We start from the raw sequence: 72089 nt of genomic DNA, 5'->3' as shown, positions 1-72089 counted from the left end.
TTGAGTTACTGGACTTCCTTTAGTGGTGAACTGTGATATAGAAGTTAAAGCCAAATGAACGCTTTCCTCCTCACGTTGTTTTTGGTCATGGTGTTTTATCAAAGCAATAGAAGACAGCAACCAAGAAAAATAGCAATCTCCTGTGTTGTTTTGGAGCCCTCTGTGCCTTTTGGACAATAACTCACAGGGAGATGTCTCCCACCTGGCACAGTGCTTTTGATTTAAGAACTCATGTCTTCTGAGAGTTGTGCTGTCCAGCAATGCAGTATACCTCCATTCAAGCTCTGTTTTACTTTATATTTCTGAGTTAGTTTACCATCTAGTGCATTGCCACCAGGCTTCCTCACCTACTCTTAATTTTGATTATCCCACTCTTACCTCCTCTTCTCCTCCCCCATCTAACTTATATCTTCAACTTTTGATTCTCTTGTTCAGCTGAGTACCAGGGATTACAGGTCTGTACCATTGAGCTCACCTTTTTCTCCTGTTAATCTGTCTACTAACTTGATTATTAGAACCAAGTATTGAACCTCTGAGGGGAAAGAGGAGTTCTTTCACCCTGTGGTGGTTTGAACTAAGACAGACATTGGTAGCAGGAACTGGGGTATTACTATGATAGGCCTGACCATGATTTTGTTGGGAGAAATTTGGACTTTGGGATTTTGTGTTATACAAGTAGTGGGATGCTTTAAGTGCTGCTCAGTGGGCTAACTGGTAAAAGCATGGAAGACTGTGTTGCTGAGAGTGATTTGAACTGTGGAGGCCTGGCTCAAGAGGTTTCAGAGGAGAAGAATGTTAGTATGTTGCCTACAGATCATTCGTGTGGTATATTGGTGAAGAAAGTGGCTGCTTTTTGCCCTTGTCCTAAGAGCCTATGTAAGGCTAAATTGAAGAGGTTTGGATTAATTCTGTTGGCAGAGGAAATCTCAAAATATCCTAGTATTGACTCTGTCTTGTGGTTGTTACTGCTCATTCTTATGAAGATTTATAATGAAAAGGAGCAAGTTGAAATACAAAATGTATAGTTTAAGAAGAAAAGGGGCACCAAGAAATGGAATGGAGCTAAATTATTCTGTGTTTAAGGAGATAAACATTAAGAAACAGAATAAAGGGAGTGGTGACCTCAGGGAAAGATAAGTTTCCAATTTGTGAAAAGGAAAAGTTTTAAAGAACAGTTTAGGTCTATGTTTGGTGGTATATACCTTTAATCCCAGTACTCAGGAGACAGAAGCAAACAGATAACTGCTTCAAGGCCAGCCTGCCTGGTCTACAGATGGAGTTCCAGGACAGCCAAGCTTAGGCAGCGAAGGAAAGCATGGAAAACAGGAAGCTGGTGAAGATGTAATTGAACGAGGGGATCATGTTCCTGTCCTAGCAAGCAGAACTTGGCAGCGTTGGCTATGTGTTTCAGACTTTAGAGTTAAGGATAGAAGAAAGGGATTGCGGAATCTTCCTCTAAGACCAAGGAAAGTCACTGAGGCCCTCAGGTGTGTGGCAGGAGTGTCCTGCACAGAGGCTTAGAGAGGTCATTGTGTGAAGTTGTGAAGGTAAAGCCTTGGATCCCCCAAGGAAGTGGAACAAGCCCAAGAGAAAGAAGTGTTACGTAGTCAACAAAGCTCAAAGAAAGGAGCTGGAGATCTGAAGAACACTTCAACATCAGACTTGGAGATACAGTTTGGAGTCTGCCCAGTTGGTTTTCAGTCTTCTTTTGGTCCAGTATTTCCTCACTATCCTTTCCTTCCTCCATTTTGGGATGGCAATGAATATCCTGTGCCATTATATGTTGGAAGTATGTGATCTGTTCTTTTAGTTTGATTTTATAGGGGATTGACTTTTAAACATTGTTGAGACCATGATAGACCACGGAGACTTTTGAACTAAATGCATTTTGGACTAAATGCATTTTGCATTATGTTATGTCTACAAGCCTATGGGGGCCAGGGAGTGGAATTCGGTGGTTCAAATAGATACGGCCCCCATAGACTCATGTGTTTGAATGATTGGCCCATAGGGATTGTCACTATTAGGGGATGTGGCCTTGTTGGAGGAAGTGTACCACTGTGGTGCAGACTTTGAAGTCTCATATGCTCAAGCTATGCCCAGTGTGGCACACAGTCTCCTTCTGTCAGCTTCAGATCAAGATGTAGAACTCTCAACTCCTTCTCCAGCACCATGTCTGCCTGCATGCCACCATGTCCCACCATGATGATAATGGAGTAAACCTCTGAAACGGTAAGCAAGTCCCAATTAAATGTTTTCCTCTATAGGAGTTGCTGTGGATGTGGTGTCTCTTCACAGCAATGGAAACCCTAACTAAGACACATCCCTACAGGAAAATACTGAGAGTGAGCAAAACTAGAAATGTATTTTAGGATATGAATATGTCATACAACTGTCAGATGGAAGAGGATAGCAGCTTATCAGTAGCTTTATGAAGGGGTGCAAGGAGTGTGTGGTGGAGACATGAAGTGAACTCCCCAACAAAGGTTCATATCTTGGAAGTCCATTGCTGAACAGTGAATAAATCATGCCACTTCTGACTTGACTGCTATCCAGCCTGTTATTCCTTGATGGAGTCATGACATTATGGGAAGCTGAATGTTCTTCAACCTGCTGCCTCTACCAGAAAACACCACCACCACCACACACACACACACACACACACACACACACACACACACACACACACACACACACACACACACACACACACACACACACACACACACACACACACACACACACACACACACACACACACACACACACACACACACACACACACACACACACACACACACACACACACACACACACATACACACACACACACACACACACACACACACACACACACACACACACACACACACACACACACACACACACACACACACGGACACAGATTGGTAGAGAAATACGTTTCTTTTTTATAATTTAAATGTAATTTGCTATTATTGCACATGTGTGTCTGATATGTATGTGTGTGATAGATGTGTGCCAAGGTCAGAGGGAACCTTCAGGAATCCAATAATTGCTTTTCTTGTTTCCACAGAGGACCTGGGGATCAAACTCACGTTATCAGACTTGTGTGGCAAGTACTTTGGTCCACTGAACCTTATTACCAGCCTGGGGAGTAAGTTTTTATTCAGGTCTGGGTTGGGGTTCTTTTTTCTCAAGGAAAAAATATTCCACATTTTCAAAACAGGAAGCACCTAAGGGGGTTTATGGAATGGTGGGTGGAACATTTCTGCTCATTCCACTCTAGGTAGAGTCACCAAACTCGAGACTCATTCACATGGTTTATTTTTTCACAGTATTTTTATTGGTAGCCCCTCACTATCTATCTTATAGTATTGGGTTTCATGCAGAAAATTTGTTTCCAGCATACCACGTCCTTTGCTCATATTAGGGACTCTTAGAGAAAACACTTCAGATCTAGGCTCAGGCAAGGACTCTCTGAAAAAGATTCCAATAGTTCAGGAAACAATGCCAAGAGTTGATAAATGGGACTGCAGAAGCTAAAAAGATACTGCACAGTAAAGGAAATGACAACATGAAGAGACAACCTACTGGAGGGTGGGGAAACCTTTGCTAGCTACACATTTGACAGGATTAATATCTACATAAAAATAAAGCATATTAAACACCAAGAAGTCAAACAACCTAACCAACAAATGAGCTAACAAAACCACAGACGGTTCTCAAAACAAAAAGTACAGAGGACCAAGCAACATAAAATACATTCTTAGTCATCAGGGAAATGTAAAAAAGCACAGTAGGACCCTATCTTATCTTAGTCAGAATGGCCATCATTAGGAAAATAGCAACAGATGCTGGTGAGGATGTGGGAAACAGGTACTCTTTTGATGGGGATGTAAATTGGTCCAGTCACTATGGAAATTAGTATGGATGTTTCTCAAAAAACTAAAAACAGAGCTACCATATGACCCAGCTGCCCCACCGCTAGGTTTATAGCTAGCTCCAGAACACTGTCAGCATCCTGTCGAGGAATCCGCACAGCCATGTTCATTGCTGTATCATTCACAATAGTCAAGTTAGGGACTCAGCACAGGTGTCTGTCAACAGATGAATGAGTGCATAAAGAAATGTGTTCTTAGGGAAAGGCACGGAGTTCAAGAAAGGCACAGAGTCAGATTATCCTTTAAGCTGAAAGTTTATTGAAGATGACAGCATGGAAGCGTCTGAAGTAAAGCTTCGCAGACCTAAGGAAAACAAGGCTGTTCATCTAAGATCCCTTATGGGGAAGGAGGGCTGGAGAGGGGATGTGCCAAGAGAAAGTGAGTCTACAGTTGGTTGACATTACCAAATTAGGCTAAGAGGCACTGTGTTCTTTTCAGTTTAGGTTGAGGCAGGTGTTTGAAAGTCTTAAGGACATTTATGGGTAGGGGTAGTATGAAAAAGTTCACAGAACAATGGACTTAGTTAAATAGGACTTATGTAACATGACAGTGGCCAGCCTGCTTCTAGGCCTGGGCAGCCAGGGAACCAGATGTGTTCTTAAGCCTGCCTGCAACCCTATCCATTTAGTGCTGGGCTACCTGGAAGACCTGTTTCCAGGAAGGACAGATTCTCTACTTGTGTGACATGTTCATATAAGGGAAAAAGAGGGACAGTTTTATAGGAAAAATCTTATAGATGGGAGGAAACCTAAGGGGTTATGGAGTGTCAAGATCATTCTGGCTACTTCCACCTGAACTGGGGTGCCATTTGTTTAAGAACCTCTCTCCAGCTTCCCATCACCCTCCAGTTTTGTAGCAGATAGTCAGGGTGACACATTTGGGTTGGAGGGTGGTAGCTGACATTTTTGACATGAGTCTGTGTGGCATGCTGGACAGTAGTATGGATAAATCAGATTAGCTGGTGGACTAGAACGAAACCTCTTGTTTTTATTCTTTTATTTTTTTGGTTTTTCGAGGCAGGGTTTCTCTGTGTAGCTTTGGAGCCTATCCTGCACTCGCTCTGGAGACCAGGCTGGCCTCGAACTCACAGAGATCTGCCTGCCTCTGCCTCCCGAGTGCTGGGATTAAAGGTGTGCGCCACCAACGCCCAGTGTAGAACGAAACCTTGATGGAAGAATGAAAATGTCTGTAGGGCCATGTGGTCAGTACCCTCCCCCCACCATTATGGGCACTCTTTGGAACCACAAGGCAAAATAAACTCTTCGTTCCATAGGCTGATTTTGGTCATGGTGTCTTACCACAGCTACAGGAAGTACCTAGCGCAGGGAGGGAGAGGGCAGAGGCCCTTTACTTTGGATGGATTTTATCTTTTCCTTTGAAAGCATCAAGCCTGAACCCCTGTGTTCTCTTAACACACCAATTCTGCAAGCTTGAAAAATTGACACCCAAAAGGGAGGAAGAGGTGTCACAGATGTTTTCATTATAATTTAGAGTGACATGTGGAAGGGATATGTTGTTATGGAGTGTATGAGAGGAAGGAATGAAGTGACTGGATGTCATTTATGTTGAAAGTCAAAGTTTATCGAAGGAAAGATAGGTCAGTTTCCTCCTGGTCGGACACCATTACGTGTCATAAATTTATTTTTAGTTTGTATCTACTCTGTTATCACAACATGACATTATTGGGAGCTAGCACCTGATTGGTGGAAGTAGGACACTAAGGTTGTGCCCTGGGAAGGTATGCCACATTCCTGCCCCCCCCCCTTTCTGACTACTGTGTCATCAGTAAGCACCTTGCCCCATTACATAGCCTTACATCCCTGAAGGCCTCATCACAGGCCCACATAATAGAACAAACTGACTATGGCCTGAACCTATAGTAGACACTTAAATATATTTTCATTAAGAAGCATTGACTCCTCATAAGGGACCTGCAAAGTAACTGAATACAGGGTAAAAGCTTGACATTACTGTCCTTGTTTTCCATCTGTCTCCTTTCTGTTTGGTTACTGACTTTCTACTGTATGCTAGCACACTCTCTCAAACAGCATGTATCCAAAAACCAAACGACACCTAAGCTATCCCATCACCTGTGGAATTTAAAGGCACAAAGGTAAGACCAACTGAGACAGCTTATGGTCAGTGTCTTATAATGTCTTATTCCAAATCTCCCAAAGGTCCCCATAGCTCTCCAGGCATTGTTCCAAACTTGTACTTACCCTATATTTCACTATCGGCAACAGACCGGGGACAGACTGCCCCCAGATGAAATCAGTCATCCACAACAATAAGACTATATCCTAGAGCACAAGATCATCTCCTGAGAATCACTTTGCCCCTGGAAGCATTAATTGTTTCTTTGACTACCTTGTAGAACCTACATTCAGACAATGATCAACTGGACCACATCCTCACTAGACCCACTTAACTCTGCATAATTCTCATCCCTGGTCCAATTCTTCCTCTTTGTAAGCCCAAAGCTCATGTCAGTATCCTGAAGATGGACTTGGGGTAACTGGAGCCTTTGTCTGGTCCCCCTCCCTGTGCACATGGCCAGCTCTCCTCATTTCTGTTTTTCACCATTGCTCCTCTGTTTAATCGGTGTACTAGAGGTGAATGGCCAAGCATAGATCAGGATTTTGCCCTAAAATTCTGTTACTAAAACTCTCAAACTGTGAAATAAATCTTTCTTCCTTTTAAGATGTTCTCTCTGGTTTTTTTCATAGTGAAGAGAAAGCTGGCTATCATACAGAATGTGAAAGTTTAGACTTCTAGAATATTTTCCTTAGTATGCAGCCGAGAGATGACACAGCACAGTGAAGGTCAGGACTGGGGTTTGGATTTACAACAGAGGGGAAACAATTCCAGCTTCCCCCATACTCCCAGGTTCTTTTTTAAAACTACAATGCAAAGTTAACAATTGACATAAGACAGATTAGCAGAAGGAAATGATTTAGAAGGCAAATGTAGCAAAGTTTGTGTCAAGTCAGAGTTCATAGGGAAAAACAATGACCAGAAAACCAAATGTTCTGCTAATGAGTTTCTTGGAAAACTTTATAAAGATTAAGCAACAGCTAATGAAATGTGTGAAAAATAAAACAGTACAAATTCGGAAAAGGTTAACCTCTACCTAGAGGTGGGTTATTAGCCCTCACCCCAGAGTATGCTGTTGAACATTTCTCCTCAGTAAGAGGGTATACTGAGGATAGAAATTGCCTGTTTTGGGGCTTTTTTTCAGCCAGGTATGGTTTATGGGAAGTCAAGGGTCACATGGCTGGCCAGAGCCTGTTAGGACTGAGAAACTGGCTTCTGCTTCAAGTACAATAGGCAAGAGGACAGCTCTGTGCCCCCTTGGGCCTGAACCAACCTTGCCAAGATGGCTAGGGGTGGAGAGATGCCCAACCACTGAGGTTGCACTACAGGATGACGGTTAAATGGTTCTTGTAAAGTAACTGTGGACTATGGAAAGTTAGATGGAATAGTGTTCCCCATCCATGATGGTGTAATCAATATTGTTGGTTTTTTTTTTTTTTGTAAAGTAATTGACACAAATAAAGATATGTTTACTTACTGCATAGGACCTTGCTAATATTTGTTTATTAATATCCCCTTAGACATCCAAGACTGGTTGATACTGACTTGGAATGGATAGTGATTGCAATTTGGAGATACTGTCAACCTTTAGTAAAAGGGTTTTAATTATATTATGCAAACCATTGACTATTGTACAGATTTGGAAAAGAATATTGAATAATTGCAAAAACAGAAGCTAAAGCAGTGGTTTTGAACCTGTGGGTCCTTTAGGGGTCAAATGACCCTTTTACAGGGGTTGTCTAAGATGATCAGAAAACACAGATTTTCACATTGATTCACAACAGTAGCAAAATTATAGTTATGAAGTAGCAATGAAAATAATTTCATGGTTGGGTGTTATCACAACATGAGGAACTATATTAAAGGGTCTTAGCATTAGGAAGGTTAAAAACAGCTATATAAGATTGTTGAATGAAAATTCTAGTACCAGCATTGGGCTACCTCCCTATGAATCATTGGTTGGGAGGAGCGGGTCCTTGAACTACAAGGTCATTGCCACTGCTATTGGTTGCATGATAAAACTAGATGCTAAATCTTTATTGTTGAAATATCATGTTTTGGCTGTAACATGGAGAAATCAGACTGGGACTGAGAAGAAAGCTCTTCTTCTATTTAATAGTGATAGAAGACAACATGTGAGGGATCAGAAAAAATTGTCACGAGTAGTCCTCCATGAATATGGAAACTTGTATGCTACATTACCAACATATCTGTCAAGATTGGTCTACTGATGCAATAGTGCTATAAACTGTTAAGGGTGAAACCAATTGCCTTGCAGTTGGATGTAATGCCTACTCCACAGGAAGAACTCACATCTAGTCCTTTAAGCCAGGGCAAAAGCTTGTAGCTTGGAAGTTCATAGACCACACCAAGGAAAACAACTATTATCATTTTGGTATATATATATATATATATATATATATATATATATATATATATATATATATTTGATATATTCATCAAATTGCCTTCTAAAACATTTGTGTTTATACCCTTAATTATTGGTGTTGTAATTTTCAGTCATGAGTGAAGGTTGTTGTGGAATATTATTTTAAGATGTGTTACATTTGTTTATGCTGTGTGATATTTGTTTATTGATGCAAAGAAGTGTTGCATTTTTTTTACGTTGCATTTGTGTAACTGTGAAGCTATGTTACTTTGCCTGTCTAGAATACCTGATTGGTCTAATAAAGAGCTGAATGGCCAATAGTGAGGCAGGAGAGAAAAATAAGTGGGGTTAGCATGCAGAGAGAAAAAACAGAAGGAGAAATCAGGGAAGAGAAGATTGAGGAGCAAGAAAAAGGAGGAGAGGATGACATCAGGGGCCAGCAACCCAACTACACAGCAAGCCACAGAGTAAGAAGTAACTAAAGGTATTTAAAAAGGTGAAAAACACAAAGGCAAAAGATAGATGGGGTAATTTATGTTAAGAAAAGCAGACTAGAAACATGCTAAGCTAAGGCCAGGCATTTATAAGAAAGAATAAGTCTCTGTGTATTTATTTGGGAGCTGGGTGGTGGGCTCCAAAATAGCAAAGAGTAAAAATCAACAAACCACAGAAGGTTCTTTCTTCCCCATAGCTAGTGTAATGAAGGTACCTCTACTACTACTGCTACTACTACTACTTCAGTTCTCAAGAATAAATAACTGATGAAGGAGCATAGTGGCCCAATGTTCAGCTAGAAATTGAAGAAAATAATCAGATATCCATGACATCCCTTCCAAAGCTCTAGAAACATCACAGAAGACTTGAAAAGAAGATAAGAATGAGAACAGAGGTGAAATATTGTGCAGTTGTTGCCAGCAAATGGAAATATTTCTTCCTTGAGAGAAGAAGGAAGCTTAGGACTCTGGAAGTCAACAAAATCACAAGGCCCAGGAGGTTCCTGAAACTTTCAAGATGCATAAGATCCCTCCTTAAAATTATAAAATTTTTTAAATTTTATTGGTGACTGTCATTGCAGAAAGAGACTGCAGTTGACTAAAGGCTGGCAAGTTAGGCAGAGCTCTAAGATACAGCCTTGATGAGTCATCACCCATACTAGCTTGGGCTGTTGGGTAATGAGGCTGCCTTTGAATCACCAATGCTCCTGTAAGTAACCCTTACATATGCCCTTGTAAGTAGCCACAATAAACATACAAGTTCACTAGGCTAGACAGAGATGGAACCATTTCTTTGGTCTGTCATTAGGGACCTATCTGGGGTGAATAGATGTTTGCACATAGCTCTGTAGGGCAAGTCATGTAACAAGGTCATTTATCCTTTCCTATGGTCAAAAAAACAATTTTCAAATGTTAATAGCAGGCCTCTCAGGGGCTGCAGAGATGGCTCAGTGGTTAAGAGCACTTGCTGCTCTTCCAAAGGAGCAGCATCCATGTTGGATGGTTCACAATTACCTGTAACTCCAGCCCTAGAGGATCTTATGCCCTTTTCTGACCTCCATGGGAAGCTGTACACACTTGACATACTCACAAGTGCACACAGACAGAGAGAGATATAAAATCTTAAAAAATAAAAAAAAAACAGGTCTTCTATAGAATGTATATACATCAAAGAGCTGTATATCAATTAATGAAGAAGAAGCAGAATGGAACACTTCTTCAAAGAATCTAGCATGCACAGAGATATTCACAGCCAGAAAATAGTAGTAATAAAGTAAGAAACAAAACTAATTAGTAGTCTGGTCAATAAAAGTATAACCTTTGAGAAGTATCATTTCTTGAGTGAAATACTGTTTCTTTGTATGAAACAAAAATATTTGCATTGTAGTCCAATAAGAATAATAATTTACAAAGTCTAATCAATAGTAAACGGTGATTCTAATGCTTATATATGCCTCCAGAAATGAGCTCATCCTTGGGTGGACCATAGAGATGCTGTTCCAGGCTGACACCCACAAGGCATGTGGTCATTCTGTTTCTTACTTCCAAGTTGTTGGTCTTTTCCCCCTAGTGCTATAATAAACAAATGGTCTCAAGCACCAACCCACAGAAGTCCATTCCAGTCCACTGTTCAGAGGACTCTTAGATTCTTTCTGTCTTTACTCTGCTTCTCCGTCTATGTTGGTTAACATTATGTACCTACCTGGCCAATTTCTGGCAACCATGAATCTAGGTGCTTCTGGAAAAGTACTTTGTGAATGTGCTTAAACTCCCCAGCCAGTAGACATCAACAGCCTAAAGGACTGGAAAGTCTTCAGACCCTGATAGCAGAGCTGAAATTCCTTGGAGGGTGAAGTAAATCTGCCTTAAGGCACAGAACCAGCTCCAGCTGGAGTGCTGCAGTCTTCTGGCCTTCCCAATAGATTTTAGACTTCCTGGCTCCCTTAGATACATGCACCAATTCTTGGAAATAGTTCTCCAAAGACAACCCCCCCACTAGTTCTATTTCTCTCCAGAGAGCTTGACTAATGTACTGTTCTTGTGAATACTATACCCCTCCCTCCAGCCAGCCCTCTGCTTCCAGTGGTACAGTCCTCATTTTGGGCACCATTTCACTTCAGTGACCCAATGTTAGATAACTCTAATTTTAAAAGATGTCTGGTGACAAGGGAGGCTAATACAGCAGAGCAGGGGAGGGACTCCTAGATACTGTTGTTGTTGTTGACTGCTCCTAACACTATTCATCATTTCCTTGGTTCTAACTAAACTGTTACCATCTTAGATCCATCTTCTCCTCACCTCTGTATCTCAGCGCTTTCCTTGGGTCTTGGGCATTTGATCTTCAATCTCATTTAGCTACTAAAAGGAAGCTTAAAAATTGCCACCACTCAATGAGACAAAGAATATGAATTTCACGGGGAGAACTATTTGGGTTTGTTATATTTCTTTGGTGATATCCAAGAATGATGGCAGGTAGTAAGGTAGTCAGTCCACATTTGTTGACTGAATAAATGGAGTTAATGACATGAATGCAAAGCCTTCTTTTCTCAATGACTTTGATTCCAAGTTATCACCTATTTGCATGACTAAAAGTCATTAAAGTCTTTGTTTGAAAATAAAATGCCCTCTATCTTTTACTAGGGACCGTCTTAGAAGTCAACTTATTTTGTCTTAATCTTGAGTATTTAAACACTAGAACAGTCATTGGAGGGAAGGTACTTTGTAGGTATGATTAAAGTCTAGTATCAGTTGACTTTGTAAAGGGGATAGTCCTAGAGATAATCTGGTTATCTGATTCAGTTATTTGAAAGGCTGTAAGGTAGAGGGTTTGTATTGTGTGACAAGATACCATGACCATGACAACTCATATAAAGGAAAACATTTAACCAGGGCTATCTTACAGCTCAGAGGTTTAGTCCATTGTCATCATGGCAGGAAGCATGGCGGCACACAGGCAGCCAGAGAGGTAGCTGAGGGTTCTACTATGGATGGGCAGGTAGTGAGAAGAGAGAGTAACACTGAAACCTCAAGCCCACCTCCATTTCCTCCAACAAGGCCAGACCTCCTAATTCTGCCACTTCCCTATAGGCCTATGGGGGGCCATTTTCATTCAAACCACCACAGGTAGTATGGAGGCTTCTCTCAGAAGAATGTCCACCTGTGGACTGCAGGTCCAGCTCATACAAGGGAGTTGCAGGCTGCTGGCTGATAGCCTGTTCTGCCAAGTATAGTTTCCCCAAGCCAGCTTCAACTGCACAAGCTGACTTCTCCTCGTGTTAACTCTCTCCTTCTATTTCTCCTCCTGATTCTCTTTCTGCAGTTGAACACTGATTGACAGAATATCCTGTAGGTTTGGTGGCTGTTGCACTACCTGATGAATTACAATATACAAGATCTACATAGCTATCTGAGGCAATTCATTATGGGAATAAGATAATATGACTTAGTGAGACCTCCCGAAGTATGCTGCCTTTCAATCTGGTGAATTAAAGTTGACAGACTAATTTAGTCCAGTGAGGCTGAGAAGAGCCAATTGTGTAAAACCCTGTCTGAGTCTGAAAATGGAGACCCAAGAGCTCTGATGGTGAAGGCAGGAACCAACAGCCATCCTGACTAAAGAAAGGAAAGTGAGGTGAGCATAGTAATCCCAGCACTCAGAAGTAGAGGCAGGAGGATTGTATATTCAAAGCCAACCTGAAGTAAGGTGTAAATTCCAGCCTCGTCTGTGCTATATAGTAAACCCCTGTGGTGGTTTGAACAAGAATGGCCCCATAGGTCCATATGTTTGAATGCTTGGTTGTTAGGGAGTGGCACTACTTGAGAAGGATGAGGAAATACAGGGATACAGTCTTGTTGGAGGAAGTGTGTCATTGGGGGTGAACTTTGAGGTTTTAAAGCCCAAGCCAAGCCCAGTGACACTCTTTGCCTGCTGCTGGGAATCAGGATGCAGCCACTCCTCCAGCACCATGTCTGCTTGCATGCTGCCATGGTCCCCACCATGATGATAATGGACTAAACCTCTGAAACTGTTAGCAAGCCCCAATTAAATACTTTCTTTTGTAAGGTTTCGAGTAGTCATGATGTCTTTTCATAGCAATAGAACACTGACTAAAACAGACCCTATATCAGATACACGCACACACACACACACACACACACACACACAGGGGGGGGGAGAAGAGGGAGAGAGAGAGGGAGAGGGAGAGGGAGAGGGAGAGGGAGAGGGAGAGGGAGAGGGAGAGGGAGAGGGAGAGGGAGAGGGAGATTTTTAAAAGATTGAATGCTGCCACCCATGTCGCAGCAGATGGTCTTTACTTAACCTGCTGATTCAGATGAGACTCTCTTTGGGAACCACCATTCTAGAAACATTCATAAATGATTTTTTTCCAGATATCTGGACATCCTGCTTAGCCCTGTCAGGCTGACCAATAAAATTAACTGTCATACTTCTTTATGTGTAAAGATCTTGGCATGGTGCCTAATCTTAAAATGGATGTCATACAAATGGTAGCTATGAGCACTCTTCTAGGACTCAGAGCAAATTCATCAAATCCAGAATTTACTTGGGTTTCAGTAGCATTTGAAATAAATCCTGGTTATTTCTGCCAAACCAAAAATTTTCCCAGACTTAATTGACAGATGATTAACTAAGGGAGAGTCTAGACCACTGCTATTACATGTTTTCAATTTGACACAAGCCCAATTTAAAAATAATTCCCCCCCCCCCGTCCCCAGATATGTTTAATTGAGTAGATCCCAGCAGGGACCTATATGAAGCAGTTATCTGCCATTTATTGCCTAAGCTTTCAAATATTTCTCCATAGTTTGCTGTTTTTCCCATTCAGCATTTTATTTTCTCAAGGGTAAATGTTTAGAGTCATTCTTTCCTAGCCCCCCTTGCTGAGAGGGGAGAGCCATGCCTTAGATCTTACAGGCCAGACTGACCTGCGCATGACTAAGTGTGGAGTGAGTTCCACGAGGCAGACAAATAGTTGTGTACGTTTATGTGGCATAATGTGATTTTGTTTTATCTGTGTATTCATTACAGAAAGTGGCAGAGGGAGTGTAGGCTTGACATGGTGGTGAAAGTGGCCTCCCTTCCACAGTTTTGCAACCTTGGGAGACCTTCTTGGAAGTCTGGTCTATAACTCAATGCTCCAACCTTTCCCCCAGTTCTGTGAGTTGTCTTGTAGTTCATAACAAATCCCTTGATATTCAAACTGACAAGAGGATTTTACCATCAGTAGCTAAGTGTATCCTGTCATTTAATACAGATGTCTTGGGACATATGCACTACAGAACTTAGTTGAATTTATAATATCTTTTATATTTAAATGTATTTTATTTAAATGTAAATTATGCCCATGAGTGGAAATGTTCTAAGAGTACAGAGTGAACAGTATTTTCCTCCCTAACTCTCTAGTCTGACTCTCTGGAGGTGGTGCCTTTAGAAAAAGATTACTTTGTAATAAAAATAATAATCATGTGTATTCATGAAGTGTAACATGCTTTAAAGTGTGTACACTTTATAGAAAGATTTGATCAAGTTTCTTAAAGCATATCATTAATTCATAAATTTTGTGATGAGAGTATTAAAATGTATTTTAATGATTTTGACAGATGAAATAGTTCTGAACAGTTTTGGAGGAAAAACTTTGGTGTATATATTATAGAAAAATTCAAACTCTATCTGAGGGCTCAGTGACTTGAGTTTATTGAAATAAACTAGTAACAGATAGACAAGAGAAAGATATTCTATTTTTAAAATAAAAATCTATTAATTAATTAATTAATTAATTAATTAATGTATATGTGTATATGCCACAGCACACATGTCGAGGTCAGAAGAATAATGAAAGCCAATAAGTTTTTGCACCCGGGTGGATCCTAGGGATCTAACTCATATCATCAGGCTTCATGGCAGCTACCTTCATCCTCTGAGCCATTTCTCCTGTAAATGAAATTCGTGTGAACATGTGCATAGGGGCCACATACAGTACTCTTTAGGGCCAGCTGGTTGTGGTTTAACCATTCTGTTAACCAGAGAAGTGAGGGCTGTCAGCAATTTGAGAAGAACAGTAAATGGTTTCAGAGAGGTGAATAAAAACAAAAGCCAGTGGCCTAGGCAGAGTTTTTGTGGGATGTTGGTGTGATGTGTTTAACCTTCCTTGGTGAATTGAGCTTGAGAGGGACTGTTTCTCTTTGGGGAAGCACTGTAGAGGGACTTCCAGAAAATCTTCATCTAGTAACTGCTATTCCCAACAACTTTACTTTAAAATGATCAGCATACCAAAGTGTCATATTTAAGTGTATAATTTTCTAAGCCCCAACAGTACATGCACCCCTCCTGACTTTTTAAGCTAGAAAGGAGCACAACTATATACTTCTAAACTTGGTTATATTTATTCAACATGTCTTAGCCATCTCTCTAAATGCATCCATCAATCAATGGTTGGCTGGTAATCTAATATGCTATTTTATTTAAAGAGTCCCAAGTGATGGGCATTTATGTCACTAGCTTCCTGATGCTTTAATGTTATCAACACCTTTTGTAAGTTGATACAGAATGTGTCTGTATATAAACTCTCTCTCTCTCTCTCTCTCTCTCTCTCTCTCTCTCTCTCTCTCTTTCTCTCTCTCTCTCTCTCATACACTGGCAACATTTTGCAAATTTATCTATGAAATAAAGCTGCTAAACTAAACTGGAATTGCTACATCAAAGGGTGCACAAATTTTACCCATTGGCAGAAATTGCCTGGCTCCTCCCTGAAAGTGTTACTATATGATCTTAGCCTCAGCAGTTCACCTCACAAACACTCAAGAGCTTTCAATGGCCACAGCTGGGGCTTTGTTTGTTTGGCTGTTTTTAGAATATCGCTCATTAAACATCGCTTTCTGAATTTATTTGCTTACTCAAACAGAAGAAAAGAGGCAACAGGATGAAAACAAGACAGACCAGGACTGGATAGACAGGCTGGGAGCTAAGGAGTGAGAAAGCTTGAGAGGGGCGGGGGGGGGGGGCTTGGGCGAGAGCTTTAATTGTATTAACCAGGAAGGAGTTCCTGGGATGAAGGGCAGCCTGCAGGGTGGCTTCTGATCACCCAGTATCATGCTATAGACACAGTATATGTAATTGGCTGAGAAAGGACAGAGCATATTACATAGGAGTGACAAGAAAGCAATGACATGTCTACATCACGTTGCAGGATGTGGACACTGTGTACTATATATTTTTACAACACTGTTGCGATACTGAGGTCAGAGTTACAGAAATGTTAGAGACCTTGTTACACCAGCCATGTTTTCAGGCCTATTAGCCTGTGGGTGAACCTTGACCATCAGGCTCTGTCATTTGCTTTACAGGAAAACAAACTCTTCATAGCCTTATTAAGTGTCCCTAACTTTCTAGGTTTTGCCTGCGTGTGCTCAGGAGATCAATCCTTTGATCTACAGTATACAATCATCTCAGTGCATCTTCCAAGCCTTTTGGTGTATCTTACTAGGGTTTTTTTGTTTGTTTGTTTTTTGTTTGTTTGGTTTTTTTGTTTTGTTTTTGTTTTTCCGAGACAGGGTTTCTCTGTGTAGCTTTGGAGCCTATCTTGGCACTCACTCTGTAGACCAGGCTGGCCTCGAACCCACAGTCTTACTAGGGTTCCTATTGCTGTGATAAAAGTGTTTATTTTAGCTTACAACTCTAGGCTCACATTTCATCACTGAGGGAAGTCAGGGTAAGAACTCAAAGCAGGAACCTAGAGCAGGAAGTAAAGCAGAGGCCACTGAATAGCTCTGCTTACTGGCTTGCTCTTCACAGCTTGTTCACCACCTGAGCAGGGGTGACAGAGCCAACAATGGCCGGAGCCCTCCCACATCAATGATTGATTTTAAAAAAATGCCCACAGACTTGACTACAGACCAATATTTTGGATGTGCTTTCTTAATTAACATGCCTTCTTCCCAGATACGTCTAGGTTTGGGTTAACTGGACAAAGCTGACCAGCCTAGGGGGACCGTGGGAGTGTCATCTCTCTGGCAGCTCTTGAAGAAGCAATTGTGCTATTGGTAGATTTCTGGCAGAGATGGCCTCTTCATCCAGGAATGAGAGATCTTCTTTCTCGGCTTCTAAAACTGACCTCTGGTTTCTCTGGCTGACAGAGCACAGTAGAAGTGCCAATGCGCTAGCTCTGAGGCCACCACGAGAGGCCTTGCCTATCTCTCTTTTTCCTTTTAAATCCATGCTTCATCCATGAAAAAGGACAACCCTAAGCTGCTGGAGGATAAGAGACCATAAGTTGTCAGTTCAGTTGTCCCAGCCAAGCTGGAAGGACTGACCAGAATCAACAAGGCTACAGCTGACCATACCTGACACTAAGAATCATCGTCCGTCTGACACATGATAAGGCGTGGTTATTGTTGTAAGCCATGGAGCCTCAGAGCTGTTCATCACCAATATTATTAGGTTAATAAAGGAAATATGGGATTGTGCTGCATGGTTTTTGTCACCAGGACATAGACCTGAGTTGCCTGGGAAGAGGAATAGTCAGCTTGTGAAAGGTTCAGTCATTATGCTGGCCTGCCCCTGTTACCTGGTGAAACAGGCAGTACTCTGGTCAGCCCAAGGTTCCATGGGAACTAAGTCTACACACAGGTGCAGAGGACCCCTTTAAAAGATAAGTCCCTGCCCCTTTACGCTCTCTGTTCCTCTGTCTCTCTGTTTCTCTGTGCTCTCTGTTCCCCTTCTCTGTCCCGCTCTCTGTCCCGCTCTCTGTGCTACTCTGTCCCCCACCTATGCTCTCGCTCTGTCTCTCTATGGCGACCGGCCATGGCGGTCAGCCATTTACCCTGTTCCTCCTCTTAGTCTCCCCATTCTGCCGGGCCTTATAATAAACTTATAGTCAATATGTCTGTCTCAACATTTCTCTTTTCTTCTTTTTAAACAAAACAATAACAGCTTGGGCAGTGGATATAGCTGCAGCTTTAGACTTGACCTGACTGGGGCCAGTGAGGGAATCAAGGAAAGTACAGACACAAGTACAGAAAAGTGGGATCAGCTAGGCTGTGTGCACTCTGATGGAGTGGGAGCAACTGGGAACCTTGCTCAGTATGGTGGGGGAGATCTAGCTAGTCCTGGTAGGTGGTCCCTGTGGTGAGCAGTCTCTGTAGACATCTGGGAGGAACAAGCTGCAGTTGTTGGTTTTTGTGCACACTGGACAATAGTTCATAAACACTTGTACTCACATACATTGTCAGCATTTGCACCGGGACCAGAGGAATGCTTTCCAAATTCTGAGCCTGAATTATGTGGAGAAGGCTTTGACATTCTCATAGGTCTAGAGGCACTGGTTCTTGTCAACAATACAATTCACTCAGGGCTTCTTGCACTCCACATTTGTGGGGCATTTTCTTAATTTTTGATTGATGTAGGAGGGCTCAGCCCACTCTAGTAGTACCATTCCTGAGTAGGTCAGCCTGGAATACATAAGAAAAAGCTAAGTAAGCCAGGGAGAGCAAGCCAATAAATTGCATTCCTCTAAAGCCTCTGCTTTAGCTCTTCCCTCCAAGTTCCTGCCTTAAGGGACTTCTCTCAATGATAGGCTGTAAACTATAAGGTGAAATAAATCCTTTCCTCCACAAGTTACTTTTGGTTATAGTGTTTTATCACAGCAACAGAGAAGAGAATTATGACACTTATCAATGTAACACAAAAGATAAAATACCCAGACACTGATATTGGGGTTCAAGCTGAAGATCAGAAAAGCAAAGCAGCTGGCCACTAGCTCTTACCTCTACCTCAGACTGAAAGGCAATCCTGGCTCCATCAAACCTCAGACTATAATCCCAGAACTGCTATGCTCTCCTCAACACGGCTGGAGAATCCTGAGACTGACTACTGAAGACCCTGCTTTTATCTTTTACATATCTCTAGTGCTGGGATTAAAGCGGTGAGCTCTGTTACTCCTTTAGACTGATTCAAAATCATGTAGCTCTGGGTGATCTTGAACTCAGGGAGATCTATCCACCTTTGTCACCTGAGTCCTGGGATTAAAGGTGTGTACCACAACTGCCTGATCTCTACAACTTGAGGCTGATTTTGCTTTCTAAATCTTCAGGCAGGTTTTATTAAACCATAAATAATATATCACCACATATCAACATCCCTCAGGGTGTCATAGAGTGCCATTAGTCTTACAGGTTTTTCTGATGTCTATGCTGAGATGGTAAATAAACCAAATCAGTCCATAGAGAAGTGAGAGGGTAGAGAAGACAGTGCAGATGCACTAGGTAATGTCCTTTGGGCTTGGACTTTAGAAGTCAAAGCTAAGTAGGGCAGGTTGACACCATCTTATGTCAGGAAACAAAAGAAAGAAATCCCCTCCCATCTGGGCCTGAAGGTACAGCCCCACTAGCTCCACAGAAGCAGAAAGATTCTGCAGTTCTTGCTTTGCTTCAGTTTGCTCAGAAAGAATGAGGATTTCCACACTGCAAAGTGACTGTTGAGGATAACAGCTGTCATTGAAAGCTGACAAAATTGAGTGTGTCTGTGCTGGAGCCAGCCTCCTAGGTCAGGGAACTCAGAGAGGGTGTGAGATGTTACAAGTGAATTTTGGTGTCTTTGGGGATAGCCCCTGTGTTCTAAGAAGATTTGTGAGAAGTTTATGTTTTTGCCAAATAGTGCTCGCTATAGTAAAAGTCCACACTCCAGAGTGGGAGAGATGGCTCAGCAGTTAGGAATATATAACACTATTGCAGAAGAGCAGTGTTAGGTTTCTTAGCCCCATGCTGTGGCTCACAACTGCCTGTAATTCCAGCTCTAGGGGATTTGATATCCTCTTCTGCACTCCTCAGCCAACTGCACTCATTCTGTACAGACACACAAACACAAACATAATTAAACGTCATTGAAATTGCACATTTAAAGCAATTTCTCCGGGTTTTTGCTTATATTTTCAAGTTTTACTTATAAATCTTATTTACTGTTTATTCTCTAACAACATCAATTTTCAGCTCTGGTCCAGGCACTGGGGATCTATTAGGATCAAAAGGCAGGCACCATCTTGCCCTCAACAAAGTTCACAGACTATAAGCAGAGAACAGAAAATAAGCAAACAGGTAACTTATCTATTATGTTAGACAATGGCAATTTCTACGAAAGTGAATAAAATGAAGAAAGTGGGAGGAAAACCTTTTAAAGTGTATAAAACTTCACCCCTGAATTTAATATACTTGATCCCCTTTTAAATGAATCAAACATCACAAGAATCTTCGGCTATATCTAAGAACCTACCCAATATCTAAGGTCATAAATATCTTAGGTCTTAGTGTTCAAAAGCCAGAGAAACAACAGAATTTCAGGCATAAGTAATAAGCTACAAATTTAAATCAATTAGCCAATTAGTATTTTGTTGTAGAATCAGGGACCAACCCCTTACATTTTATAAGGCCATGTCCTCTGATATCGTGGAACCAGTGCACACAAGCTCATAAACACAAAACACTGCTGTGTCAGCCCTGACTGATTCTCTTGAATTCTATCCTTGATGACACTTTCCACTGAGGAAGCCACTCTGCCATTCTACAGTATCTTGGTGGTTATTCCTTCATGCAAATTTTGGAGATTTCTGTCTCCGTTTTCTGGGATCTATAAAGACCAGAGATGCCATTGGTAAGTTGCCTCCAAGCCTGGTGTTGTGCACTTGCTGGAGGTGCTAGCCCACCTGCAGTTTCCATCCATAACACTGACACGATAATTTAAGGAAGGAAGTAGCCACCAGCCCCATCTTCACGTCTTCACATGGCATGGGGCTATCTCATCTCAAACAGAATCCATAGGCAAAGCTATCCAGTTGAATTTTGTATTTCTTTGGCTTTAAAATGAAAATAAATATACTTTAGGTTTGTATACTTTAACTACACAGAACTTTGAACCTGGCTGGATCCTCCTTTCTATTTGCTGTCTCTATTGCTTTCATCTGCTTTTCTTGGACATCACAGTACATGAGCCAATTACAGCCATCCCTCTTATTCATGGGGAATATGGCCCAATGATTCCAGTGAATATCTGAAACTTCACAAGTACCAAACCTCATACAACGTATGATTTTGTCTATACATACTTATCTATGGAAGTTTATAAATTGAACACAGTAAGAGATTATAATAATAGAATCATAATGGAGTCATCTAATAAGAGAATCATCATTCCTACACTGTAATAAAAGGAATATGAATATGATTTTCTTCCTCTTCCCAAAAGATCTTGCTGTATAATGCTCATTTTTCCTGTGGTGAGGTGAGATGACACTTAATGGAAGCACTTTCAGGCTTTACTTTGGCATATCCAGCTTGCCAACATCATTACTGTTGTGCTTTGGGGTCACTGGTAAGCTTAAGATTACTTGAATACAGCACCGTAATAACCCCTATGGTGGCTCTGATAACCAAGATGGTTACCTGGTGACTAATAGGCAGGTAGCATATACAAAGTGGATATGCTAAACAAAGAGATGGTTTTCATCCCAAGCAAAACAGAATGGGATAGTGAGAGATTTTTGTCATGCTATACAGAATGGAACACATTTTGAACTTACAAGTTGTTTATTTCCACAATTTTCCATTTGCAATTTTCAGACTGAAGCTGATCACAGGCAACTGAAACCATAGAAAGTAAAATTATGGTTAAGGTCATGGTTCCACTTTGCATTCAAGACATGATTCTCACTAAGGGAAAAATGAGAAGCAAATGCACACGTGGCACTTCTAACTATTCTTCAACTGACACAGGTAATTACCACTGTGTGTGTGTGTGTGTGTGTGTGTGTGTGTGTGTGTGTGTGTGTGTGTGTTTTGGCCACTATTGGAATGGTTGGAATTTAAATGTATTTTCTGAGGCTCTTTGATGTGAACTAGATGATTTATAAAATTCAAACAAATTTTGCATTTAGTTTGCCATAATCAGAGCAAGCATGTGTACCAAATAACAATAGGTTTAGCAAAAAATGAGTAAACAGGAGCACAGTAAGATGATATTAGGCATTCAACAACTTTCTGTGAAATTTAGAAACACAAAGATTTATAGAAGTGATGTATTCTGATAATGCTCCAGGAAATTTATTATTGTGTTTCAGTATTCATATTGATATTTCTAAACACTTTATATTGAACAAACTTGATCTCATTTCAAGGGCAACTTGTTGGAATTTGAAAGTAAATCTTAGCTCTTGAGAAAAATGGGAGAGACTTAAGGAGGTGTGGAGAGAATGCTGAACTGAATCCAACATTTCTTTGTAAATGTGTTTTAAAAGAAATACTTCAGCACTGTATATAAATCAGTTTCTAAAATGGGGGGTAGAAATTGGAAAGGCTCATAATACTTGGCCAGAATAGTCCTTCACTCTTCTACTAATTTTAAAATTATTTGATGTGATGAGTTCATTCCATGCAGATATGTATGTGTACAACATGTGTGCATAATGCCCATGGAAGTCAGAAGAGGGTGTTGGATACCCTAGAGTTACACTCCATTGTGAGCTGTCATGTAGGTGATGGGAATAGAGGCCAGGTCACCGGCAAAAGTAACTAGGGCTCTTAGCGGCTGAGTCATCTCTCCAGCTCTGTTCTCCCATCTTAAGTAAGAATTCTGTTGCCTCTTTTAGCTTGTGAGCTCTTTGGGCACAGCCCTTAGTTTGGTCAGAGAACAAGAAAATATTCACAGTGGGATTCCCATTAGGAAACAAACGTGGGCTCCAGGGATATAGATATGACCCATATCACTGCCTTCTCTTTGACCGCGGTGGAAATCCCTAGGCCCTACTGTCCACAGCACCAGAGAGCCCCTCTCCCAGCCCAGGGACAACGTAACCATGGCAACCCAGTAGTTCTTGGTGCCATCCAAAAAGAAGTCAGCAACAGGGAGCATAAGACGAGAGGCAGAGCTGTTTGGGAATGGATGTTATCTGACTTCCCACAGATTTACATTTTGTCCAAAGCCCTGAGGACCCCAGTGTGAAAAATGCTGCACCAGGAAGAGGAGAAAGAGGAAGAGAAGGAATGAGGTCTGGGTGGGAAAGGACATGGGATGGGAAAGAAGGGAGCAGGGGCAAGAGGAGGGCTGGAGACTGGGAAGGGCCAAAAGAGACAGAGGCACTGTGCAGTTAGCTGGCCTTGCAGGGACCACTGTCGGCTCCAAGCGTGCTCCGCCCCTAGGTGGTGCTGTGTAGTCAGCAAGTTCGGGGAAATAACCATTGTTGGAAGCCAGGAATTGCTCTGCTGTCTCTGTGTACGTGGGACTTGCTGGGTTTCTCTCACCCACATTACTGTAGATGAACTTGCGGGTGTTCCCAGGTGTTGGCCCCTGTCTTCTCCATGCTCCTTGCTCTTACCTGATGGTCTAGGTACTTTCCATGTGATGGATGCTCCCAAGAAATCAACGAAATGGACAGCGTTATCTTTGGTGTACAGATGAAAACAATGCAGCTAAGAGAAAACAATACAACTAAGAGTGAGAAGCTCAAAGTCTCCCAGCCTAGAGAAAGTTTAAATTCAGATTTAGAGGACTGCAAAGTTCGCGAGCCTCCTGGGAGATTTCATGCTGGACTCCCAGAGGCCACTCCCAGCGACTCTGAACCTCGCTGGTGTCATCTTTCCTGTGGGCTCACCTGGGGCCAGCCTGTCAGCCACCTGGCCCTCAGTCAGCAGTCTTTATTGAGAGGAGACCACACTGTGTACAGAGGCCTGCCCCAGTCCTTGGAAGTGGAAGTCACAGGTGGGGTGTTAGGAGGGAGGTGAGTTATTGTGAGTCACCACGTCCCCCAGGAGCCTATGGTAGATCCCTTGCTCATTGGTCACTAGGGTGACACAGCTGAGTGCCAGTAACCAGAGAAAGGGGAGGGGAGGGCAAAGGGAGAAGAGCAGGAACACCCCACATCGTCACTGCTGCCAGCGGTCCTGAGAAGGAAGGTATTTTATTTTTCCATTTTGATTTATATTTGTGGAAGTGACAGGTCAATGGTCCAAGAAATAAATCCAATTCTTAGATAATTACTAATTAGCAATGACATTTACAAACTCCAAATTTTAAAAAATAACTAGTCAATGTTATTAGGGGGTAACAATAATCTTGAAAAATAAAACATGGCTGCAAGAGCATATTGCAGAATGTATTTTACATCAAGAGGGTCAGAAGCAGAAAAAACAGGAAACAGAAGCAGAGGGATGCAAAAAGGAGGGAAAAGAGAAATGAAAATATTCATCTTGGGGGCCCCACTGGGCTTTGTATTTGGCCTCATGACCCTCTGACCTCTGTTCTTGCCTATTTCTCCTTTACACTGCTGTATCTTCTCTCCCTCCCCCACCCTCTCTCCAAATTTAACAATGAACAGGGAAAGAAAACAGGATTCAAAGGGGTTTTATTTTTCCCCCATGGCTCACTGGAAGGTAATTTTCACTGTGCTGAAAAAAAAAAAAGATTGATAGGTTAATTATCAATTCAGGTTATAACCTGCACCAAGCACTTCTTTAAACAGTTTCTAAGTGGTTGAGGGAGTTTTCTGGAGAAGGAGGAGAGCCGGCTGCGAGGTTGATAGCAGCGATGATAGGCGAATGCCTTTTACAAGTCTTCCATGTGTCTGCCTCTATGTTAAGCACCTGGCCAGTTGCAGAAGTAATAAAGAAAGAATTAAGGAGAAAACCAAGATGGAGATGACATATTATTATGCTTCCTTACCTTTAAGCTCTCGGAGGCTCATCAAACAAAGGGTGTGTTCATCTTGCATGAGGAAAAGAGAGCCGCTTCTGACACATCTGGTGAATTCATCTGTTGTCGGAGAAGGTGCAGCCAAGGGTCCAGAGGAATGACCTTCCCTAGGCCCTTCTGCAAACTGTCTGGGTTTTATCAATGGTCTTGACTTCATAAAATAAAACAGCATGAGAGGCAGTTATCCAAGCAAGGGAGCTTCCAACTGTCAGGATATGGACAGGCAAGAGTCCTCAAGTCAAGCAACTGCGACCTCAGACATAGGAGGCCCTCAGATTCATTTGCTTTGGGTGTTGAAATCAAGCAAGAAAACCATTACTGTTAAGTGTTAGTGCTATTGCAACCTCAATGAGATTTTATCTATGGGGAGAAAGATTAGGGGAGACCAAATTTATTGTCATTCAGAGGAAGTATTTCTAAACTTGGCAGAGCCTCATGTGAGAGTAGAACAAAGGCTGCCAAAGAGATTCATAAATTGAAACGGATGACCTGAAAGTATTTTCCACTGCTCACACATGGTTCTACACACACTGCACCACTCCAGCTCTGGATTGGGTTGCCCTGTGTGGGTGCCGATGCTGTTATCTCTTTTGTGGTCATGGGATAGGGTGGGGGAGCTTGAATTTATTCAGCTAAAACCAGGACAGGCTAGAAAGGATGCTCTGAGGGTGAGGCATCTGCAGTTTAGAAGATCATTCTTGACACATTGCATGAAGGGGAGAGAAAATAATGAGGGTTGCATTGGGGGAGAAACTGCAAGTGGGCTAGATTTGATTGGAACATAAAAGAAAGAATAACAGCACAAAATAAAAGGATGGGGTAGGATGATGAAGGAATTTAACCGGCAAGGGATATGAGCCCGAATTTGCTAATAAAGCTTTATTGGAAACAATGATGCTCATTTGTTTACTGTTTGTGAAGGTTGTTATCATTAAATGACAAAGTTGCATTCATTGTAACATAAAAAATAAAACCCTCAAACCTAAAATACTTAATATCTAGCTCTTTATAGTTAAATTTGATGAGCGTTGGCTTTAACTATGGTATTTACACCTCTGCCACTCATGTGCAGCGCTTCTCTCTGGGGATATTTGAACTCTTTTTGTGGCAAAGCCTAATACTTCTCTACATGGCAACTATTTGTGTTTATTTTGGATGTTCTCTGAAGTTTGCCAGATTATTCCTGGGAAAGGAAGTATATAAAACATGCCATTAAAAGGAAGGTAGAAGCTGTATTCACATAGAGAAAATGTGGGGAGTTAATAATGGATATTGGTGATGTCTGCTCAACCCCAGGGACACAAGCATTGTAGGCAAACCACTCTTACAAGACAAAGCAGGGGCACGGCAGGTATTTTTTTTCTTCCTAGCCTTCTGAAGGAATCCACCCTGCCATTACCTTGTCCTTGTCCCTGGAGTCTGCAAGACTGTGAGGTAATGCCTTCCTGTTACTTGATTAACTTGGTTGCTTGAACTTTGTTACGAGGTGCTGCAGAAAAGTAACATAACACACATGTGGTGTTTTCCAAGATAGATCTTGGTTAGAACAGAGAAAGCAGCTCATTTTGTAGAGTGCCAGCCTTGTATAGCAAAGGCCCTAGGTTCTATTCCCACCATCCCTAAAGCAGGGTGGCAGCCCACAGATCTGTTACCTCAACCACTCTAGAGGTAGAAGGAGGGGTGAATCACTTAAACTACAGGATATCTTGTCTCAAAAAACAATCCCTCTGATAAAAAAAACCAACCTAACCACAGTCAAGATTTCTGCTCACATTGATCACCACCCAAGGGTCTACCATGACTTCCAGAAGGAAAATTGTGATAGATTCTTCAGTCTATCAAGCTGGCCTCACAGAGATCTATGGATTTTTTTCCTTTCAGATAAAACTTTTTGGCACCTGACTTTTAGCTCTGGGGTTGCCTGTTTCCAACAATTCTTCTGTCCTCTATAAAGATTCTGGAACAATCTTCCCTTTTTTATACCAACCCAAGGTGTAGTACCATGACAAATATACTCTGGGTTCATGGCTTCCCTATGTCTTGTGACGAGTGTTATTATTGTTTTTTAAATATACTGTTGTAAAATTTACATAACAAAATTTACAATTTGAAAAGCTTGAGTGTGTGGTCCTGTGGTAGTATAGTAAAATACACATAACAAAATTTGCAATTTGTAAAGTTTGAGCGTATGGTTCTGTGGTATTAAATATATTTGCATCACAGGCCATCTCTGCCATTTGAAGATACCTTCACCTTCTTAAGCTCAAACTCTATACCTGTCAAGCAATGATTTCCCATACTCCTCCCTGACCTCTGGCAATCATCACTCCAATTCTGGTTTCTGTGAACTCAAGGACTTTAGGTGTCTCCCCAAAGGAAAACCATGCAATATTTATCTTTTTGTAACTGGGTCATTTCATGCTGGGTAACACCATCAAGGTTCATCCATGTGGAAACACATGCCAACATATTCCTTTTTAAGGTGAATGATATCCACCCTCCCCCAAAGAGAATTCCATCAAATTCTGTTTAACTACTCACCCAGCCATATGCAGTTATCTAAGTTGCCTTTCTTTCCCTTGTTGGCTACTGTAAGTAGTGTTGCTATGAAATGGATGTACAAATAACTGTTCACTTCCTTGCTTTCATTAATTTTGGGTTATAGCCCGTACTGTGATTTCTCTATCATAAAATAGTTTGAGATGACTTCAAGAAAATATTGGTTCAGATTTCTGACTTTTCGAGGATCAGCCATCCTGGTTTTCATTGCGTTGATCTGTTTTAAATTCCTATCAGAATTGCTGAGAGCCCTGATTTCTCTACATCCTCATAAACACCTGGTCATTTCTGCTATTTGGTATTTGGTTTTGGTACTGGGGTGTGGCGTGAGCCTCTTTGTGGTGAGACAGCCATTGTTGTTATCTGCACAATAATGCGGGGGGGGGGGGAGCAAGAGGCAACTTAAGTTTAGAAACACGCTAAGATCATAAGGCCAATAAGTGATAGACCCAGAATCCAAACCTCCTAGTGTTCTTAAGCACCATGCCAGGCTGCCTGACAGGGATACAGAGGGATAGAGAGGATGAGTGGAGATGAGCTTGTGACAGTATATGAGACCAAATTATACAGAGCTTTGTGATTTGATCCCAGAAAAACATTCAGTTCTCATAAATAACTTCAGAGCATAAAATGTATGTGGTAATCATATTAATCTAGGGATAAAGTGAAGGAAATATGAGATGAGTCCATAAAATTTAAAAAAGCTTACTGTATTTCTCAGAAATGTAATAAGAATAGTTGTAGGTTAAGGCCCAATGTAAGGAATAACTTAGTTTTCCATTAAGCACAACTGAAAATAACCAAGAATAATAAGATGTTGGCTTCACTTTTTTCCATTTGTATCAAGAAAAGATATTTTGGGGCATCTTATGGAAAATATAACCTCAAGGGTTAAGAGAGCATTTATCAGGCATCTTGGCAGATTGTGAGCCAACCTACGAGAGGGTCTGTGTGTGTTCAAGGCAGAGTCTCTGTTCCTATTCCTTGATGAGTGGCCCTGAGAGAGAAATGGCCACACTCTGCGCTCCTGAGATTCAAGATGTCTAGGCATCTTTGCATTATCCAGCACAGACAAGAATGATAGAGAGGGGGCCTCTGGAAGAGGTTGAGTAAGTATCAGAAGAAACAGCCCAGGAAAAGATATGGTATGACCCCACAGACTGAGGACAAGGAACGTCAGATAGAAAGGTCACTTGTAAGGACAGCAAGGTTGTGTTTTGGATTAAGCTGTAGCCTTGCACCTTCCTGGTCTCTTTCCATTCTTCAGGGATGCCATAAGAGCCTAGAGAAATAGCCACAAGGAAGCCATGTTTCATGACCTGGTGACAAAGGGCAGATGGGCTGGGCAGCCATATTCAGTATGCTGGGGTTGATCAGTTATGGGTCAGGCTCTTCAGGAGGGGTGTGAAACACAACCAAGCCCTTACCACTTTAGCAGTGATTTGTTTGGTCCAGTTACTGCTTACATTACAGCTGAGCATGGAGGGCTGTCTAATCTCAGCTCACTTCTTAGCTGTCCTGTAAACAGGTAAGCCCGAGTTACTCTAGCAGTCCATCTTACCTGTAGATCTTTTATAACTTAGTTAAAATGTCAGCTTATGTAGCGCATTCTTTAAAAGCACTTAGGTCAGGTTTTTCTAGTTCACGCTAATTGCATGACCCTGGTGCCCAGCATGAAATGCACCAAAGCTAAACAGTGTAACTTTGCTAAACTTCTGCTCACTGCTTTTGTTTTGTTTTGTTTTGTTTTGTTTTGTTTTGTTTTGTTTTAAAGCACATAAACCATGAGGCTGCAGGACAGCAGGACATTTGGAGCTAGGAGACAGAAAGCTTGATGCTGTTCCTTAATCCCTGTTGTGACCATTTAAAGGACATTCTTACTAGTGAGGACATTTGCATGCATAAGTGTCCTAAAAAAATTAACAAGAATGCTAGGGCCAAAGCTGGTGTTTATGGGGTTAAAAACCAATCTAAGCACTTTCTGCACTCAGCTTAGAAACTAAGCTACATTAACATATTATTTGGCATGCTCCTTAATACAAAGGGGTGGGCAAGAGTGCTATGCATGTAATGACATCAAATTTTGCCACTTACAAAGAATGAAAATAATTTCTAATCCACTCTGTCTAAAATGTCTTGGTTTGGGATCATTTTAAAGACTGTTTTAATAGAGAAATTGACTTATATTGACAAAAATCTATTTCATGAACCTTATTACTTTGAGGGTTTGGCAATAATTAAACCTATATAGTGGTTTGGTAATTGTATTATCAGATTAGTAGGAGAGGGGATTTGGATTTGCCTTAACAATTTTAGGTACATAGTATACATACTTATGTTTGATCTGCATGTATGACTATGTGCATATAAGTGTACATATGTGTATATGCACAAGCACAGTCCAGTAGTAATTGTCGAGGACCTATCAGAAGTGTTCTGAGAATCCATGCATAGGCAAGCTGAGGCTTACAAATCTCTGATGTGCCCTGAGTTGTGAACATGGAAAGAGGTGGTCTCCACTGCCTTTCGAGGGGTGGAAAGATGGTGCACAGAGAAGCCTGAGGGATGGGAAAGGGTGGTGGGGACACAGTTCTTGCCCTCCTGGGAAAGAGTGCTGAAAGAGCTAAAGTAAAGAACACTGCATTACTGGTGTCTAAGGGGAAACCTCAGAAGACATGGTTAAGAAGTGAAAACTGGTTTGTACTAGGGATAGAAGGACTTTGTTTTCCCGAAGCTTCCAGACTTTCTGTATGTGTCTGTCCTTTGGCTTGGTTCTGAGTGGTCTACTGCTACTGTAATAATGTTCTCATTGCTGATAGAACTGAGTTCTGTGAGTCTTTCCAACAATGCCCTAACCTGAAGTCATAGTAGCATGTCCTGATTTGGAGGCAACAGGTCAGAAATGAGAGTCCCTCAGGACTCCAGAGCCTGTGGATGGTAAGCTGGGAGATGGCCAATTGCTGGATGAAAATCACTGCCAGTTTTCTATGCCAGCACAGTGGTCAAATCCAGATGGGTTTCAAAAGAGAGAAAGGGCAATGGAGAGTGATGCATAACTGGGTCTTAAGAGGAAGCCAATATTTTATTTCTACTTAAAAGGAGGCTATGTCAAGAGGGGCCATGTCTTTCAACTCAATTTTACCAGATCCTGAAAGGGAGAAGTCACACAGGACTGCCTCCCACCTCTGTTTTTAAAACCCAGTAAGGTGTGTTGGAAGCCTGCAAACCTGAGCATCTTTGCTCTGCCAGTCATTCTGGTCCCCTGAAATCATGATAGATTGGTTTCATCATTAATAAATGAATGAGTCTAGTGATGTGCCCATATTTTTGACCCTTACCCTCTAGTTACCTTACCATCCTGCTATATGGTTTCACATTGGCATTGTTGGGAGAATTTAAATGGCTGATATTAATGGTCTGATATATTAGGGAATTTGGTTGAGCATCCCCTCTCTAATCCACACTGTCACCTTCACATGTCCAGCAGATACAAAGAACCATGGCCCAGAGCTGGGGTGGCCAGTGTAAAAAAGAATAAACTTTATCAAAAGAGAGGTGTGGCCTCAGCTCCTGCAAGGTAAACGCTACAGGTATGGAATTTCCTGTGTTGAACTCTGCTCACCTGCTTGAGTCTGAGTCACTTGACATGAGGCCTCACTAGAATTTATCTATATCTTTACCTGCATCTAAGGAATGTTCTGTTGGAAGGGATGCAGGCTGAAAATGAGCACTCCCTTGATTGTAAACAAATAGGACCACTGACTGGGAGAAGAAGTGACCAGTGTGTTGTTTGGGGCAGACAGGGGCTCAGTACATGTACCCCTGAGAGGTTAAGGAGGGTTGGCTAGAGAGAAGGGAAAAAGGAGAGGCTTGGTCTCACTCTACCATATGAAAGCAATGCCCTTGGGATCCCAGTTTCTATAGATGTCGGGCCCCTCTGTCTCTCCCTAGGCATTGGAAACTAAGATATCTCGGGACCTCAAAAGAGTCAAAATCCAGGAGTCTAGGTTGTAGCTATGAATCAATGAAATATGGCCAGAGCCCTTAAAGTTTAAGGTCTTTCATCTCCTGCAAAAGTCATAGTGAGATGAGACAAAGAAGAAAGACGAGTGTACAAGGGCCTGGGGCATGGAAACTGTTCCTAGTGAAAAAGGCTAGAGCTGGTGGGATGTCTATATTCACTCCAGGGAGGGTCACTGCTGTGTGTTGCAGCTAGTTAAAGTTCTCCATCTCCATAGTCCTGCAACAGGATCACCAAATAAGGCCCATGAACTTGATGTCTGTGTGACTCATTTTCTTCATTTACAACATGAGTGCAGTTTGTCTCTAAACATGTCTGATTTGACCTCACAGGATCCTAGCCATGCTGCCTGAAGGATACCACTCCCTTGGGCTGGAGTTAGCAAGGGCATTCCTTGGGCTTGGTGACTCTAGAAAGGATCAAAAGGCATTGGACTGTGAGGAGAGGAATGGACAGCTCAATAGTTCACATATACTCCAGGCCACAAGTCTTGGCTTTTGGGAATCAGGGAGAAAGAAGGTCATGGCTACTGACCTTAAAACCTCTTGAGAAGCCACAGACATCCTTGAAGAAGCCATGGTATGCTTTATAGGATAGGGAAGGTGGAAAATAGCATGAGAGGTATGTTTTTGTTTTTGGTTTTGGTTTTTTGTTGTTGTTGCTTTTGGTCTGTGGGAAGAAAAGGGACTTAGAGGATTGCAGTAGGGTCATTTGCAATAGGGTCATTTGACAAAACAAGATGGAAAATGCATGTCTGATTCAGAAGGAAATGGAGGAGCTTCCCCTCTGGGAGGCATGGGGGTGGCAGTCTACACATGGAGACTGGGTGTGGGAAACAGATTCAGATAGCACCATCTCTCTAATAAAATTGGCAACATCCAGGGCTATTCTGCATCCTGGGCATGTCCTGGGCTATGTCACGATGAGCACCTACTGTGCTCCAGGAGATATGCTAGACACTGTGGCTACACTGATGAGTAAAGCAGGCGTTTTCACAGCTTTCTGGGTGGGTGGAGTGGGTTCTCAGGCTCCTGGGTGACTCAGAAGTAAATTAGGCATGTAAATGGATCATTGCCGTGTGCAGAATGTGCAAACACTGCGAGAACGCACAGCACGCACATCTGAAAGGCTTTCCCCTCCATAAGTTAAGCTTCCTTTTCCTATTTCACCGACGTGGAAACTGGGGCTCAGAATTGTTGCCCAGCAACTAACAGGCCATGCTGGGGTTCATGGACCTGTCTGATCCCACTGGCTTCTCCCTCAACCACCTGTTTCTGGTGACATCAGCATCTGAGGTGGGGAGAGGATGAGGTGGTCTTTCAATATGTAGGCCTTTTGATTCCTATTACTTGGCTTTTCCTGCCTTGTCTTGGAGTCACCTCTCCACTTCTCCCAGTCTGTCTCTCAAACACTTACAAGGTACTGACAGGATAGCAGGTCTTTCTCCAAGTTCTATGTGGTTACAGAAGTTGGGACCAGAGCACTTGAGCAGTTCTCCACGTTCCCAACACAGCCTGTAAACTTGACATTTCAGGACTGTAAGGGGCAGACAGCCTTCAGTGAGGGATGGGCAGCCTTACCGTGTGTAGGGGGAGCAAGTTGGGTGCACATATTTAAAGGAGGTGCTTACACAGACCTGAAGGACACTGTGTGTGTACGTGCGTGTACGAGTGCACATCTGGTGAGCACATGGCCACCAGTAGTTGTATTTGTGGTCTAGATCTGTGTCTGGGAACAGTGACATGTTCATGTGACATGAGACAGAAGCCGTGAGAGGGTCCAATCCAAAGTCACACAAAGAGGAAAATTGGGTCCTGAGGTGAGACCGAAGTCCCCCCACAGGGCCTTTGGCCATGCTTTGGGTCAGGAAGTGTCCCAAGAGATGGGATATATTACTGGGCACAGTGGTAGATAGGAAACCACCTTGAGAGTGCAAGCTGCTGTGCCTGTGATATGGAGAGGCCCCGGGATGCTCCTTTCCAGGAAAAGTAACTTATAAAGTTGAGTGCAGGGCTAGGACATGGGGTGGAGGAGCTGAAAAAGACGCCCAGCAGGTGAAAGTGCTTGCTGCACAAGGCTGATGACCTGAGTTCCACCGAGGAATCCCTGAAGGGAGATGAGATCCTCACATACGTGCTATAGCAACAGTGCATCCTCCTACACACATGCGTGCGCGCGCGCACACACACACACACACACACACACACACACACACACACACACACACAAGTGCCTACGGGTCCTCAGAGCATCTGCTGTTTACGCAGCTTCCTGGACCTACATTTCTATAGTTCCCAGGGTTCACAGAACTGCCTAGAAGACACTGTGATGATTAGTCTTCATCATCAAGTTGATTACTTTAAAATTACCTAGGAGACAACCTTCAGGAGTGACTATGAGGGCATTCCCATGGAGGAGTGGGAAAACCCTACCCTGAGTGTGGGCATCATGTCCCGTGGGCTGTGGTCCTGAATGAGCCAGGGAAGGCGAGTGGAACACTGGCGTCCTCTCCCTCTGCTTCCTGACTGCAGATGGAGTGTGAACCGCTGCCCAATATTCCTGCCACCTGGTGTTCTCCACCACCATGGACTGTACCCCTCAAACTGTGAGCCAAAGCAAATCCTTCCTTTGTTAAGTTGATTTAATCAGTTTTGTTGTTTTTTGTTTGTTTTCATCATATGAAGGAGAAAAGTAGCTAAAACATCCAGATAACCAATTAACAGTCACAGTCAAGCTGGGCTATCTCAGTGTTAACATCACCCTAGTCTCATAGAATGTTACCCATTTATTTCTCTATTCTTGAGCTACAATCACTGAATGCATTGTTGCTGTTATTATTTTGAGCAAATTGTTATCCTTTAAGTCAATTAATAATAAAGATTAAAGATTTCATTTTTATTATTCTCTTTATGTTAATGAATTTCTGATGAATCTATTTTTTCTAGTCTTTGGAGAACTTTAACTTCTTTTTCCAAGACAGGCCGATAGTGACAAGATCCCCTAATTTCAAAAAAAGTATATATCTATTTTAGTTAATTTTTTCATGTATTCTGATCATATTCTTTCACCTTCTCCAACTCCTCCCAGATTCCCCCCTCCTCCCTATCCCCAGCTTCCAATTCTCTCTCCTTTCCACTTTCTTTCAAAAGAAAAAAAAATTAAAAAAAGAAAATCAACACAAACACACAAAAAACAAGAAGACAAACTAGGCATGGTGGCTCAAACCTTTAATCCCAGCACTGAAGAAACAGAGGGAGGCAATCTGATCTCTGTGAGTTCAAGGTCAGCCTGGTCAACATAACAAGTTTCAGAACAACTGGGGCTACATGGAGAGACTATATCTCAAAACAAAAGAAACAAAACAAAACCCAGTAAGATTAAAAAAATACTCAAACAAAACAAAAGCATACACTTACAAAAATGGAGTCTGTTTTGTGTTGGCTAACCACTCCTGGGTGTGGGGCCTGTGTATACACATGAGTGTATACACAAAGTGTGTATACACAAAGTGTATACACATGAGGCCAGTTGTTATACCCAATGACACTCCATTGGAGAAACCTCCTTTCCCAGAAGGCATTGTTTGTTTGAGAAATTTATTTGCCTTTGTCTTTTGAAAGATAATTTCTCTGAGTACAAACTTCTAGTCTGGTAAGGTCTTTCAACCCATTTATACCTTAAAACATTCCATCCCACATTTCCATTAGCCTACTTACAGTTGCTTTCACAATATCTGAAGGCATTTAAAAAGGGAAAATGTTTATTTGATTCAAGATTCAGGTGAGTGGGAAGTCAGAAGAGCCAGGTACTTTGTGGGCGCCCTTGGCTGTCTCACAACATGGTGGAGACACAGGAAAGGAACTGGTTAAGTGCAGAAGGGAGACGAGTATGTGAATGAGGAAGCAAGGGAGTGGGCAGGCCAGGCTCGCACTTCTCATGGCAGCCCACAGGACAGATGTACTGCAGGATCCACAGGAATCCCTCCACGAGAGCAGTCACGGCCAGATTGTCCCAACTTAGCCTCTCTTCTTCAAGGTCTCACCAACGTCCAATTTGGTTACATTCAGGAATCAAGCCTCAAACTGAGCGTGTGAAGGAGGGGCAGCAAAGTCAAAGCACAGCAACCCTCTTCCCCTTGACTATTTCCTAAAGAAAATCCCACGGCCCCTCTGATTTCTTGGAGGATTATTCTTTGTCTTTGCAGTCTGAATATGATTTGCCTGGTCGTAGGTGTTATGCGTTTGTACTGATTGGCGTTCTCTGAACTTCCTGTGTCTGGTTGGTGGTTGAGAAGTTCACAGTCGTTACCAGTACTACTGTTTCTTCTGTTCTTTCTGTCTGTCCTCTCACTCTGACATCCCCACAACATGGGGTCTGTTGTACCCTCTATAAGTGTGTTCTGGATGTTTTCTTCTATCTTTAAATCTTTTAAAATTATTTTTAAATTTTTCTTTATTTTTTTCCTTTTGTTTCAATTGTGGAAGTCCCTGCTAACACTTAAAAAAAATTTCACTGATTTAATATTTAGCCATATCCAGGCTACAGAGAAGCCCATTGAAAGTATTCTTTATTTCAGTGACAGTAGTTTTTATTTTTAGCACTTCATATTTTTTCTTAGACTATCTCTTCTAACAGTGCCTGTATGTTCTTGTATGTACCTGTATGGTCTTGTGTGTAGTCTGCTTTCCCCAGTATATTAGTCACCATTATGGTTAGTCTTAGCATTTAATTTTTTATTTCCTATTAGTATGTATTTGTGTTCACCTATGAGATATACATGCTTGCCACATGTGGAGGACAATGCTGTGGAGCCAGATCTTTCCCTCCACCTTCACATGATTTGTGGGGATCAAACTCATGTCTTTAGTCTTGCATCGCTGGGTAGCTGGCCCCTTATGGTTAATCTCTCTTGCCAACCTGAGGGGTTTTAAAGTCATAAAGAGACAAACCTTCAAGCATGTCTGGGAGGGAGTTTCTGGATTGAGTTAACTGAGGTAGAAAGACCATCCCATGAGCTGGGGCCACAGGCTGAATAACAAAGAGAAAGCTGAGCACCAGCAATTGTGTCTCTACTTTCTTATGTGAACACAATGTGAGCACCCACCTCACCAGGCTCCTGTCACCATAGCATCTTCACCATCGTGGTCTGGACCTTTAATCCACGAGTAAAATCAGCTCTTTCTTTCCCACATTGCCTTTGCCCGGGTTTTGTCACAGCAAAGGAAAAAGTAACTAATATACGTATTTTTTTTTTTCAAAAGTTCTAGTCTAATTTGAATAACCTTGTCGTATGTCTGGGTCTGATGCTCCCACTTCCTCTCTCTCTGGTGCCTTGTTTTACTTATTTGTATTTTTTACATCGCTATACCTTCTCCCGCCACACACACCCAAAGAGAAGTTGTCTATGAAGTATTGGGAAAAGAAGCTGAGGCCATTAGGGTCCTTGGATGTCATGAGGTGTGGGAGAGAGGAGGCCCTTGATTGGTCTCAGTGAACCTATTCTCTCCAAAGGGCTTTTCAGCTCTTCCTTTATTCATGCCTGCTCTTTAGGTGAGATAAGAGGGCTATGTGGCTTGGCCTGGAGTACTCACCTTTCCCCAGGCCCATCAAGCTTGGGCCAGTTAACTAGACTCTAGTGAATTAGCATCTCTGGAGGACAGGTATCAACAAGGGCAGGGTGTTGCTGGAGTGTTCCAAAAATCTGTTTCCCTCAACCACACAGCACAGGGGACTGTTCTTTGAGCTGTGCAGTGATAATCTGGTAGGAGTCCTGGGTTAAAAAAAAAATCACAAATATGTGCACTACTCCCATCCAAACTGTACATAACCCAAGTTCTTATATATAAATTTATCTACAGTGGGTTTCTGGGAATTTGTCAATTACAGTTTCGGTTTTCCTATCCTGTTTTAGTTCCCATGGAAGTTTCTACTCTAACAAGTTGTGATTCTTTCTATCTGTCTGTCTTTCTAACTTGGGGTCAGAGGTTTACCCTGTGACCTCAATTCTCTGGCAAATTTAAGAAAACTTGTTGACTTTCAGTTTATTTAACTTTTTTTTCTTGTGTGAACAGGAGCCATGATTGCTGGACTGGGAAATAGAAGTTCCGGCATTTTATTTCCAAGCAAGTTTTCTCATGGACATTATTCAAGATCCTTTCCATTCTGAAGAGTATCAGAGACTGGGGTGGTAAAAGTAGGGTGTTCCTTGATGTTTTTTTTTTCCAAGATGGATAGTTCTATCTCTGAAGTAAGATGGATCTCTGAAGGTAACCAGTTCCTCTAGGAATTAATCTCTGGGTGTTCTACACTAGTTGAGGCTGCACAGGGAGAAATGCTAACAACCTTTTCACTGCTATTCCAGACAACAGGAAATGCTCAGTCAGTGCCCTGTCCAGAATCTTCAAAGGCCAATGCGTATATTCTAGGTGGAGTTGAGTGTGCAAGCTGACTCACCATAGGTAAGACAGGACGAATACCAAAGTTTCTAGGCAAAGCACTGTGTTGGTATTCATCTTCAAAGAATAACTTCAACTATATTTGAGTGTATATATTCCATGTGTTTTCCACATGGGAGTGGCATGGAGGGAGGAAAAAGAATCATCCTGATATCCCTACCTGGCACAATCAAAGGAAGGGAAATGTATTAGTCTTTGTCCACTGGACACAGTCTAGAATCAGCTGGGAGGAGTTTCAACTGAGGAGTTGTCTAGATCAGGTTGACCTGTGGACATGTCTGTGAGAGACTGTCTTGATTGTTAACTGATACAGGCAGATCTGTACCATTGTGTGTGGTACCAATCCCTACACAGGGCTCCTGAACAAACATGAGAGGAGAAAGAGAGCTAGAACATCAGCAGACAATAAGGATCTCTGTGCTTAATCTCTCTGATCTAGATTGTAGATATGATGCTCTAAGTTCTTGCTTTGGCTTTTCTGAAATGGCGAAGTGTGACCTAGAGGTCTAAGCTCAACAGTCTCTTTCCTCCCCTGTTTTGCTTTTAGTTAGGGTGTTTTAGTACAGAAACAAGACCTTTCATCCCAGGTCATCAGAATTCTCACTGGCATTCCCAACTGCCCTCTCAACACTCTCCACTGAGACTATGGAAATCAAGTTTCCCTCTATAGAGGAACACACATGAACACAAACATGGTGTTGTCCATGCAACTCTAGGCAGCACACAGATCTTGTTCATGGATCAGACTGTGTTCCATGGGAGCTAGCCAAGGACTTAAGACCCCAGTCCCAGAGGATTGATAGAAATAAAGAGTGCCCTGGCATCTTTCTCACTTTAAGAACCAGGACTCATGGATATACTCTGAGGCCCAAAGCCTTGCCTTGCAGGTACTCATACCCAGATCATTCTTGAAGGTGCAGTAGAGTTTGAAGCACAGTTCAAAACCAGTAGCAGCTGCAAAATCCTGACCCAAACTCTGACCTCATTCTCTCTATCTCCTTAGCAACCCGTTCTACTCTCTGGACCAGCACACTGTCCTGCCTCTGCACAGAGAGCCAGTCATCTACATATTGGTGATGTCATCCATCAGGAAAACACAGCATGGAATGGAGCCTCGGTGGATGAAGAAGGGCCTTTTAGATCTCACTGCATGGGTCCTAGCTCAAATAGCTAGCAGTAGATATTAGTTACAATGGTCAGCATAGACTTTCACTGAATAGCTCAAGCCCCATTCCTAATGGCCCATGTATTGCCTAACCCAACAACACTCACTTTTCCTGGGTTTGCAGCCCATGCAGGGGTTTTCACAGTGGGAGAATTTCCATGCTCTTTCATAAGTAGAAGCCCATTCCTATTCTTTAAATCTTCAGTCACAGCCCTAAAAGAAGGACCAGAAAATGGCAGTCAAAGGGTGGGAAGATGCCTGGAATAGCGCATCTTGATGAATTGGCTCTCTCTGCCTATCAGACAGAGGGTGCTTTGCTGTGTCATTGTCCCAACCAGTGTAAATGATAGACAGGTTGACATCTGTCCCATTATTTCCTGAGTCAGAGATACTTAGAGACAATTGAGTGGGTCTGAATGCTCTTAGTGCAGGGTGATATGGAGGAAGGAACCATGGACTTTTTTAAAATGAGTATTAGTTATTTTAGTTTGCAACATCTGCGACATTATGTTTATATTATTTACAAAATTGTTAAATATTTAAAAATAGTTAATATATAAAATTATTATATTATATATTGTAATATATAAAATTATTAAATATTATATTATGATATTATGAAATATCATATGTAAATATCAATCATTTCACTTTGCTAATACCTGTATTTTGAAGTATTTTCCATATACATACTTACCTATGTTCATTCATTCATTCATTCATTCATTCATTCATTCATTTGTTCGTTCATTCATTTATGTGGGTGACACACTTCGGCATGTGTGTGTAGATTTGGAGGGAGAGTGAGGGATTCACTTCTCTCTCTTCACACTGGTATGTTACAGATAGCAAACTCGGGTCATCAGGGTTGGTGGAAAATGCCACCATCTCGTGAGACCAGACTATCTATATTTCTTCTAGCAGTTTTGGGGTTTTACATCTTATGTTAAGGTCTTTGATCTATTTTGTAATTAAGCTTGGCATGTGGTGAGAAATAGGGATATAGAGTCATTTCCCAACATCTAGTTTTCTCAGAACGTTTGTGTGAGAGAATGTCTTTTTCTCTAATGTTTATTTTTGACATCTTTATCAATTAGTAGGTGGCTGTAGCTGTATGAGTTATTTCTGGGTCCTCTACTCCATTGGTCTACTTTTTTTTTTTTTTTTTTTTTTTTTTGCTGGTATAATACTACAACAGCCTCTAGTGCAGTCTGAGATTTTGTGATACCTCCTGAATTTCTCTCTCTTCTTTGGCTTACCTTGACTATTCATGTTATTTTGTGTTTCCACAGAAATTTGGGAATTGCTCTTTCTAGTTCTATGAAGAATGGTGCTGAAATTCAACTTCATTGAGTCTGCACATCATTTCCAGTAATATTGCATTTTTACAATACTAATTCTACAAATTCAGTATCTTGGGAGACTTTTTTCTATCTTCTAGTGGCTTTTTCAATGTCTTTCTTTGGTGTTTTGGTCATTATTGAGAGGTCTTCAGTCTCCTTGGTTAGCTTTATTCATAGCTATTTTGTGTTTTTAGAAGCTACTATGAATAGTATTACTTTCCTGTTATTTGTTCTCAGCAAGCGTTTTGCTGGTTAAGTGGAAAGGCTACTGGTTCTTCAATGTTGGTTTTGTATCTGGTATTTTGTTGAAAGTACTTATCAGATCAAAGAGTATTTTTGTGGAATCTTTAGGAGCTTTTAAATACAGGATCATGTCTTCTACAGAGATGACGTGATTTCCCCAACTGTATACATCCCTTTTATTCTTTCTTCTGTCTTATTTCTCTAGCTAAGAATCAAGCAGTATATTGAAGAAAAATAGAGAGAGTAGAAGACACTTGTGCTTCGTTACTGATTTTAGAGGAATTTTTCATTCAGCAAAATGTCATGTGAAGATTTTATTATGTTGAAACATGTTCCGTCTCTTCTGAATTTCTTCAGTCATTTTATCATGAAGGGGATGTTGAACTTTGTCAAAGGTCATTCCTTCATCCATGGAGATGATCATGTGATTCCTACCATTAAGTCTATTCATGTGCTTAATTACATTAATTATGCATGTAGAACCACCCTTACCTCCTGAAGTAAAACCAGGCCACAGTGCGCAATCCTGAGTGTGTTCTTTCATTCTGTTTTCAAGTATTTTTATGAAGATTCTTTCTGTCTGTGCTCATCTTGGGGGCCAGTCTATGGTTTCTATGCTCATTGTGTTCATATTTGGTTTTAGTATCATCTGTGACTTTGGGCCCATAGGATCTGATGATACTATTGGTTTCATAGCATGACTCTGGTTAGTGTTCCTTCCCTTTGTGTTGTATGGAACAGTTTGAGAGCTGTTGGCACTAGCTCTTCTTTAATGGTCGTTTATCTGGTAGAATTAGGCAATAACAGTCCAGCTCCAGACTGTCTTCACATGACATTCTTTATTATCACCCAACTTCATGTCACAGATCTTCTTGAACTACTTGTAGCTTCAATTTAATTTTGATAGCTTATATGCTTCATGACTTTCCAATTTATTAGAACATATTTTCAAAATATTCACTAATGATCCTATGGATTTCCTTGCTTATCTATCATAATGTCCCCACACTCTCTTTAATTTTATTAATATGAGTCTCTATTCTATTTTAGTTATTTTTAGGTAATTGTTTTTCAACTCAAACCTTTGTTTTATTGTTCTTTTAATATCAATTTCATTAATTTCAACCCTGATTTTACTAATATTGTATATTTATATATTTATTTTAGATGTAATATATATTTTACACACACTAGTTTTCCTATGTATAGGTCTGTATGCCTGTGGTCTGAGGAGTCCAGTAAAGGGCATCAGATCCTCTGGGTCTGGCATCAAAGATGATTGCAAACTCCCATATTGGTCATGGGATTCAAATCCTGGTCCTTTGGAAGAGCAGCCGGTACACTTAACTGTTGGGCCATCTCTCTAGCCCCTCTTTACTATTTCTCTCTATCTACTAATTTTGGGTTTGGCCTGTTCTTGTCACTCTAAGACCTTAAAGTAAACCTGTAAGTTTTTTATTTGTCTGTTTTGAAATGTCAACATTCATAGCTACAAACTTATCTCTTAGAAATACCTCTGTTGTATCCTAAAGGTTCTGCTAAATATTTCACTTTCATTGAATTCTAGAAATCTTTAACTTTCTTCCTTGATTTCTTTAATGACCACTGATTGTTCAATCTCTACATGTTTGTAGTTCCTATAGTTTTTCTTGCAATTGATTTCCAATTTTGTTCCATAATGATCTGATAAGATATAAGAAATGGTTTTGGCATTCTTGCATTTGTTCAAAATGAGTGCTTCACAGCTTTTAGGCCTTATGAGCTCTTTTGGAAACACTTCCATGGACTATTGAGAAGAATGTGTATGCCACACTATTGGATGGACTGTCCTGTGGTTGACTGTTAAGCCCATTTGATCTATGATGTGGTTTAATTCTGAAAGTTTTTGTTGATTATTCTGATTTTTCTACTAATGAGAGTGGGGCATTGAAATCAGCAAGTATAATTGTGTTTGGACCTCTCTATCCCTGTCTGTCCAGCAATGTCTGTTTTATGTAATTGGGTGGGCCACCATTCTGTGCCCATGTTTTCATAATTCTTACATCTTCTGGATGTGTTGTTCCTTTATCACACAGTGATCTTCTTCATGTCCTCTGACTAACTGAAAGTCCACTTTGTTGAACATTTGTATAGCTGTACACATTTGATTTTTGGTTTCCATTTACTTTGTAAGTTTTCTTCCAAATGCTCCTTTTGTAGTCAGTGTATGACTAAACTTAGAGGACACAATGTAGTAGATCTATAAGTGACCTTAGAAGATGTCTGCACCGGTTCTAAATGGAGAAACCGAGGCCCAGAAAAGTGAAAAGACTGGCAGATGGCATGTGAAGATATTGGTGGGATCAACCTGTTTTGCCTGATGCCTTGCTAAAGCAAATATTTTATTTTGAAAATAGTTCCTGCTCTCTAGGAGGGGCTCTGTTGGCCTTGTGTCACATGTGTTCCACTGTTTGCCATTGTGATATGATATTGTCATCTGCAAAGTTCACACCATGAAATTGGGCTATACAAATAAATACAAACACAGAAATCCATAACACTCAAGTATGTTTACAATTTTTATATTGGTCCTCACTCATTTGGGCTCCAGCTCCAGTTACTTCAGGTTGATTCCTAGCTCAGGCCTACTGCCTATTTGGCTCAGTAGTTGACTACTTCTTGGGGTTTCTGATGCTATTGTAATTCCTGGAGCGGGTATGAGGAAGGCTGTTGTTCTGATCACTTGTGTAGAACAGTTCCTTCTCCTCAGGAGGACAGCCTCATCACATTAAGATGTTAACACTGGGTAGTTAGTGGGTTAGTGGTACTTCTGTTATCACAGCCAAGCACTGGCCTCCAAGGAGGAAGAGAAGGGTTAGGCAAGGCAGCAGGAGAGGGAAAAGAGAGCAAAAGGGAAGGTTGAGGACTTTGGAGACATCAGCTTTAGTTGCCTGTTTGTATCCTAGCACCAGAACTCCAGGAAATGTCTGTACTCATAAGACATGGCTCATTTATGACCACTACCACTTGAAACCATGGGTGGTGGTGATGGCCAATGAGTCAGTAACCCTAGTGTCCCAGCAAGGGCATCTCAAGGCTCTTGCTCCCTGCCCTTCCTAAGCAGCTAAACCCAGGCTTTCTGTCATGGTAGTCTCTGGCAGGAGCAAGAAATGCTTCTCTTGAGGTCTGTCACATTCTGTAATATGGAGATCCTGCTGCTACAAAGACATCAGCCCTTGTTCCTTGTCCCAGTTTCAGACTCTTGGAAAAGACCCTTCAAGAGCTAGCCCTGATGCAGGGTGACTCCCTTCCCCCACTCATCTCTACCCACTCCTTCCCAATTCACAATGGAAACGTTGGGTGACAGTGCTGGTGGGGATGCTGTTTGGACCATCCCAGGAGGAAAGTGAGCCCATGAGATGGAAAACAACAGCTTGTGTCCACGTGGCCACTGCCAGAATGTGTAAAACTTTGTACCTGCAACAGACACAAAAGCATGTGATTTGGTGGAAATCTGGAGAAAGACAAGCTGGGTTCTGGGCTTAATAGTTACATAGTTCTGAGAAATCCTAGGCCTTAGTTTTTCCACATATAAAATGGGTGTGTGGGTGTATTCACTAGGTCTATGCTGTGCTGCATTCTAGGTTTTGGGTGCCTTTAGACAGCTTGTGTAAATGGCTGTGTGTGGGTGGGGCAGAGGTCTGAAGATGAGAAGCAGGGCCTGTGGAATATCAGAGGCTGTGTAAGCCAGGGCTGGCTACCTCTGTATTGTGATGCTCCTGTTCAAAGTGGGCTTCTGGGAGCTGAGAGCATCTTTTTAGCTCACAACACATTGCTTCAGCATTAACCTAGGTCCCTGAGGGGCTATAGGAGGCGCAGGGGCTGTCTGTCTGCAAATTTCTCACCCAAGGTTGTGTAAACAGGTTCCTGGAGCTAGGCTGACAGTGGATGGATGGCATCCTAGCTGCACGCAGGGACCTGTGAATGGGGTTTGTCAGTGTGTGTCACGTTCCTGTCTGCACATGATCAACAGGCTACACTTCCCTGTGTTCCAAAACCCAGTGAAGCCAGATGCACTGGGTCATGAATGGGAAGTCTCTAATCACTTGTCCTCAAAGCAAGGAAGACCTGAAGCACAGTGTGGGTCAGGGCAGAGCAATCAACTAACAGGATGTCGGTGTCTTATGTGCTTGAGTGACAGTACAAGGTTAGGCAGGGAAAGAGACTCTCAGATTGCTCCAGCTCTGGCCTTGGGCAGGGAAGGGCCCGCCCAGGCAGCAGAAGACCTCAGAGGGCCTGGGGGAAGCCACACAATTGTTATGCAGATAAGCCTATGTAGAACTTGTGGAGGAAGTTGCTGTCCAGGGTCCGAAGGGTTCATGTACGATTGGATGTTTAGACTGTGGAGGGACAGAGGTCATCATTAAAAAGGGCTCCCAGCAGGAAAGCTACGCCTCTGCCCTGCCCATGGTGACCATTTCCTCTTCATTTTGCCTTCATCCAGTATTGTCTCAGACAGCCTTCACCACTTGGCACAACTCCATTTCGGCCTCACATGGTTTACACCTCCGTTGAACACTAACACATGCTGTGCGAGACACCAGGCAAGCACTATCTCGGCACCGTGTCAGCATCAAGAAGCCTACAGTTTGCTTAGCTTCTGACCTGAGACAGATCAGTGGGCTTCTCTAAGCCTACTGGGTATGAAGAGCCCATGGACATGGAGCATGGAACTACTGCGAAAATGTGACCAGTGAATGAAGATGGAGGAGGAAGCATGGTGACTTGCAAACATGGCTGCACGTTGGAGTCCCCTGGGGAGTTTTGAAAACATTGCTGCCAAGGCAACACTCCTAGAGGTTCTGGTTTAACAGGTGTGGGATGTGGCCTGGGATTTTAAAAGTTCTGCTGGTGACATGTGCAGCCAGGTTGGAGAACCAGTGGCCTAACACTAAATCTGTGTTGTGACTTGTCCCCTTGGAGGGCTCTTGCCCATCCTTCCTCACTGCTACCAAGAGGAATGACTGACCCCTCACCTGGCCTCACCCCATCTCACCTCATCTCACCTATAATATACACTGCTGAACACACAGGTTTCTGCCTCCCACATACAAGCTGATGCAGGAGAGTGAGCATGCCCAGTTCATGATATCTTGGGGAGAGGATGATGAGAGCTCTTACAGGTGTGGAAGGCATCTTGTCAGTGTCTGCCCTCATTCCATAGTGCCTGCCCAGCAATGTATTTAGTGTCTATAAATGATAAGGAAAAAAAATCCAAAGGGGTCTTGTTTGTTTCTGGGGTAGTTTGAGGCTGGAACCAAGTAGTGCTATCTGCTTCCAATGTCCTATCCCTCAGCTTTGTCATAGTTGTTTTATTTCAAGAGCCTCTATGCACAGCCCTGGGGAGCTAGTGGATCCCACTGTGTAGAATATACTGGTGTCTCTCAATACTTTGCAGTCTCTACACATGGGAAGGTGTCAGAGCCACTGACACTCTGTGGGTGGCCCCAGACAGCCAGATGGCTGATGGGACTCTCCCAGACTGTTCATCCTTCCTGAGTTCTGGAGAGCCACACTGGTGGCTCAGGCATTGGAGAAGTGGCAAGGCAGAGTGGAGGGGGAAGAGTGCTGTCCACTCCCCAGCAGGGGGACTCTTCCCCAGCTTAGGGACTCCTCACCACGTCTCCCCCCACTTTTCCCTCTGCTCCTCGTAGCTATGTTTCTCTTTCTGGGAAGGGCAGGCAGAAAGCCTGTGATGGCTGTCCCTTAAAAAGTACCTTCATTTGGAAAGAAGATACAATGTGAACCCCGGCCTATCCCAATCTTAGTGGCAGCAACATTTTGGATTGTGGGGAATCTTGATTCCTTCCAGGAATGGGCCAGGAGCCCATTGTGTTGACATTAAGAGTAGGGCTGAGTGGTGCTGTTTGTTGCTGCCTCCCAGAGTGCTCCTTCCCCACACAGATGGAAATCCCTAAGGGAAAGGTCAGAAGCTCTTTGGAACCCACAACCTCTGAGGCAGTTGTTCATTCATTCATTCATTCATTCATTCATTCATCCCACAGTCATGTACTGGTACCTATTCCATTATGAATATGTAAATACCATGGCATTTAAAAAATTATTACATTGGTGTTAATTTATTTTATGTGCTTGTGTGTATAGGGTGGGAATAGAGCTGGCCACAGCATCCTTGTGGGATCTGGTTTCATTCTTTCCATCATGTGAGCCCAGGAATCAAACTCAGGTTGCCATTCTTGGTGGCAGGTGCCTTTACACACTGGACCATTTCACCAGTCCTCCCACTGCCTTCAATGAACTCAAGCAGTCGGTGGACAGGCCAGAAACGAACGGTGCTATTTCTTCTGAACACATAAATGCAAGGCAATGTCCCCTCAGTGTAGGAGAGGCAGTGCCGTGTGAGGCCTGTAGGTGGCAGTAGATGCTCACAGCAGTCTGTGGGGGTTTCAGGACACCTGGGGTCACACACCACTGTGGCTGTAGTGGTGTGGACAGCTGAAATTGGACAGGACAGAGGAGCCCAGATCTTCAGAGTGTCTGTGTACTGCATTCTTAGGAAAATGTATCTTGGTCTCTGGACATCTGTCCTAGATACCTACCCCTAGGAAGAGCAGTGAAAAGAAACCTAGGGCTTTCACAACATACTAAGCATCAGCAGGTATGTACCAACCAGTGATCATACATGCAAACCTGAGGATGCCATCTCTAGGTTAATCATGCAGTTCTAGGGTCAAGTTCAAATTCACTTTGGAATGGATTTTCAGGGCACAGAGAGCCTGTTTTCTCAGCTGCAGTTATTCCCACTAAAGCCCTCTAGGGGACCCCCCTGTGACTGTTTCAAAACCCCGACTCTCTGTGCCCACTGCCTGACTCCGCTACTCCCTTGGCAGAAAACAGGGAGGGGGATTTACCCTCCTCTACTTTTATCTAGAGGTGAGAACACCCTGGCTTTTCCCTGAAAGACCTGGCTTTGCACAGATCACAGGGTTCCCTTACTGCTCAGAAGCCTTTGTGTATATAGTGGTAAGGAGCCTTCCTGGACCACCCATACCAGCTGGGTTCTTACAAGTCCCCGAACAATGCTCACGGTTTGCACACATTGTTTCACCAACCGGTCAACACAGTGGTAGGAAGTGGGTGCTGTTACTACCTGTGTTGTAGTAATGGTAAACTGAGGCTCAGAGAACTTAAGTAACTTGCCCATGCTTTGAGGGCTGGTTTGTTCTGTTAACTGTACAAAACACAAACCAGCCAATTCAACTGTGTAAACCTGTGTTTGCCTACTTTGTCATGTTGCTTTCCTAGCAGTGGTAACTGAGCCCACATCCTTCCTAATAATCCATCTCTGAGCTTCTTGGGGACTTAGGACTTCTGGGAAAGAATCAAAAGTCATAGCTCTGGGCTGGCTGATACTCCTTATTTATTGGCCATGAGACATTGGGAAAGTCAATGTACCTCTTTGAAAAGGAGCATAAACCTGACTGGCTGATTGTGAGGGTTAGATGGTACTGCATATGTGAAAGCCTAAAGTGTTAGGAAGGTAGGAACCCCTGCATCCCTGCTGCCCCTTCTCTATACAAGTAGACTTCTGAAAGTGTCACTGTCTGTGGGGAGATACTGGAGCTTCAGCATATGGCAGAAGACCCCAGAGAAACCTCTGCTCCATTGATCATCCTGAGGTTCTCTCTGTACCCATCAAAATCCTGAAGCTGAGCCCTTCTCTTTTATACCCAGCACACATAGCATAGTTGTGATTCTTCTCTGCCCTCATTTGTTATCATAAGTTAACATAGGGTTGGAAGTGACTAATCTTATCCATGAGCCCAAGAGAGGTGGGTGAAATCATATCAGTTTTCTGGATGAAAAAAAACTGAGCATTAACCAGGCATTAGTCAGCATTCCAGAGACCATATCAAATAGCAGGTTCATTGTAGACCTGAGTGAAGATGTGTATTTTCCTTGCCCATCGTTAACTAAGGCCACAGGTATGAATGAAATGAGCCATGGAGAAAGTAAACAGCAAGATGGTCATACACCAAGCTTCAGTGGATGATGAGTTTGAGAAGACCACAGAGGAATGCCCACTGAGATTGGAGAAAAGCAGGCATTGTCTTCATGTTAAGGAGAGATGGTGAGTGCTGGCAAATGCTGCTACAAGGTCAGGTGAGACCCAAGCCAAAACCCAGACATGCAGATTATCCAGGCTGTTAGTGGGAGCTGTAGACATAGAAGCATCCCAGATGGGGTGAAGTGAAGGATGTTGGGAATGCTATAACAGGAATGTTTGAACCTCCCTAAAATTAACATACTGAAGTCATAGTTCTCAGCAGAATGGGGTTAGAAAGCCTTTAAGAGGTGATTAGGGCAGAATCCCAGAAGGATTCATGCCCTGTGGAAGAGCTCAAGAGAACTCTTCTGCTTCCAATCATGGGAGGAAATGGTACCTGGAACTGAGAGGCAGACCCTTACCAGATCCTGAATCTACTTTAATTTCAGAGCACTCAGCCTCCAGAACTGTGAGAAATCCTGTTGTTACTACCATGTAGTTTAAGGCCATCCAAACCACAAAGACAGGCATGGTGGTGCATGTCTGTAAGTTACAGAAAGATGGCTGCTTCATGTTCATGACCAGTCTGGTCTACATAATAGGTTCCTAAACAACCAGGGTTACATAGAAAAGCCCTGTCCTCAAACACAAAAGAAAACAAAACGAAAACAAATAAACAAACTCCAAAACGAAACCAGGAGGTAGCTTGAAATGTTTTACTATAAAGAATAGAAAATGTGACAGTGAAAATAAAAAAGAAACCATGATGAAAGGGGTTTCTCTGGTTTCCTTTTCCCCTCTCACCCTCCAGTGGCCTTCTCCTCTCCTCCCACCTCTAGTGCGCTGGGATTCTTCACCTCCCTGTAGGTTGGGATTTGTATGTAAAATGGCCCACATAGGTTCATATACGTGAATACTTGGTTCTCAGCCAGTGACATTGTTTGAGGAAGTCATGGAACCTTCTGGAGGTGGGATCTACCTGGAGACAGTGTTGCTGAGGGGTGGGTCTTGAGGTTTTCATCCAGTTGATTTCTGTCTGTTCTCTGCTCCCTGATAGACAGCCATCCCTGCCATGATGGAGGGCATCCTCTCAAACTATGAGCCCAAATAAATCCTTCTACATGTACTGCCACGGGCAGTCATTCCTTTCTCCTCCCCACACATTAATTTTGTTTTTGAGGTATTTGGGGACTAACTCCAGAACGCTGCATGTCCTAAGCACGTGATCTACCACTGAGCTACATCCTAGTCCTTTTTAACTTACTTTTTGTCAGCTACTTGGTCACTGTGATGTCAGAGTGCTCAGCTACAAGGACACAGGCACAGTCATTGAAAGGTAGGGCTGGCCTACCTAGGACTGGGGTTTTGTTGGATGTGGCAAAAGAGGGAAAGGAATTTTGAGTCTTGGCAATAAGGAAAAATACCTATTGAAAATATGCTGTGGACAAACTGCTGTTACTTCTCTGGACTCAGCAGAGTCCAGAGAAGTAACAATAGAAGAAGATGATGATCACAAAGAAAGGGATCTGGGTGGACAAAAAGGACAAGGGCAGTGGAAATGGGTGTAGCATAAAGGTAGAGGGGGAGGATCTAGTAGAGCTGGGGTGGGAGGTTGGGGACAGTCTTTTTGGAGCAGGGACAGCTGTGAGTGATGATCCTCAGATCAGGAGATGAACAACGGAAACCACATAGACAGTGTTGCTATCCAGAATGATCTCACGTGTCAGGGGGTAGAAGAAGTGAGTAGACTGTCAGCCAAAGTCTTTGGTTAATGACTCAGTAGGACCTAGAGGTCCTGTAATAATGGTGAATGGGTGGAATGCACAAGGGCAAACGCCTCACTTGCAGAATAGAGGTTGCGTCTGTGGTTCGTCACCCCAAGGTACAGACAGACATATCCTACTCGAGATGAAAGGCCCTCTCTAAACATCCTCCACATTATCCTGTCATACCATGTGTCATGTGCTCTCATGAGTATGCAGTAGTGTAGGTCATTTGAAATGTCTTGGAGAGAAGCTTCAAATGTAGAGCTGGTGGGGGAGGGAGCATGTTCCCATGACAACCTATTTCATTCTGTCTCCATCCCATGGAATCTAAATGTGAGGGGGGGAAAAGGAAGGAAACTGCTGACTTGACCATTTCATGATTATGGTTGAGAGAGAGAGAGAGAGGGAGAGAGAGAGAGAGAGAGAGAGAGAGAGAGAGAGAGAGAGAGATCTGGAAGAGTCCAGAGCAGAGAGAAAGAAGTAGACTGAACATGGCTAGCAGATTGGATATGGCCAGGGATGGGGAGATGGAGAGTCAGAGAGAACAGTGGAGATAGTGAGATAGTAAGAGAGAGAATAGAGGAATGGGGGGTGTTCAGGAATAATATAGAATAGAGGTTTATAAGGAGTGTGCATAGCCGGGAGCAAGGAGCCTGCACAGGGGCTGGCTTTTATTTAACCAGAAACCCTCCTATAGTTCAGGTTGAGCTGGGCCTAGACTCAGTGTTGGACGAGTCAGTGGGCCTGCCTTTTTGTTGGGGAGCAAAGTATCCTTTGACAAGATCCTAGTTTCTCTTACAAGTTGAGTGCTGTGGAACTTTCTGAGGTGGTGGTGGGTCCCATAATCCTTCAAGAAAATGGCTGACCTAGAGTATGCAAGAAAGGGATGGTGTGTGTGTGTGTGTGTGTGTGTGTGTGTGTGTGTGTGTGTGTGTGTACTCATGCACACATGAGAGAGGGGATTTCCCCAATGATGAGACTTTTCTTACTTTTGTAGTACTAACAGTAGAACAACTCAAGGAGGGTTTAGTGAACAGTAACTTCCAGACATGTACCAAGATATGAATGGAAGCCTAGTGTGAGTGTGAGTGTGAGTGTGAGTGTGAGTGCGTGAGGGGCTGGAGGGGCACCTCCCAATGCTCTGTATACATTGGAGTAGGCACACAGCTTATGAATGTCCCTGGGAGACCTCTTTGTCCCCTGATTCTGTAAGGCTTTTGATCACCATCTACAGCTAGATTTCAACTGGAACAATCCCCAGTATGAGTAAGCCTCTCCCCCAGATCTAAGCCACTTTCATTTTCCCCATCTTATCCCATTTGTCTTGGGTGCCTGGCATCTCATTAATGTGTTCAGGATGAGCTGTCAAGGAACTCAGCCTCCTTAAATGTGAGAACTTGGAGAAATATGAATGGAAGGTGTAGGCTAATGAATGCCTGCTCTGGGCCAGCGCGGGGCTTGGCGCTGAGTGTATCAGGATGAGTCATTCTTCCCTGCCCTGTATGCCTCACTGTCCAGCTCACGAGCAGCAGCCAGGTGATGAATGGTGACGTGGGGGAGAAACTTCACTGAGAAGTAGACTTCTGCCATGTGCAGCAGGACAAAAGCACCCTGTAGGAACGCTGTGAGCATGTGTGGTGGGTTGATGAAATGTGTGGAGCTTCTCAGGAGATGGTAGCCTACTGAGAGCCACTTTTAAAGTGGGTAGTGACCTGTCTACCAACAGTGTTGTTCATTTTACCTGAATAATCAATCATATCAGAGTCACTTAGAGAAATGTTTGAAAATCAGACTCTAAAGAGGTTGAGACCGCTGTCAAGGGCTTCTTCAAGCTCCCTCAGACTGTCTGAAGTGAGGTAACACAATGCGCTGTGGGCTTGGGAAATGCCCGGGCTCATTGGTACCATGTTGCTCCCTAACTGTGCTAGGGAACGACAGATGGGATATGTTTCCACCCACAGGTGCTGGGGACATTGCTTCAGGATGCCTACCTTAGCAAGGCTAGGCGCAGTGATGGTTATAAACCTGGTTATCTGCAAGTCTATGAAGAGCAGGTACCAGGCTTCTTCTTGGGAAATATGACACGCTGACATAGACTCCCCAGCATAGACATAGACACACCAGACTGGGTTGTCAGTGTGGTAGCCACAGCTGGCATAGAGCTATTTGAAAAGAAAATTTCAGGCAGGCAAGAGACCTCCATGGGTAAAGATGCTGCCAAGCCTGATACCATGAGTTTGACGCCTGGAATCCACATTCAGAGGAAAGAACCGAGTCTTGAGAGTTGTCCTCTGACCTACACACACACACACACACACACACACAGATTCATATACAAAGACACAGACACATACACACACACACATAGACACACCACAACACACACACACACACACACACACACACACACACACACACACACCCTATATCCCACCATAAACAAGTATTTAAAAACTGAAAAGAACAGTCTTTTGTTACCGGAATGCTTGGAAGAAACCGAACTATTCTTACAGGCATTCCTCAGAAGGCTGACATGTTAGGCAAAGTTTGGGGTTTGGGTCAGATACCTGAACAGTCAGGTCATCTGATTAGTCACTTTGGTGGGGTAGAGAAAGGAAACAGGCTAGAAATCTGTGTACCCGTGCTGACACTTGCTGGCTCATGAAAAGACTCCCTTGACACTTCTCAGCCACTTTGCAAACATGTGTGGGTACCTGTTATGTCTTAGCACTGTGTCTAGACACTGGCTACCACAGTGACAAAGCAGACAAGTGTGTACAGCTGGGGACCTTCTGGCCCTGTGGGGTCAAATGAGAGCCTCACAAACAACACTCAGTATTTCTGTAATGTCTTCAGATTTCTTCCCCAGAATCTAGTAAAATCAACTGCCCCTGTTCCCAATAAAAAGAGATAGCATGGTTCTAAAGAGCTCACATTGGGTTTCACAGTGGGCAAAATACAACTGTTCGCCAAAGTGTCCCAGGCTTTCTCAACAGGGCTCTGAAACCCCAGGGGCAAGCCATCTGGACACACTTACAACAGTGGAGGTGAGAGAGGTGGTGTAGGGGCAGCCTGGGAGGCCCTGGGGAGCCGCCTGGGCCACTGAGTAAACAAACACGAGTGGCTGCTGAGATGGTTTAGCTGGAGATGCTGATCCATTGAGGTTCAGAGCTTTGAAGAGAGTCTGCGGAGCCGTCCACCAAATGACTTTGATTTAATTATGTACCGCAGATTTTCTAACTGGCTTTGGAAGGAGACAGCACTTCAGAAATCCAAGTCTAGCAGGAATTTGCCATAGGTGATCTTTTAGGGTATTTTACTGCATAACATCATTGTGAGGCTCAGGAAATAAACAAACCCTTTGAAATGAAGTGTGTGTGTGTGTGTGTGTGTGTGTGTGTGTGTGTGTGTGAGAGAGAGAGAGAGAGAGAGAGAGAGAGAGAGAGAGAGAGAGAGAGAGCACAACTTAATTTTCTAGTTTCAAAACAGCAGTGTTTATGCCCAATCAAAATGTATGTCTCAAATTTGAACTTAAAGCCTTCTTTTTTAGTGCCATTTTCAGAAAAAAACGTGTACCTGGGCATATTGTGAAGTGCCTTATAGAAACTTCAGGGGCTTCTGAGGAGGGGTTTTAGTATCATTTTAGGCAACTGTTTAAGGGACAGAGCGGTGTAGAATTCAGTTACGTGTTTTGGGAATGGCCTATTGTCAGCAAATTCTTCAATACAGGTTCATCTTCAGGCAGATTTCTAGGGGACTAACTGTGTGCATGACACCAATCTGAGTACAGGGTAAATAACAAAAGGGAACTAGGGAGTGGCTTCACCTCCACAGCATGTAGAGTCCCAGGGAGACATGCTCAGTGAGGCTCCACGGACAAGAGGAACTTCCAAGACATAGAGGGGATCAGGAAGGCTCTGGGAGGGAGTCCCAGGAGATGGACCTGCCTGTACACAGCAGGGCAGGATTTACTGATTACCCTAGCTTGTTCAGACCTCTGAGCTTTATAATGCACATTGGAAATTATCCCTAACTTACTATCAAGAACAGTTATTACAACTCTTATTGGACATTTTTCTGTAACTTTATTAATCGAGGGGTTGGGGGAGACAGCTCAGTGGGTGGAGTGCTTGTCACAAAAACTATGAGGACTTGTGTTTGAATCCCCAGCACCCATGTAAATCTGGGCACAGAAGTACACATCTGTCAGCCAGTGCTCCTATGGTAGATGGGAGACAGTAACAGGAGAGTCCCTGGAAGGTGGCAGGTCAGCTAGCCTGGCATATGTAGAAGTGAACAATGAGAAATCCTATCTCAGAAGAAGGTAGGAAATGAGAAGCAACACCCATTGTACATACAAGCGCATGCACACACACACACACACACACACACACACACACACACACACACTAAAGAAATAGAGAATTGAGGCACATGTCTTTCAGTTTTGTCATGTGACAGAACAGCTGAGAGTGACAATTGAGATGATGGAAAGGTTTAATCTGGGCTCACAGTTGCAGAGGGTGTAGCCCACAGTTGGCTGGCTCCATTTCTGTTAGATGTGAAGCAAGACAGAACATCACAGCACAGAGGGTAGGGTAGCCCAGAGGTGCGCACTGCATGGCAGCCAGGAAACAAACAAAAAGAAAGAGATGAGAAAAGAGAAAACCTTCCAGGGCATACCCCAGTTGTCTACTCCCTCCAGCGAGACTCACCTCCTGTTTTCCTCCACCTCTAACAAAGCTATCAGATTAGGAATCTATAGATAGATGAATCCATTGATTAAGTCAGGGTCTTCATGGTCCAATCATATCTTCATGAATGTCACTGGAAGCTGGTTTATAGTGATTATATATTCTAGATACATTACACCTGGATTTGTAGTCTGTCTCCAGTGACATCACTGAGAGGTTTTTGAACCTCTTTAACTCTTGGTTTCCTGTTGTAGAAACTCATTCCACCTATATCCTTGGAGTATCGGCCTTACATTGTGGTCTTGTCTGCTGTGTGACAACTGATAAGCTGGAGGGAAAGGCTCTCTCACTCTCTTGCTCTCGTTTGTGCTTAGTGTGGTGGGAGACCAAGCAGTGGAGAAGCAGTACAGTTGGTGCTCTTGACCCCTGAGCAGAAAGGCTGGACAAAGGCAGTGGGATCAGTGGTGGTGTCTGCTTTGGTTGGTATCTGTGAGTTTGTCTTTTCATTGCACCCTTTAATAAATTGGTTGTTATCCTTTTGTGCATTCTTGCATCATTTTCCTGATCTGAAGGTGTTGGTCGAAAGATCTATACTCTGAAACCAGTTTTCAACTAGGTGTCAATGGGATTCTTTGGCAACACTTTTAGGCATATGGTAAATACTCCATTGACAATGGCTAAAAAAATACATGACCACCTGAAACCTCAGCCACATCTTAACTAGCCTGCCTATGTAACTCTGTAGTCATATATAATCTGGTACCAATTATGGTAAAGCAAAGAGTTTGGGGTAGCGAATAGTTGGGACAAATGAGTTTTCACGGAGTTAAGTAAAAGTCTAGAGAAGACAAGTCCACACTAAGAAAGTTCTTGCCAAGAAAACTCTTCAGGCAGCCGCATTCCATGTGGAGGGTGCTGGATCCAGGCCGTGGATTTCTTGTCACATGGTGTTAAAATAGCCTGTTAACAGTTCAGTCTCTACTACTTGACTAAACCTTGTCAGGGCTTCGAGTCTGTCTCATTAATTCAGCATCAGGCTCAAGCATGAAGTTAGTGGATAGTAATGCTTTGTGAGTGAATGGGTGGGGTTCAGATTTGAACTCAGAGCTACGGCTGCCCAACTGTTGTTGTCTGGATTATCTTTCAGTCACTTAAGGGACCAAAAGGAGGCTCAGACTATTTACTTAGTGGGATGCAAATGGCTATGCTAGAATAAGCAGCATTCCCTTAAGCAGGTCAACAAGTAAACCAGAGAACTGTGAAGCTGTGTGTCAACTCCATCCAGCCTTCTGCCCTGGCCCATCAAGAGTCCATATTTATGTGACTAAGACCCTGTGATGTTCTCTAAGCTTGTGAAGACAAGACACCCTGCCCACTCCTCGACTGCTAGACATGCAGTGGGAAGGACAGCAAAATGTGTGGTAAAGGTCAGATCAAGATATGTGCTGAGTCAGGGAGCATAAGGGAGAACCCCAGGGCCAGAGAATCACTAATTGATGATTCTGCAGGGGAAGGAATGGCTTCATGACCACATGTTTACATAAGCCCATGTCGACACTTCCTCTGTGTCACTATAAGCTAATCAACAGCGGGGCACCCACTGCTTTACCCTATGAAACAGTTAACATCATCCATCCATCCATCCATCCATCCATCCATCCATCCATCCATCCATCCCTCCATCCATCCAACAAACACAGGGGAATTTCTATATGCACTATAAGAATGTGAAGGTATAGTAGGGAACATGAAGTACATTGCCTACTCTAAACCTGTACTCAGGGAGCTTATACCTTCAAAATGCAGTTTATTTGATAAACACATAATAGGTTTATCAAATAATAAAAAAATAAAAGGCAGCAAATAGAAGTTAAAAATAATCCCAGGACCATGGGAGACTCAGTTTTGGAAATAGTTTCAAACTCCAGAGTTACCATTTCTTAACTATACGACTCATCTTTCACTTCTTCACTTGTTGGATCGTGGAATTTAAATAATAAAAATGTGTACAGAGCTCTTAATCCAGCCTGACACACAGCCATCCCGAGTGTCTCTGCTCGGTGTCACAGACTGCCATATGTGCTGAGCTCTTGAGTCTCCAGGTAAGGTAGTCAGGTCAATTAGGTTGTAAACATGAAATTCACTTGGGATCACACTATGAAAGCAGGAAATTTATCAGGAAAAGCATAGGGTACTCACAGAATGAAAAGAATCCAGAAGATCCAGGCTGTGGAACGGCTAAGGGGAGTGACCCTAGAGCCTCAGTATGGAATTCATGGATACTCACTGCAGGGACCACTTCAGGTAGATCAGCCCAGTGAATGGTCTTTCATGGTTTTCTCCACCCAGAAGGATCTGGGCAGCTGTTATTCACTGAATATTTATGCACCCCCTAAAATTGGTACTTTGAAATCTAACATCCAATGTGATAGAAAGTGTTTAGGTCATGAAGAGTGTCACACATGGCTTTTCCTCTAACAGGTGAAGAAACAACAAGGAATTGTAGTCTACAACCTGACAGGAGGTCCTCACCAGAGTTGAACTGAGCTTAGCCTTCCAGCCTTCAAGACTGATAAATATGCTTCCATTGATATGCCATTCAGGCTGTGGTTTGTTGCTATAGGATCTTGAACTAAGACTGTAGCCTCAGAAAGGAAGCACTTTCATGGACACCCCCTTCACATGGTGTGGGGAGAAGTAATTTCCCCAGGGGAAATGAAATGATTTCCCTTGAACTGGTAAGCAGTGCTAGGCAGATTAGACTCAACAGCTACTCGTAGCAAAGTAGTGGCCACCTATATTTGGGACATGGGTAAACATAGTTCTTAAAAATTTCACAAAACCTTCAGAGATGCACCAAAAGTAGATAATTATTAAGAAAGCATGAAAAAAGTGGAGAAATATTGTTAGCTATTAAGAAGAGGTGGGTATAATAATAAAAAGAAAAATGAAATACCTCCTTGAAAGTGGCCGTGACACTTTGACCTTCATCAGGAGAGGGAGGTACACAACACTCACAAAGTTGCTGGGATGAGAGCAGGGTTTCAAGATGACCTTGACCTTCACAGCCCCACCCCTATGGCTACTTTGTGGCACCAAGGTCCTCAGTAAGAGAGTGGCTGCAGAAGAAAGGGTGCCCAGGAAAAGTGGCATCTCTCCATTGGAGAGCATCCAGGCAGTAGCTCCTCAGATTGTGAAGAGAAGTCCTATGAGTCCCTAGGGGAGTGTTCCAGTCCCTGACTTCAGGGTCAACCTCTTCTGCAGGAGGGTTGGGTATCTGCCAGGTAACCCGTGGGAGCAACCTGCACTTTCTGAACTTTTCCGTAGAGTTGGGAGGGCGGGAGGGTGAGCAGTGGGTCTGGAAGCCTGCCAAGCAATATGGGATCATGGGATGTGCCTGACCAGCTCTGGGAGAATGCCCAGCCTCACCAGATCTGGACCCCAGGAGTCTTTGGAGAACTAAACATTGCTGAAGACATTTTTCTCCAGGCTCATTAATCCTGATGACAAGTTTCAAAATCGCAAATTGATTGCCCTTTGCCAGATACAAGTATCTGTAGTCTGACATTCACAAACTGAATTTAGCTTTTCTGTATATAATTGGCACCCAAATATAGCTAAAGTGAGCAAGGGGGTAGGGAGGGAGAAAGAGGATTCTTGGCTTCCTCTCCAGTTTAGAAATTATACTATAGCAGCTATTGCTTGTATTATCCTAGAGTGTCAGCTTGCAGAGGGCTTGTTTTTCTGCAGCCAGCCCATCCCCCCGCAAAATCTCCTCTAGCTAGAGCAGATCAGCATTGAGCTCTCTGTCCAACTGAACCCCGCCATCCTGAATAGGATGTGCTCAAGAAGGGTGTGGGGGCACTTCTAGTCTCTCCTTATGGCCTCTCTCTAATTCTCCACCAGATCTTTAGACCTAATCTCCCACTCAGATTCAAAACAATTTGTCTTGAATATTTTAAAGAATAACCAGGTTACAATTTCTGGGGACCTTTGCATCTTAATTCCATTAGCTGCAGAAGTATATTAGTCTGAGTCCTGGTTTGGTCACAATTTCCAGTAAAATGGCAGTGATCAGTCAAGGCCAACATTTGCTTTGTCCATACATAAACTACAAGCACAGCTATCCAGGGCTAAGATGGGGGTTTTGATGCCAAGGTCAGCACCTCTATCTTGGTGCTCCAACCATCCTCCAAATATGACCTCTGGTGGGGTTTGGGAGGTCTAAGGTAGACTCCAAGAAAGGGAGAAAAGTGCTGATCTTGGCTTTTCTGTAGCAGGGTCGAAGTGTGGTACACTGAAAGTGGCCTCTTACCATATTCTAGAACTTTGTCAAAGGACCACAACAACATAAGTGTCTGGGGAAAGAAGTCTTGGGTTAGGCAGTGTTTGTCCAGCAACACTGTTATCATAGGCACATGGTGACAACCTGGGGCTGCATCGATGGAGACCTTACTGCTATACTCTTGGAGGCTTGGGCTAGTGTTGCCTGTCAGTTTCCTCTGGGGGCAATCTGAGTACTCCTTCCCATGTCTCAGCTGCCACTAAGGTGGCAGGGACTTTATCGGTGCTTTCTTCTTCTCCTTGCCCACACCCTGCTTGTCGCCCACCCCTGGTCCTTCTTCTGCTTCATTTCTCCCACCCTTGTCCTCTGCCTTCCTGCTGGGCCACCCTTTTCTAAGTTTAGCTTCCCCATATTCTATCTCACTTCACTTATTGATTTATGAAAAAAAGCATACTCGGCAGCTTTTCTGTGGTAAATAATAATGTAACACTGGAAACAAAAGAGAAAAATTCACTCCTTTAAGCAGCTCAGTAACAGGGAAAAGAAAACCAAACGGTTTTAAAACACTCACGTAACATTATAGTTTGAATAAAGGGCTGTGTGTTGAAGGCTTGGTCCACATCTGAAAGTGCTATTGAGGGGTAATTGGGTTATGAGGACACTAACTTAACCAACGGATTATGCAATTGGGGACTTTGGACTGAATAGTCCACTGGGGGTAAGACTTGTTTAGAGAGAGTAGGTCATTGCATGTATGGCATTGATGGGTCCATCTTGCTCCTTCCTGTCTGTCTGCTTCTTGATCATCACAATAAACTATGCTCTGCCATACCTCTCCTGCTTCCATGACGTCCTACCAATAGCAATGGAGTCAGTCATCCCCAGACTAAGACTTCTGAAACTGTGAGCCACAGTAAATCTAAATCCTTCCTCACCTAAATTGTTTGACACAGTAACTAGAAATTGATAAACATATATTATTTGGAGTTTATGCACAGGCAGCTGAGACCAGCTGATTCTTCCCCAGGTGGCTAATCCACTCAGTTCTTATTTCTTCTTCTTCTTCTTCTTCTTCTTCTTCTTCTTCTTCTTCTTCTTCTTCTTCTTCTTCTTCTTCTTCTTCTTCTTCTCCTTCTCCTCCTCCTCCTTCTCTCTCTCTTTCTTTCTCTCTCTCTCTCATATATATATATATATATATATATATATATATATATATTATATATATATATATATCACCAACCAATACCTGTTACCCCAACCCTTTAAAACCTGAAACTAGTATAAAGGAGGCAAGGTTGTGGAATGAACACGAAAAAATCAACACAAGCAATAGCTTGATCTGCTCATTATAAAGTTGTTCTTTTCCATTTTAGAACAGAAAGCAATTGAGTGGAGTAATATTTTAGTACCCTGAAAATATCTAGGTGACTCTGATCTCCCTCCTAATGATGACGCCATGTTGAGCATCGTCGTTTAAATAAAATCTCTCTTTAGTGACTGCAAAAGGTCAACCACTATTATTTCGTTTATAACTATTAGTCGAAATCTTATGGAGCCTCTCCTTCATTCCATGTTAATTAATAAGATGCCTTCTGTAAAGAAGAGCCTTCCTGTATTGATCAGGGTTTTGCAGCGGCCGTGTTCCAGGTAATTTGGCAGTATAGGAAACCACCACAGACTTGGTGGTATAGAGAAAAGAGCTTTGTTATGTTTGTGGAGTTTGTGAAGAATTCAGACAGCACAGCAGGGATGCCATGTCTCTGTGCTGTGACATCTGGTCCTCAGCTAGAAACATGTGAAGGTTGCAATGACTTAGCAACTTCATGCTTGGGAAATCTGCAGGTTTCTTCACTCACAGGTCTGTCAGCCAGAGTGACTTGAGCGCTGGGCTTCTGGATCCTGAGCAGAGCTCCTACCTACAGTGTCCCCACATGACATGATCCTCCTCACAGCACAGTGGCCTCATGGAGATTAAAATTTGTCACTTAGACTCTCAGACCTGTAGAATAAATGCACTAGCACAACTGGCAGGGGTGAATTACTTTTCATGAGCGATTCTCATAAGTCATCGAAGCATTACTTTTGACTGTTGGTCAAAAGAATCACAACCCTGCTTAGATTCAGTGAGGTGTTGCAGAGACACCATGAATGGTTGAACAGCTACACTGTAGAAGAGCATTTGTAATGAGAGGAACTGCAACCATCTTTGGGACCTACCATCTTCCACAATTTGAAACACAGTTCTGACAGAAATGGAGAAGAAATGCCCAATTCTTCCGATCAAATTGTCACCATTCAGAGCTGAGGAATCAAAAAAAAAAAAAAAAAAAAAAAAAAAAACCAGATACCTTGACTCCCTCTGAGTGGCGAGGGTGGGGCTTTCCCATTTCTGAATCCTGCATTAGCACACTGATTTAAAATCATTCAGTGTACTGATAGTTTCCTGGCGGGGCTGACAAGAGTCACTGTAGCTGACTTCTGTGTTTTCCACAGTGTACCTCACTGGCCTTTGATAGCCTCCAGGCTCTTTGGTATGAGATGTGCTAGAGGGCACATTCCTTGTGCAGTTCCTGGAATTACACATTTCTCCTTCTTTTTAGTGTTTAGAAATAAATATTTAATAGCTAAAGAATAGTATTTAGTACCCACAGCACATCATTGAAGATGTTCAGTAATAAAAAGGTGGTGTTTTCAGTGGATAGAGAAGAGAAAGAGCTCAGAGGTCTTCTCTAAAATAAGGTATCTATATGTGTATGTCTTTGAATTTCTTAGATCTTATTTCCCCTTGCAATTAAAATTTATAAAACTTTCTTTTTTATTCATCACTTTTAATTATTTTACATACCAACCATAGTTTCCCCTCCCTCCTGTCTTCCCATTTCCTCCACCACACCGTCTTCTACCGCTCCCCATTCCCTCCTCGTCTGACTCCATTCAGATGGGGTAGGGCCTCCTATAGGAATCAACAAAGCATGGCATATCAAGTTGAGGCAGGACCAAGCTCCCCCCCCCCCGTATCAAGGCTGAACAAGGCCTCCTACCATAGGAAACGGGTTCCAAAGAGCCAGCTCATGCATCAGGGACAGGTCCTGGTTCCACTGCTAGGGGCCCCACAAAAATCAAGCTACACAACTGTCACCCAGATGCAGAGGGCCTAGGTCTGTCCCATGCCAGCTCCCTAGCTGCCCATCTAGAGTCTGTGAGCTTCCACAAGCTCAGGTCTTTGTGGGTTTCCCAGTCATGATCTTGATCCCCCCCCCCCCCCCCCCCCCCCCCGCTCATATAATACTTCTACCCTCTTTTCAACTAGACTCATGGAGCTCGGCCCAGTGCTTGGTCGTGGATCTCTGCATCTGCTTCCATTGGGTACTGGGTGAAGGCTCTATGATGATGATTAGGGTAGTTACCAATCTGATTATAGGGGAAGGCCAGTTCAGATACCCTCTCCACTATTGCTAGGAGTCTTAGCTGGGGTCATCCTTGGGGATTCCTGGGAGTTTCTCCGGCATCAGGTTTCTCCCAAGCCCCATAATGGCCTCATCTATCAAGATATCTCTTTCATTGCTCTCCCTTCAATACTGACTCCAACTCAGCAATCCTGATCCATCATGTTCCCATTCTCCCATCCCCTCCCTTTTACTTCCCCCACCCCCAGTTTACCCAGGACATCTCATCTATTTCCTCTTCCCAGGGAGATCCATGTGTCCCTCTTTGGGTCCTTTTTGTTACCTAGCTTCTCTGGGGCTGAGGATTGTAGCCTGGTTATCCATTGCTTTACATCTAATATCCACTTAGGAGTGAGTACATACCATGTTTGCCTGCAAATTTCATGATGTCATATTTTTCTGCTAAGTAGTACTCCATTGTGTAGATATACCACATTTTCTTTATCCAATCTTCAGTTGTGGGGCATCTAGGTTGTTTCAGGTTTGGGCTATTATAAATAATTCTGCTATGAACATAGTTGAGCAAGTGCCCTTGTGGTATGATTAAGCATCCTTTGGGTATATGCCTAAGAGTGGTATTGCTAGGTCTTGAGGTAGATTGATTCCCAATTTCCTGAGAAATTTTCATACTGATTTCCAAAGTGGCTGTACAAGTTAGACTCCCAACAGCAGGGGAGGAGTGTCCCCTCACTTTACATCCTCTCCACCATAGCTTGCCATTGACATTTTTGATCTTGGCCATTCTGATAGGTGTAAGATGGTATCTCAGAGTCATTTTGATTTGCATTTCCCTGATAGTTAAGGTTGTTAAACACTTCTTTAAGTGTATCTTGGCCATTCAAGGTTCTTCTGTTGAGAATTCTGTTTAAACTTGTACCCCATTTTTAAAATGGGATTATTTGGTATTTTGATATCTAGTTTCTTGAGTTCTTTATATATTTTGGATATCAGTCTTCTTTCAGATGTGGGATTGGTGAAGATCTTTTCCCATTCTGTGGGCTGCCATTTTGCGTTATTGATAGTGTCTTTTGCCTTACAGAAGCTTTTCAGTTTCAGGAGGTCTCCTTTATTGTCAATCTCAGTGTCTGTGCTACTGGTAGTATGTTCAGGAAGTGGCCCCCTGTGCCAGTACATTCAAGGCTACTTCCCACTTTCTCTTCTATCAGCTTCAGTGTAACTGGATTTATGTTGAGGTCTTTGATCCACTTGGATTTGAGTCTTGTGCATGGCAACAGATATGGATCTATTTGCATTCTTCTACATGCTGACATCCAGTTATACAAGCACCATTTTTTAAGATGCTTTTTTTCCATTGTATATTTTTGGCTTCTTTGTAAAAATCATGTGTTCATAGGCGTGTGGGTGCATGCAAGGGTCTTCGATTTGGTTCTATTGTTCCACCTGTCTGTTTTTATGTGAATACCAAGCTGTTTTCATTACTATAGCTCTATAGTAGAACTTGAAGTCAGGGATGGCGATGCCTCCAGAAGTTTCTTTATTGTACAGGGTTGTTGTTATCATTTTTTTTAAAGTTGAGTATTAGTCTTCTGAGGTCTGTGAAGAATTGTGTTGGGATTTTGATGGGGATTGCACTGAATCTGTAGATTGCTTTTGGCAAGATTAGCATTTTACTATGTTAATCCTACTGATCCATGAACACAGAAGATTGCTCCATTTTCTGTCCTCTTTCCCAATTACTTTCATCAAAAACTTAAAATTCTTGTCATATAGGTCTTTCAATTCTTTGGTTGGAGTTACCACAAGATATTTTGTATTATTTGTGGCTATGTAATCATATATCTTTTATTGCATAATTTCTCCACTTATATTAACTATAATTCAAAATCTTACACAAGAAAACTCACTTAGGCAACAAAACAGGTTAAAAATTACATTACTAATGACCCTAACAGGTCACAGTGATATACATACATACCAATATTCTTTTAGTTTTTGTTATGCTTTTCTTTTAGATTTTATTCTTAGACTACATCACACTAAGCTATGAACATTATTCAAAATATGTATTCAGATGAATCCTATTTCCTCTCTACTTTTTGTCCTATTTCTGCAGATCTTTAGTAATCAACTTTCACCCTATTGTGATTTCTTGTGCCAATGCTTCCTTATACAAATATGAGCAACTATGTGTGGCTATCTGTGTGTATTTATCCTAATACTCCATTTTTCTGCATCTTTACTTTTTGTAGCTATAAATATATTTTGGAGATCGCTCCACTGAAAGGAGAATGCACCCTCCTCTTTTCCATGGCTTTAGTACACCAATGTGCAGTCTCTTGATGATGGAGATGCTAGTTGATCCCATTTCTTTATTACAAGTGCTATCTTGTGTGTGTGGTACTGTGACTCTGGAATAGATTTCTCAAAATAGGATTGCCAGAACCCATGGTTCACAGTTATAACAGCTGTTCTTCTTGAGGGGCTCTGCTGTTTGCATCCTTAGGGGCAATGAGGAGGCAGTGGCTCTTATTGTTTAATCCTCGGAACTCAGTACTGAACTTTTGGACTATGCCATTCAGGTATGTGGGAAAGGATGCCTCAGTATACTGTCATCATACGTTCTTTAGTTGTGGGTGTGTTAGAGTAATTTTGATGTTTAACACTTTTCATTTTCTTTCATGAGCCCTGTCTGTTTATACCATTGGTTATACTTTATTGGGCTGTAGATACTTTATTTTTCCTAGTATTCCGAGTGGTTTTTTTTTGTCACATAATATTTCTCCCTTTATTTTATACATTTTTAATATATGTATATATGGTTGGTTGGTTGGTTTTATTCGTAGTATACGGTGTTATATTCAAACTTCACACATGCTTGACAAATATCCATCCATTAAGCCACACCTTTTCCTTTTGATTTCATCTATTTATATTGGTCTTTTTTTTACTGGTTCTGGGCTAAATCAGATTTCAGCACGATCTTGCTCTTTGTCAGAACAGGAGCTCATGTGTATTTCTTTCAGTATTTGTACTTAGAAACTACTTGATTATTCCCTGATAGCTAGAAAGAGTTTTATATATTAAAAATGTTTATAGATATCACTGGGCTTGTAACTCTTCCTTACCCTATGGTACAAATGCTTTTCTTGGGATACAGGACTACTGGAGATAGGATACAGAGCACCAGAGATTTCCAGATTAAAAACTTTAAGTATTTTTACAAATTAAAAAATATTTTGGGAATTACCAATACAGAGTCAGGTAAAAATATAAGGGTATTTATTAGGGAGAAGCCTTACTTACAGAGCAACCTAGCCAGCTGGCAGGGCAGGAGTAAGTACAGCAAGCCCAAGATGCTCCTCACTCTTAAACCTTCCCTCCATCACCCTGACCACGCCCTCGCAGGCATGGTCAGGCACACCTGTAGCCAGCCCCTAGCAGGCATGATTATAGTGTCCTCTACCAAAAAACACTTAAGCAGGCTTATTTCACAACAAATTCTGAGCTTCTAACATGGATAATATGTTAAACCTGCTTGTCACTATTGGTAACTCAGAGGACATAACAATTAAATCAAAACTCCCTGAAGACAAACACGCATGTTTTAGATTGCCAGTGTATCTTACAATTTACTATTAACCACTTAGTAACTCATTCCCCCCTCTTTCCTATCACTTAATTTGAGTGCCAAAGCATTTGAAGAGTCAGCAGGTATCACTTGAGGGGCAAGGAAGGTTCTTCTTCCCTGTGTACCTGGTGTATGCCAATTGCCCAGGAGCTCTTTGGTCGTCTCTGGGTTGAAACAGAGTGAAGAAGAGAAGGGTCAAAAGTGGTACCAGAGCAAGATGACCCTGGGCATGTGGAATATTTAACTATGTAAAGATGTGTTACATTTGTTTACTTTAGACTATGACTTTAACTGTGTAAAGGTGTGTTACATTTGTTTACTTTAGACTATGACTTTAACTGTGTAAAGGTGTGTTACATTTGTTTACTTTAGACTATGACTTTAACTGTGTAAAGGTGTGTTACATTTGTTCATGCTGCATTTGTTCAATGATGCAAAGGTGGGTTACATTTGTTTATGTTGCATTTATTTAATTGTGGAAAGACTGGTCCCACCTGATTGGAATCCCAGCACTTGGGAAGCAGAGGCAGGTGGATCTCAGTTAGTTCCAGGACAGTCAGAACCATTCTACAGAGAAACCCTGTAACAAAAAACAAAAAACAAAACAAACAAACAAAAAGTTGGATGCAAATAGCTACACAGAAGAGGGATAGGTGGGACTTTGAGGCAGAGAGAATAAGTAGTAGGAGAAATCTAGGAAAGAGAAGAGAGAAGAGAATGAGGGGGAAAGAGAGGGCCATGCCCAGGGCCAGAAGCCAGGCAGCCACCAGCCAGGCAGACATGGAGGAAGCAGGGAAAGTTGGACATACAGAAGGAAATACAGGTAAAAAGCCCCAAGGCAAGACGTAGATGAAGAGAAACAGGGTAAGTTGTAAGAGCTAGCAAGAAACGACCATAAGATAAGGCCAAGCATTCCTATTAAGTCTCTGTGTCTGGTTGGTGGCTCTAAAGAAAAGGCCTGCTCAGCTGGGTCTTGTCAACACGCACTGTGGATTCTGTTGCTAGTGTGATGAGGGCTCCCTGGAGGAGCAAGGGAATGATCATCTGCCTAGTCTTGACTTAAGATTATCATAGTTGCCACATGTGAACCTGCCTGAAGAGGGACGGGGGTAACTGTTAAGAGACTATATAGTGTGGACTGTGCTTGTCCTCTACACAAGTCTGTTTTAAAAGCATCCTGCTCCACTTTCCTCTTTGTGCTTTCAGAGCCCACACACTATTCACCTAACTCACATGTCAGGGCTTTCCCTGTGCCCTAGGTCCCATATATAAACAACAGTGACAGAAATCTTTGCTTTCATGGACTTAGGTTTTGGAAAGACAGATGAACTAGCCAACTAACTAACTAACCAACCAACTAACCAACCAACCAGCCAACTAACTAACTAACTAAATGAATGTTGGGAAGGGTACTACTAGAAAGGAAATTCAAGAAGAGCCAAGGGTGCAGGGAAATGGTAACTATTGGAAGCAGTTGCATACACGTTTTATGTGAGATAATCAGGGAATTCTCGCTGACTGAGTTGAGGGAAAGTGTGAAGAAGGTGAGAAGCCTGCAGGACCATGCAGCCTGACTTCTTATTTAGAGAATACAGCCACTTTGATCTTTCATGAACATATCCAACAGACCAAGCCCCCTTTAGAGGAAGCGGAGGGTGCAAATGCAGAGAAGTTGTGTTCTACCTTTGCAAAGCTTAAAGTTCTGGTGAGAAGAAAAATGTTATCTAAAGCTACTGAAATAGCTATAATACTATAGCTGTGACTATAAAGTGAAGAATGTAGTTTTATAGTAGCATATAATAAAGAAGTTCTGCACCATGCAAAGCTAGAAAAGCTGGGGTTAGAAGGGTGCTGTCATGCTGACTGGCCTGTTCTGGGCTTAAAATCCAGAACAAGGCAGTCCAGAATGGACTATTATTTTTCTACCACACAAGGGAGAAAGCCCCTGGCTCTCCTTACCACCAACTACTTCTAATTTATTGTGGGAGTCCCATGAGACAGAAGGGCACAGTGCTGGCAGCCGGGTCCAGAATGGATTATTATTTTTCTATCACACAATAGACTCATGGAATTTTACGTTTTTGTTTTGGCTTTTGTTTTTTTGAGACAGGGTTTCTCTGTGTCTTTGGAGGCTGTCCTGGAACTCGCTCTTGTAGACCAGGCTGATCACAAGCTCACATAGATCCACCTGCCTCTGCCTCCCAAGTGTTTAAGGTATTTTTATGATCTGACATTATTATTCTATTACCTACAGGTTGGTCAGACCAAGAAATAGTTGGGCTCTATTTTTTTTAACCAAAAATGTATTTGCCTTTGTTTTAGGCACATGTAATGTGTCTATCCCTGAATGTTGACTTTATGAACTGAACCTGCTTTGAGGTGAGATGTTCACATGGTACTCCAAGCTCTCCGTTGATCACTGCATTGTCTCTTAACTGTTTATGGTACACATTTCTGAGACAGTGATTTCTTTTTCACAAAGTGACAGCAGTACAAGTTGATGTAAGCCAAAGAGGGTATTCATGGTGATGGCTTGTGTGACTAGACACTTGGAGATCAGAGGTGAGAGGCGCCTGGCCGTTAATCTAAGCTGGATCAATTAATGCCATCTGCTATCCCCCCTTCTGTGTCTCAGCTCGGAATTTCTCTGAATTGATTCATTCTATGATTTCCCGCATGATGATGAAAAGAAATCCCTTCTAGAACATGTGCGTATATCTGAACTCTGGCTGGTCCTGTAGGATCACGTGCTCATGCCCAGCCAGTCAGTGTATCTAGCAGTGAAATGCTCCAAATGGCTCTCCTGAATCAACATGAGTGACAGATGGTCTCTTTGTAGCTTTAATTTAAAACAGGGAGTGCGCAGTCCACACTCCTGTAGTCACATTGCCTTACCTTAGACTTCAGGTCCACCTCTTCCTAAATGTGTCACCTTGAACCAGTCACTCTGGGCCTCACATGTCCTCTTCTGTAAAGCAGAAATAGTAATGTGACTTATCTCAGAGTCACCATGGAGGGAACTGTGTGTGTGTGTGTGTGTGTGTGTGTGTGTGTGTGTGTGTGTACAGCTCAGTGTCAGACACATACTGAGTGCTCTGGACATGTTACCCATAATCATCACTAATATCGTCATCAGGGTCAGCAAAACTGAGCCAAGAACTTAAACTCTGAAAGAAAAGAAACAGCTATTTCATGCTACTGTATAAGCCCATGAATGTGTCTTTCTCAGAGCCGTGGTCTCTCTGGAGACTGCTTTTACTAGTGGATTCACAAAGAATTTACCACTGTTGTATGGCTAAGGATCATTAGATGGACTTTATTCTTGCCAGCACGTTTGGTTTTGGGTATCAAAAAGGATCTCTTCTTATTAAGTGAAGATGAATGACATTTTCTGCATTCGCACAGTCATAGGTCAGCCTTTTGAAAGACCTTGCATGCAGCCAGCCTTCATCCTGATTAGTCATGGAAGCTAAGAACCAGAGGGAGACAAGCTTCCTTTGTCAACTTTCACATTGTAGCTCTTTCTCTTGGAGCTTGGTACAACTGTGTCAGCTTTGAAATGTATAAATCTAATTAAAGTGTGTCTGGCTTTGAGAGAGTGGAGGGAAGATCAGGCCTCTGAAAGCAGCTTCCTTACTGTAGGCCCTTTACCCAAACACTTGTCTTTTTATCACCTTAATTCCAGAGGTTAAGTCCTGGGCCATAAGGGTGGCTGACCTATACTGTGGTTTAAAACTCCAGATTGAATTGGAAAACAAATTAATAGGTAAACAAAAGCCAGACATAGACACAGTTACCTCCTAAAGGCTTATTTCTCCACAGATATGCTTTAGTAATAAGAAGTTCTTGGTAGGACATGCAAAGATGACCATATATGTTCCTGTCAAGACTTTCTGCAATGGAATAATGAGAAATGCTCATATTCAAAGTGCAAAATTAGTGAGATATGTTGGTAGTATCCTGTATAATTCCCATTTTCACATTCTGACTGTACCAGAGATCTGGTGTATCACAATAACCTCACAATAGTTTTCTAAAGAGACACCTTCAGAAATAAGAACTTGTGAGCTATTAAGATGGCTCAGTGGGTAAAGGCTCTTTCTACCAAGCCTGATGACCTGAGTTCAATCCCCAGGAACCTCATGGTAGAAGGAGAGAACCAAGTCCCCCAAGATGCCCTACACACACACACACACACACACACACAGAGAGAGAGAGAGAGAGAGAGAGAGAGAGAGAGAGAGAGAGAGTCTTTTCCTAGGCCACAGGAACGATTTGTTACACGGCAATAGTACATATGAACAGAAGATGGAAATATTAAGTTATGAAGCAGCAAGAAAATATTATGAAAATACCTTCAGATATAAAACTTTTGTTTGTTTTTCCAAACAGGGTTTTTCTGTGTAGCCCTGGTTGTCCTGGAATTCACTCTGTAGACCAGGCTGGCCTTAAATTCACACATCCACCTGCCTCAGTCTCCCAAGTGCTAGGATAAAGGCATGCACCACAAATCTTAAGGTGTTCGAGGACCTGGTTATTAGACAACTCAGACAGAGCAGTCTGCACACATCACTGCCTTCCCAGCGTTATGCCATGGAGGCCATGACTGCTACATCTGCTCTCCTTGACTGTGGTTTCTCAGAAGCTCTTGATATGGTTTTAAAGAAATGAAGACTGGCTATGTTAATCTCATTTAAAACGATAGTATGGTTTAGTATTTTGTAATAAAAAGAATCTTCTCATTTTGAAATTGAGCAATGCATGCATAATACAAGGATTTATAGGAACTAGAACCCTGGGGATGCCCAGATGACACAACTCAATGATGAAAGACATTCATCTAAGGATATGAGTAACTTTCAATTCCATCAGCTCCTCGGTGACTCTAGACATTCATCCTGAGATGACATCAGGAGTCCAAAGTTCAGGCTGCTGCTCATTTGAATTCTTGGCTGGTGGAGCCATGCTGTGACAGACCCCCGACAGGATCCCTACTTGACTGGGTGGCCCCAGAAGTCAGCTTTCTTGGAGTATCTCTCGCTGCCTTTGGAGCTCTGTGTTTCCTCAGCTCTCCTACAAAGAGGTCTGTATTTCTCTGCTATCCAGTGTCTGTGCAGTTAAAAAGCATTTTTCCTGAACTTTGTCCCTTCCCAGGCCATTTCTGACCAGGTTTCAAGCATTCTTCTGGGAGCCATTGTTTTCTCTGCCTTTTGGGGCTCTTTTACTGTAAACAACAACAGCAACCAGAACAATCAAGATTAGTACAGTAAATTGCAGTTGGCAGAGGACTTCCACAAATCTGCTCTTATCTGAGCTTCATGTGAAATACAACATTATTATTCTAATAGGGCCGTTGCTATAATTTCAAATTTCCATAAGAGGAACCAGCCTCTTAGGGCCAAATGGCTGGTCTGAGATCAAATGAACCCTGAGTGGAGGAGCCTGGGAGCACAGGCAGGTAGGTATTCTGACAGACCCTGTCCTCAGTTCTGTCAGGCCCTGTCCCTGTGGGTAGACAGAGTGGCTCCTCTTCTTCATGCACAAGTAATTATCATAATGGTTGTTGTCATTGTTCACCAGCATGGGTTCACTCAGTGGCCTTCATTTGCTTTTCCCTGAAAATAATTTGCTATTCATAGAATAGGATGATGTAATGGGAACCTGCTGAGAATAATTATGTTATGTTAAGCCTCAGTTTACCCATTAGTTCTTGGCTTTATGTTTGAAATATAAGAATATAGCTACCATAATTATAGTGATAGTGAACAACAAAGAAAGTTTATAGAGTCTGCTATTTAACAGTTTAATAGGTACTTCAATACAAACTA

The 72089-nt window shown here is 42.6% G+C and overlaps 2 long non-coding RNA genes across 2 annotated transcripts; one reads left to right on the top strand and one right to left on the bottom strand.

Annotated features, from left to right (window-relative positions):
- Positions 1–17810: 17810 nt before the first annotated feature.
- On the bottom strand, positions 17811–23658 carry LOC107978128. The gene is made up of 4 exons (XR_003480730.2): positions 23552–23658; positions 23276–23369; positions 21485–21545; positions 17811–18365 (listed from the first exon to the last, which is right to left on the bottom strand). It is a non-coding gene; the product is annotated as an uncharacterized LOC107978128 (long non-coding RNA).
- A 13645-nt stretch (positions 23659–37303) lies between these two features.
- Positions 37304–39344, top strand: LOC118239587. Its single transcript, XR_004772150.1, has 3 exons — positions 37304–37494; positions 37590–37686; positions 38687–39344. It is a non-coding gene; the product is annotated as an uncharacterized LOC118239587 (long non-coding RNA).
- Positions 39345–72089: the final 32745 nt, after the last annotated feature.

The sequence above is a fragment of the Cricetulus griseus genome, assembly GCF_003668045.3.
Source record: "Cricetulus griseus strain 17A/GY chromosome 1 unlocalized genomic scaffold, alternate assembly CriGri-PICRH-1.0 chr1_0, whole genome shotgun sequence".
NCBI lineage: Eukaryota > Metazoa > Chordata > Mammalia > Rodentia > Cricetidae > Cricetulus > Cricetulus griseus.
Note: the sequence above shows the minus strand (reverse complement) of the source record. Positions and strands in the feature narration are given on the sequence as shown.